Raw genomic sequence first — 65,611 nt, forward strand, 5'->3', positions numbered from 1 at the left:
AGGTTCTGCATGGTATTTACACCCAGCGCCCCTTCCCCACTACTATGCCCCCACTGAGGCAGAATAGAAGGACAGGAAGCTATGGTGACATGGAAAGAAAGAGAAGGTCCTCTCTCCTGCATCTGGGTGGTCTCTCCTGTTGAGAGTCAATCAAGAACTTGAGAACATCCTGACGTTCATTTCAGAGGAAGTCAGGATCTGACTTTACCTGGCTGGAGATTCCCAAAGGATCATGGAGTTCCTCGTGCTGTGGACAGCTGTGGGATGATGACATCCACTCTACCCGTTGTAGATGCCTATCTGGTATCTGCCGTGGCCAGATGTCAGGGCTCTCAAGAACTGGAGGTGAGAGCTGCAGCCTCAGACCTCTTATAACCATTAGCAGCCCAGACCACAAACAGATGAAGCCCAGCTTATGCCCCTGTGGGTTCTTTGTCAATATCTTAGACACAGGAAACTATCCCTCTTTAACAGGCTTTTCTAAGGCCAGTGAGTACTTTCCATGAGCGAAGAGGCTCGTCTGCAAGCCTGACAACCTGCCTTCAACCCACAGGACCCAACTACCAAAAGTTGTCCTCTGATTTCTACACGTATGTTTCAACACATATGTGCACACACCCCCAAATAAATAATAACCCTAAAGGGGAAAGAAAGAAAAATGAGGCTTGCCCAGAACATTTCTGACTCCCTGCCTGGACTTTCTCTATTGTGTCCCCACGGACACAGAGTACAGAAAGTGAAGGGGATTCAAGCCACCTGGCTGTGCTCCAATCTACCCATCTCTCTCTGTCTTAGCTCGTGCTTGCCAGGTTGTCTTCTTTATCTTATTTCCTCAGGAAGACACCGAATAGCAGGGTGTGGTGGTGCACGCAGGAAGCTGAGGGAAGAGGACTGAGAGTTCAAGACCAACCTGGGCTTCAAAGTGAGGCCCAGGAGAGTGAGGAAGAGATCAGGTATGGAGCACCTGGCTCAGCCTAGCTGGGTTCATAGAGGGACAAGGACATGGATGATGAGACATGCTTCCACCCCTTGGAGTGCCTGCCACCTGGCCGGCTGAAACACAGAGTCTCTAGACCAGCATTCTTTGCGGCTAGTGTTCTCCCTGTTGGGAAAGGATGGGACAGGCGTGGATGGGATGCGTGGAGGCCTTGGGGGCCACAGACATAAGGGGCACACGTGCAGACAAAGTATGGGTGAAGCGCGAGCCTCCGCCACGCCTGAGCTGCCAGTGACTCCTGATGTCCCCTTGCTCTCAGACAGGTCGCTGGAGAGAGCCCTGCATTTCTAGGTCTACACACATTAGGCCCCTGAGAACATAGGTTCCAAGCACGGACTCTTCGCCTTTTCTGGGACACAGTGCTGCTGCTGTGGTCACTGCTCAGTGGAGAAGCTAGGCCAGGAGACCATGGGATGGGGTAGGCCAGAGAAACGAACAAGGCAAAAGATAAGGAGAGATATTCATGTTTGAACAGCCCCAGGCTTTGGGAATGAAAACTGGGACCAACAGTGTTTATAGGCTGCTGCAAATGGGTCATTTATAGCTGGGGTTCAGGCAGGAAATTGGGGTTTCATGGTCCACTAAACATCAATAACAATGAAACTCAGTTGGAGATCGCATGGCAGTCATGGCTGCAAAGCACTAAACAAATATGAAGTTAGAAAGCCGCCTATTCCGAAGTCCCTCCCACCCCCGGAGAAGCCCAGACTCTGCCAGCCTTCCTGTGGCAGGGAGGAGAGGCCTCTCAGCTCAGTTTACTGCCCTTAGTTTTGTTTACCAAAGAAACAAAGGCAGTTGTTCTCGGAAAGAGGAAAAGAGAGAGAGAAAGAAGAGGCTACATCTGTTTGGATGGAAGCTCCACCCCAGGCCCTGGCATCCATATATCCAGAGTCTGGACTGTTTGAGAGGAAGCTCCACCCCAAGCCCCTCCCCAGAGTTGCCTCAGTCCAGACTCCATCTCCAAGAAATCTGGCCCAATGATGACCCCTCCCCAGAGATGCTCAAGACCACTCCCACAGGGTATTTAAACGGACCCCCAGAGACTAAACTCGTGATTTTCTGGTCTTCCTTTCCCAGTTCCTCTCAGGGATCCGGAAGCGAGGTATCCATTAAACCTGGGCTTTTTCTAATTCTGTTTGATTTGATCTGATTTGGATTATTGCATCAGCGGAGAGGCTTATCCAGGTGCTGAAACTTTTCACCTTCCAAACAGGTCAAACAAAAGGTGGACCACCACCATGTTAATTGTGTGGGTGTAAGGGTCACAGCCGGCTGTGGTTTCCTGGGCAATGGCCTTCACTGCCTCATTTGAACAGCCCTTGAAGCGGGCAGAAATCATCACCCCGTTCATTCACAGGAGAGGAAAGGGACTTTCACAGGGAGAGGGCACTTGCTGAAGTCAATCAGTGTACATCTGGTGGGTTCCCTTTGTTGGGGCTGCAGTAGCTGCTGAAGTGGATTGTCCTGCCTGACATTTCAGAGACTTCTAAGAAAAAGCCTGCCTTTGTCTTTGGTCGTGAGATTAGCTCACCAATTAGTAAGTTATTATGTACCACAGTATTACTCAGGGCTCTCAGAAAGACACAGACAACAGGATAGATGATAGATAGTTAATAGATAGGTAGATAGATGATAGATAGATAGATAGATAAATAGATAGGTAGATAATAGATAGGTATATTGATGATAGATAGCTGGATAGATAGATGACAGATAGATGATAGATAGATAATAGGTAGATAGATGATAGATAGATAGGTAGGTATGTGATAGATAGTAGATAGAAAGATCGATCAATAGATAGATGATCAATAGATAATAGATAGATAGATAGATAGATAGATAGATAGATAGATAGGTATGTGATAGATAGTAGATAGAAAGATCGATAGATAGATGATCAATAGATAATAGATAGATGATTGATAGATAGATAGATAGATAGATAGATAGATAGATAGATAGACAGACAAACAGACAGATAGACTGGGAGGGCACCTGGAATAAAACCTGAACCCAAAGGTTGGAGTACCTGGAGTCCCAGAGACTGAAGAACTGTAGTCCCAAAGTAGGGAAAGGAGAATCTAAGGAGGAAGACAAGACAGGAGGAGAAGAAGGGGAAGAAGAGAAGAGGAGGAGGAATTTCCTTCCTTAGGCGTTGTTGTTCCATCTGGTTCCACACCTGAATGGAAGGCAGCTTTTTCCAGTGAGTCCTCTGATTTATACCCAAATCCTCACCTGGAAAGGCCTTGCCTTAATCTGTCTGTGCTGTTGTGGCAAAGCACCTGAGCTTGTGTAACCCTAAAAGAACAGAAATTTCCTTCTCTCAATTCCAGATGCTGGGAAACCCAGCTAGTCCCTGGTCAGGCTATTTCCAGGATGGCAGCTGGGGTACCGGATCTTCCCAGGGAAGGAGTGCTCCAACCTGACACGGAGTGTGGAGTGAACACGCTCCTTCTGCCCTGGTGCAATGCCATTCGCCCATTTGTGAGGCTTTTCCCTGTCCCTCAAAAGGGCTCTGACCCTGCACTGGCACGTGGGATTCATGCTTTGAGCACACACATTCTTAGGATATATTTAGATTCCACCACACCAGTTCCACTAAGTAATGCTATACCAACTAGTTGGACAGCTCTCAATCCAGTCAAGCTAGCACTAAAATTAAGTTCCATACTAGCTCTACTATTTAGTTAGTTAACTTCATCCAAAAAAATCATTCAGTCAAAAGGAGAAAAGTGAGGAGGGAAATATAAAATAGAAAGTAAAAGATAAACAATTGGCAAATCCGGGTGTAAGAAAGGAGTTTGTTCAGGTGATAGCAATAGTTTTCAATACCTCTGAAAGTTCTGAGATGTTGGCACCGAGAAATCCAGTCGCTTGGAGACAAGAACATTGAGCACTTGAGAAGCAAAAATATGGTTGTGAAAATAAAAATTAAGCTAAAAGTCTGAAATAGGAAATCCCTCAGAAAGTAGAAAATTAAAAGAAAAGAGGCATGAAAGTTAGTCCAAGAGGCACATTTGATCAGAACAGATTCCGAGGAGAGCACGGGGGAATTGAAGAGACCGTATTCCCCTGGGCAAGGGGACACAAGTGTCCAGCCCAACAAACAGCTGGTGACACATCTGAGTCTCAGTGATGAAGGTCGGATTCTGGAAACTTTCAGAGAAAAGCAAACAAAAAAGTGTTACCACCAAAGAACAATTCCAACTGGCATCTGAAACACTGACCACGGCGGGGAGGGGCGGTAAGAACAAAGTCTGTGAAATTTTGAGGGGGAAATCACCTTCAGATGCCACTCTGTGGCCAAGTGGTTAACAGGATTAATAAAATCTTAAGATGAGGGAGGGGGAAAGATACGTTGCTAGCTTTACCAGGAACCAGGCCATTTCTTTCTCACACACCTCTTCTGAGGAAGTTACTTAAGGATGTACTCCAATAATAAGGTAGATACACCACAAAGGGGGGAGAAATGTGACGTACGATCAAGAAGAGTGACCGAGAGGCCCAAAGCCTGGGAGGCAGTCAGTCCAGCTGCAGAGGAAATAGAAGACACCAAGGGCCAAGTGCCTGTGTCCCCGGGTCAGTGGCTCATAGCAGGTAATGATTTTGCTCTCACAGACATTTGATAGCATTTCAATTTCAGGAGTTATAGCAAAGAAAAGGGGTTGCTATTGGCATCTGGCTGGTAAAGAGTAGAGAGTCTGCTACTTATTCCACAGAGCATAGGAAAACCTCCCATTACCAAGAACTGTCCAGCACAAAATAACAAGCGCAAGCAAGAACACAAGCCCCTGAGGATCCACTCTCTCTTCTTAATCTTCTTAAATTGTGTGTGCTTGTAGGTGTGTGCGCACATGCCAGGTGTCTGTGTGTGTGTGTGCATGTGTGTGCGCACATGCCAGGTGTCTCTCTGTGTGTGCATGTGTGTGTATGTGTGTGTGCACATGCCAGGTGTCTGTGTGTGTGTGCATGTGTGTATGTGTATGCGCACATGCCAGGTGTCTCTGTGTGTGTGTGTGTACACGTGTGTGTATGTGTGTGCACATGCCAGGTGTCTTTGTGTGTATGCATGTGTGTTTATGTGTGTGCACATGCCAGGTGTCTGTGTGTGTGTGCATGTGTTTGTGCATGTGTGTGTATGTGTGTGCACACATGCCAGGTGTGTTTGTGGATGTGTGTGTATGTGTGTGTGCACATGACAGGTGTCTTTGTGTGTACGTGTGTGTGCATGTGTGTGTATGTGTGTGCGCACATGTCAGGTGTCTGTGTGTGTGCATGTGTGTGCGCACATGCCAGGTGTCTCTGTGTGTGTGTGCATGTGTGTGTATGTGTGTGTGCACATGCCAGGTGTCTCTGTGTGTGTGTGCATGTGTGTGTATGTGTGTGTGCACATGCCAGGTGTCTCTGTGTGTGTGTGCATGTGTGTGTATGTGTGTGTGCACATGCCAGGTGTCTCTGTGTGTGTGTGCATGTGTGTGTATGTGTGTGTGCACATGCCAGGTGTCTCTGTGTGTGTGCATGTGTGTGTATGTGTGTGCACACATGCCAGGTGTCTGTGTGTGTGCATGTGTGTGTATGTGTATGCGCACATGTCAGGTGTCTGTGTGTGTGCATGTGTGTGTATGTGTGTGCACACATGCCAGGTGTCTGTGTGTGTGTGCATGTGTGTGTATGTGTATGCGCACATGCCAGGTGTCTCTGCGTGTGTGTAAACGTGTGTGTATGTGTGTGTGCACATGCCAGGTGTCTGTGTGTGTGTGCATGTGTGTGTATGTGTGTGCGCACATGCCAGGTGTCTGTGTGTATACATGTGTGTGTATGTGTGTGTGCACATGCCAGGTGTCTTTGTGCATGTGTGTGTATGTGTGTGCACACATGCCACATGTCTTTGTGTGTGTTTGCATGTGTGTGTATGTGTGTGCACATGCCAGGTGTCTTTGTGCATGTGTTTTTGCACATGCCAGGTGTCTTTGTGCATGTGTGTATATGTGTGTGTGCATGTGTGTGTATGTGTGTGTTCACATGCCAGGTGTCTTTGTGCATATGTGTGTGCACATGCCAGGTGTCTTTCTGTGTGTGTGTACATGTGTGTGTGTGCGTGTGTGTTTGTGTGTGTGTGTGTGTGCATGCATATCAGGTGTCTTTCTCTATTGCACAGCACCTTTTGTTTGGGGACAGGATCTCTTAACCTAGGGTTCATTGATTGGCTACATCAGCTGGCCAGTGAGCCTCCGGGATTCACTTGTCTCTGCCCTGCAATGGTGGAGTTACAACCCTGCACTTCTGTGCCTGACTTTTCCATAAGTCGCAGGGATGTGAACTCAGGTCTCATGCTTGTGAAGCAAACACTTTATCCATAGCCTCCACTGTCTCTTGTTTACTGATATAACCTCAAACTACAGTAAGTCTTGGCTGAGTGAGTGTGTCTCACATGACTGACAATCGAGATTGGAAAAGGGATACTTGTCTCAGAAGCTGGGTCACTATGAATTTTGTCACCAAATATTAAGAAGGATCCCAAGACTGGGTGGTGCAGGGTGGTTTGTGAGGTTTAGATCATAGATGGCTGGTTCACAGTGTCTGCAGCAGGCAAATGGTTCACTCAGACAACAACTACCAGGGTGGAGACTTCCCCCAGTGTCTGCTGGAGTGGGATTTTACATAACAGGGACCTCTCAGCAGGACATCCTGTCAGCACAACCTGGAGTCCAGTGGAGGGTGTAGGTGGGACCAGGGATGCTGACAGGGCTCTAAGGACAACTCCCTTGGGAGAGGGAATCTGTTACTCCAGAAAGCATCCCTGTGTTGCCATCTGTAAGATGAGGGCACAAGTCACCACCAGGAGCTCCATACTACTTCAGTGTGGTTTTGGTGCTCCCCAGAGGTGCATGGGAAGTGATGCTTAGGGACACGGTGAGCCCGGGGGATCCTCCACCAAAACAATTTGTCCTTTGTTTCCTGCTCCACATGTCCCAATGATTGACATCCTTCCTGCATCCTGAGATGCCAGCTTCTCATTCAGAAACAATGTTATGAATGACAGTAAACATTTCACGTTCACGTGCCAGGTACTAAGCACAACCTCAGCATCCATCACATGGTCTCAGTTTCACCATTTTCATACATTGAGCTGAGCTTTCGAGACAATGTTTGATCCAAGGCTTCCCAGCTAGCTTCCCTATGGGACTCAGGTTCATTTGGGCTGACTGGGGCCACTTCCGTCCAGTCTGCTTGACCACGGGCTGGGCTGTGACACAAGCCAGAGAGGCCTAACAATGTTGGGGGATTCACAGACACCCCTCCCCCAGGCAGCAGAGATAGCCTGTGAAGGGTCGTGCATTGGGGCAGGCAGAGCTCGGGGAGTTGAATGGCAGGGCTGTGGGGTAGGGGCAGGTGCTCTCCGCACCAGCTTCTGTCGTCATAGAGAGCTGTAGTCTGCCTGGCTCTATTCGGAGGCCAAGAATACACCATGAACAACACAGACCCCTGTTTCTTCCTGCCTTTCAGAAACCTTCTTTCCCGAGGATATTCAGCAAGATAGACCAGCCAGACAGCAGCACTCTGTGGAAGATTAAATAGTGAAAGAACTAAAAGAACTAAGGTTTAGAAAAGTAAATTGGGGGCCGGGCGGTGGTGGCACACACCTTTAATCCCAGCACTCGGGAGGCAGAGGCAGGCGGATCTCTGTGAGTTTGAGGCCAGCCTGGTCTAGAAAAGCTAGTTCCAGGACAGGAACCAAAAGCTACAGAGAAACCCTGTCTCGAAAATCAAAAAACAAAATAAAAAAAGAAATAAAGAAAAAAGAAAAGTAAATCAGGGAGGAGGAACAGGAGGTGATGGAGCAAGGAACAGAGAGTTGGTGAGTTTGGATGTACCAGGCTCCAAAGAAGGCTGCCTAGAGAAGACAAGGCTTGCTGCAGACCCAGAGAGGGCACAGTTCTGAATATGGCCTCTAGGGGGAAGCATCGCCTCATCAAGGAACAACTTCCATCTAAAATAGTTCCTAAACTGGTACATGAAGAGCCACTGGGGTGAATGAACACTAGTCTCTGATCTGGTAAACAGGGGTGCACTCACTACAGAAATTCGTTGGGGGCATACTTAGGACTGTGCATCACATGTCAAAAAGAGGTCACAATGACACCCACGCTCTAAACTTTTATTTTAATCTTAACCATAGTTGCATTGTTTTGCCCCCATCCCCATTGGTAAGAGCTGTCATTCCCCTCCGATTTTATGTCATAGATTAGTAGAGACAGAAAGCTCAGCGTGTACCTGACAGGTAGGAAGCACTTAATGACTGTCAGTCCCGCCTCCACCTCCGGAGCACACCCACAAAGCCTCCTTTGAGATTCTGGGTCCCTCTGCTGTTCCTTACAGTAAAGCAACAACGGGGAGATTTGCCTGGAATCTGCAGCGGCTGGAATGCTAGGCATTTCCTTTGGATGTTCTGTTCTTGGGTGGTGTTAGGTAATCTCCATTTGTGGTTCTTTCTGCTGCCAGGTATTGCTTCAGGGTAAACTGAGACTCAGGCCTCTTATTAAATTTATCGATGGCTGAGTCCTACTCTGGCAGGTGATAATGGTTGGAAATAAAGAACTTCCTTTGGGTGACCTGCCCATACTTAGCTTATTGTGGCTGACTTCCACAAGTTTATTATTATTTTATTATTGTTATTATTATTTTATGTGTATTATGGTGTTGGACATGAGTGCAGGTGCCCAAAGAGGCCTCCAGACCTGCATTATAGGCCATTGTGAACCACCTGACATGGGTGCTGGGAACTGAACCTGAATCCTCTGAAAGAGCAGTAAGCGCTCTTAGCTGTTGGTTCCTGTCTCGTCTCCTACCCCTTTTATGGATAACTCACCCTATTTCATTAGCAATTCTGAAGGCACCAGTTACCAAGTGGATCTGAGCAAAGCACCCCTCTTAGTTTCCATAAAGCAAACTCTCTCTAGACTTCTAGTTCACCCACTGACTTCTTAATTAATTAAAACATATAGTTTGATAATGAGATCTACAGATATAAAAAGGGTTGGGTGTAAAACAGCTACTCCTAAGTAGGGGGAGACCGCACCGAGGGGACAGGGAGTGAGGACAGTTGAGTGCAGGCTGTGGGCTATGAGGTATCATCTGTTCACAATGAGGATGTCAGGCACCAGTTGCTCCAGAAGCCACAGTGAACTGGGACTAGTCTAAAAAGCTGGTCCAGTGGAGGTCAGTTCAGAGAAGTAGTGCTGTCTACTTCCTGGGTGTTGAGATCTGAAAGACTGACTCTTGGGCATTCTTTTGTAAGGTTTCCGCCTGTCAGTCTGAAAAACAATCAAAGGCATTAATCATGCACCGTAAAAGCCCTGTTCTGGGTGACTTACAATATAGAGTATTGGGGGCTGGAGAGGTGGCTCAGAGGTGGCAAGCACTGGCTGCTTTTGTAGAGGAGCCAGGTTTGATTTCCAGCACCCACACAGTGGCTCTAAGCCACCTGTACCTCCTGTTCCAGGGGATCTGATGCCCTCTTCTGACCTCCAGGGATGAGGCACAAAGGTGGCAAACAGACTTACAAAGCAAACATTCATAAAGGTAAAAGAAGAGATACAAAGTTTAAAAAGGAGAACACTACTTGTTTCACCATGAACACAAGAAAGATACACTATAATCTCTTCTTATCAGTTAGCTCTAGATGTGTAACAAATACTCCAAAATCACTGGCTGAAAATGACTCATTGCTTAAGGGAGCTCACAGTTCTGTGGGTGGTGGTCAGCGGGGCTGGCAGGGGGGGTCTTCCAGCTTCTACTTGGCTCAGCCATGTGTCTGGAGTGAGTAACCAGTCATCTGGGCAGCTTTGCATCAGGAACGGACGGACCTGCTGTAGGTTGGGGTCATTGGAACAATCAGCTCAGCTGAGCTCTCATTGTCCTTCCAGATCCACTGGGCTTCTTGACAAGGCGCCTGGGAGGAATTCAGTGATGGGTGGTGGAAGTCCAGGATGCCTTGAGAACTGCATTTAAGTTAATAAGAGATATTAAAGATGAAAAAGAGATTAATTAAAAAGTTATAGTCTGTTCCAGAATAAACTCTAAATAATTTAATTCTTCCCAACCCCTTCCTCTCGTCTAGTACCTCTTCCCTCTTTATTTTCAACAAAATGAAAACTCTGAATCAAAGGAAAAGATGCTGGATGAAAAAAGCTCTAGGATAGACTTTGCCTCTGGGACGCATCTCCACTTCTGCTGTGCTGCTCCGGAATAGGGAAAGTTACTTCCTTGAGCCTGCGTGTCATGCTTCCCTGTGAATCTTCTTGTTCCTGCTTCATCTTCCCAAGACAGCTCTGATTTACTGATATTGCATCCTGTGGGTTTATTATCGCTGTTTTTGCATGGTCATTTTATGGGTCTCTTTTGTATCTAAGACATTGTGGGATAAAACTCATTCTGTCCCTAAAATTAATTTATAACTGAGCATCAAAATATGTTGACACTTCATTTTTAATTTATTGCGCATTAATTTATTGTGTACTGTTCTTTGTGTGTAGTGTGGAATGGCAGGCTGCTTCCCGCCGCCCGGGTCCTGCATGGCTAGCTTTACCCGGAATAATTACATGAAAACTGTATTCTTTTAAACACTGCTTGGCCCATTAGCTCTAGCCTCTTACTGGCTAACTCTCACATCTTGATTAACCCATATCTAATAATCTGTGTAGCACCATGAGGTGCTGGCTTACTAGTAAGATCTTAACCTGCATCCATCTTGGAGAGGAGAGCTATGGCGACTGCCTGAATCTGCTTCTTTCTCCCAGCATTCTGTTCTGTCTACTACGCCTACCTAATTTTCTGTCCTATCAAAGGCCAAGCAGTTTCTTTATTAATTAACCAATGAAAGCAATAGATAGATACAAGACCACCTCCATCATTTGTGTGCCTAATTTAATATGTATGTGTACATGTGCGTGTATGTGTGTGTTCTTGCATATGTGTATGTGTGTGCATACATGTGTGTGAGTTTACACATATGTATATCTGTGTATACAGGCATGCAGGTGAATATAAGCATGTTGAGGCTATTTCTTGCTTATAACCTTTTTTAGAAAACAGTGTTGTCAAGGTCCTTATTTTGCTCAAGCCTAGGTAAGATTCAACTCCAAAAGTTTAGGAAATGCTTTGTCCTAAAGGTCATTATAAAACCAAACTGTTACTCCCTACTTTGCCTGCTTGGGACTCACAGATTAAAAAAAGGAAGAAAGAAAGATTGAGAGTCCCATGTACAAATGTTACTAATTTCTTATATTGCATCCTAAATATAATTTAGATTCATCCTTCCACTGTGCATTTGAGACAATAACTCATCCTTGAGCCTTCATCCTTGAAGAATAAAATGGTTTATAGATACCCATTGAATGATTAAAGTGATGATCCAATGTAAAGAAAATGAAAAACAGGATGGAGACAGAAGTGTCTGACTCTGATCCACCCTTTGGTTGCCTTCTGCCCCAAGCAAGAAGTCAATGTTTTTAGCAGAGGAGGTTCTCAAATGCCCATTGTGCCAAGACTTCTGTCATAGAAAGGGTAACTACGCTAAGACAACACAGATGTACCGTGTCTCCTAACTCTTAGGGAGTGAACACACAATGCCCGTGGTTTCTGTGTTTTAGAAACAGCCTTGGGTTTCATTGAACTATTGTCATTTTTAGGAGCAAAACACTTCTCATGTACTTATCTCTACCATCAAACTTTAAATTTTAGAAAAACTAAAATTAAAAGATAATAAATTATTTTGAATAGTCAAATAACCTTTTATAAAATACAAGGAGCTGTAGACACAGAGGGAAACACGTGATCAATCTATTTTAAAATATGGCTTTCAGTTGGTTAAAAAGCCCGTTTCCCTCATCTTCTGCCTTTATAGCCCCAGTCCATACTGTGCTCTTGAGTGCTTTCTCTGTGAATATAATACTCCTATTATGAGTAAAGTCACAGTCAAATGTTATGTCAGTTAGAGAGGAGAGGAGGGGAGGAGAGAGGACTGGAAGGTGGGTGGAAAGGGAGGGGAGGGGAGGGGAGGGGAAGGAAGGGAGAGGATGGGGAAAAAGGGAGGGAGGAAGGGAGGGAGGAAGAGAGAGAGAGAGAGAGAGAGAGAGAGAGACTAGACCTGAGTTACGATAGCTGCTAAAATTTGATGTGGTCTAGGGATTTCTTCCTTAGGACCTTTACTGACTATTTCTCTCTCTCTCTCTCTCTCTCTCTCTCTCTATATATATATATATATATATATATATATATATATATATATATATATATATATATCTGACTGTCTTCCTGTCATCTCAGCTTTATCTTTTTTTAAAAGATTTATTTATTATGTATACAATGTTATGTTGGCTTTTATCCATGCACACTAGAAGATCTCATTTCTGATGGTTGTGGGCCACCATGTGGTTGCTGGAAATTGAACTCAGGACCTCTGGAAGAGCAGCTAGGGCTCTTAATGTCTGAGCCGCCTCCCCAGCCCATCCCAGCTTTATCAGATTCTAGGAATGAGCCTTTCTAGTACCACAATACAAAACAACACAACAACAACAAAAAGGTATTTGGCCTCTCCACACAAACGAGACACTTTGTCAGCGGGGACAGCTGTGAACTGAAGTTCTCAGAAAGCCGAAACAAAATCCAAACCGAATAAAGGAAACTGTTGCACCAGTGTTACATCTGTGAGGCCGCTTGCCTGCCTAGGACTTCAGTGACCGCTGAGACCCGCAGCGCTGGGGGTCCAGAGACAATTACCTTGGGCTGTCTTTATCTTTCTTAGCAGTCATATTTGTTACCCACTTCTGTGTCTGACCTGACATCCTGGGGACTCTCTGGCAAAAAGCCCATACCGAAGAGTTCTCTGCCGTGATCAAAAGCGACTGAAGAAGACTCCGTCCTGGCATTTGATTCAGAGGGTTGGAGTCCACACGATACTCAGGAAGGCATAGTGTGGCATGCTATGGCAGCAAGGACAGGGACAGGAAGCTGGGTGGTCACACTGAATCTGCACAGAAGAAGGAGAGGGATCAGAACAGGAAGTGTGCCAAGGCCAGCGCAGTGACATACTTCCTCTGATAAGGCACCGCCAACTGGGGACTAATACGTGAGTGTTCAAACACATGAGTCTGTGGAGGACATTTCTCACTCAAACAACGCACCTGCTTCATAAAACCCACCAAGCTGCTGCTTTCACCAAGGTTCCAAAGGCCTTGACTTTTGACTTTATTTCCTTCTGTTAGTACTAAAAGAAATCACAAACTAGCTACTGCATTTTGAGGGCAGCGTGAATCCGTGTTCCTGGGTCATGATCACTCACATTTTTCTCTACACTGCTGTATGTTTTATTACAGGCATGCTGTGGCCAAAGACATTCTGTGTTCGGCCCATACGATGACAATGGGACTGACCTAGTCTTGCTGTGATGGGTTCCTCACCTGTCTATGGACATGCTGCTGAGAACAGACGTACTATACCACCAGCCATAGGAAGACACAGTGCACCCAGTTACACAGAACACCACTGTTCCTATTTGCGCATTTACTGCACTTACTCTTACCGGTATTTTCTAACATGTTCCTCAGACTAATTAGGCATTATTACAGCAAAAAGAGTGTTAGTATTATGCTGGATGCAGCCTCTGTGTAGCCGGTGGGGACGGTGTCCCTTAATTGCATGTGGGGTCCATAGGGTTCGGCTGACCTGTGTGCTCTGGTTTTGTGCAAACGCTTCTTGTGAGGGAATTGTGACCTGAAGAATTCTCAGAGGCTACCCCATGGTGAGCAGTCATGTGACTGCATTTGAAATGTTTTCCCTTCAGGTTGAAAGAATTTCAGGATCTTAGAGACTAGAAGTGATTCCTCTCCCTATTTAAACATCCAAGCAATCATCAAAGTAACAATGATGGCATTTCATCCAGAGGCTGGGGGATAGCCCTTGGAGAGCCTCTTTCTGCTTGAGATACTCCCCCAGAATCTTGCCCTTGTCTGACCTTGGCAGCCTGGCAGCCCGAACACTCCCAATTATGCACTGGTTTCTTCTCAGGACAGTCTCGTCCATTCTTCTAGGCTGACTGTCAACCACTTTTATCAGACCGTATGATTTCATTTGTCAAAGAAACCCAGCCAGGCCTTTTCATTAAAGGCCACTTCCTAGATATCAGTCACAGGAAGCGCAAGTTCGCCCTTTGAAGGGATGTGTGAGGCTGTCTGACTGGGTAGCAAAGGCATCCCTGCATCCTGACAACCCCTTTGGTTCAGCTGCCTTGGGTTCCACTCCTGGCTCTGTAGGAGGTTCATTGCATATGAAAGAGATGAGAGGTGAGCTTTTCTTCCTAGGCTGGGGGTCACTGCATTCCAGTAACCATAGCAACAATGGACCACATGGCAGGTGTCTGATGTCCATTGGACATTTTCTGGTATTAAGTGCTCTTCATCCTTCCATCCATGCCTCCCTTGGATTCTATTCTGACTGGTGGCATTAAGAGTCTCCCGGGGGACAGCTCAGGCCCGGGAGACTGGCAGCAGACTGTGTTAATTAAGCCTCTTATCTCATACCCTAGAAGGTTTTGCATTGCCTGGCTCAGGAGCCAAAAGAACCTCCAAGGGCAGCTAAATAGTGCATGGGAGATGGGGGTGGGGGGTTGCAGTTCACAGTTGTGGACAAATAGGACTTAGTTTAAAAATATTCCTGGTATACAGCAGGGACATAGCTAGTAACTGTGGAAAAGATCAATGCAATAAAATGGACTTGATATAGAAAACGGAACTCCCTCTGATCTCTACAAGTCCCTAGAGAGATAATCATGGGGGTTACTAACTATTGAGTACCTGCTGTGTGCAGTTATGGGTGCTGTGGAGTCTCTAAAGATGTTAGTTTGTTGAATGAATCTCCAATACACTGGGGATGATGGAAGAGAAGAATGGATGGATTATCAGCACCCACCATGTAACAAAGTGTTTGGATCTAAGTCGCCCCTGGGGTCTCTCCATGGAAACCCTTTGGAAGGTTATGTATACTGTGACAGAATCAGCTGTAGGTGTTAGAAACATCCACTCTGATAGATTTTGAAGGGAACAGAGAAGGAAGCTAACTACACTGAGCAAAGAAATTATTTTCTTCTGTATATTCTGACACTTGGGTCTTCCTTGCTCTTTGAACCTGGCTGCCATGTTGGGAGCTCTGACTACAGGGAGAGACCACGTGGAGAAGAACCGAGGGTGCCTGCTGAGGCTTCAGACTGTCTCCTGTGGTGACCCAGCACCAGCTGCTGCCCGTGTGAGTGCACAGCACAGCACAGCACAGCTGGACCTCTAGATAACTGTTGTCCCAGAAGACTGTTGAGCAGAAACCAACCAGCTTAGGCCAGCCAACCTACAGATTCATGCCATGTAGAAAGACAGCTGCTCTAAGCCACAAAGTCAGGGTGGAGCTCTATGAGGTGGGTAAGTGATAAATCAGGAGGAGGCAAAGGGAACCAATGCAATGAGCACACCTGAAGCCAGACAGACAAGAGCTGCTGGGCATCTGTAGATCCGGAATCACAGCTGCTGTGGATTAAACTCCACCGAGCCCCTTCCTGTCAGTGCCCAGCACACCTAGAGCCCACAAACCACATCTAGTTCTCAATGAAGCAAACGTAATGGAAACTCCCAAAGCTCCGTTTTCTAGAGTTAAGACAGTTGCCTTCCTGCACAGACTCTCGTTTTCCCTCACTCTTAAGCACACATTTTCTCCACATTGTGAGACCTCTGTCCCAGCGGCAATCTGTTAACCCTCTAAAGACAGAACTTGCAACATTGAGTGTGGGCTCAGGATGGTGACAATGTTTCTAGTGGCCTGTAGCCCTTCTGAGTCTCAGCTTCTTCAGCTATCTAGAAGGTAAGGTCCCTGCCAATCAGGTCAGGTAATAAACGTGAGTCTGAATGCAGCCCAAAGACAAGCACTGGAACACAGGACCCTTAAGTCAGACAGCATCCTGCATCAGTCAGTCCTCCCACACCCATCTGCCCTCCCCCACATTCCCTCTCCAAGTCTCTGCCTGTCCTTGGTGGGAAGCTACGGTGTGTCCAGGAAATGAGACACCTTGACTCCCATATGTGAACGCTTGCCAAGCCTGGAGCATCTCCTTTACAGCCTCCTTACCAGCCCTGGGGTAGGGTGAGGGGTAGTGGGATGAGCAAAGGGTTAGTAGTCTGATGAGGTGACCAGCTACCCAAAGTGAGATCCAGGTGTGAGTTGAAGCGCCCTTCATTGGGTTGATTAACACTGCGTGACTTCAGTAAGCTCCAATCCTTCCTAGGTCCAACTGCCTGTTGTGTGTGTATGCATGATCACAGAGCATCTAGGTAACACTGAGATTACCCACCTGCCAGGGAGTGTGTGTGTGTGTGTGTGTGTGTGTGTGTGTGTATGTGTGTATGTATACACAGAGCACTAGGAATGGCTCCAAAAACACTGTTGTTGCCAATGTATGTGTGCCCATGCTTGTATATGTAAGTGTGTGTGCACACAGGGTATCTATCTGTGTATGTATGTGTGTGTGTTCTAGGATTTGCATCACACAAACCGGAGGTTATACCTACCAGTGTGTATGGGGGAGGGGGCGGCGAGAACTAGGATTGATCCCATACAACCCTGATGCGATCACCTGCTAGTGTGTGTGTGTGTGTGTGTGTGTGTGTGTGTGTGTGTGTGTATAGAGCTCTTGGCATGGCCCGCACAACCCTGAGGCAATCACCTGCCAGGGCCCTCCCGGCGATAGGAAGAGGGTCACATGGTGGCGGGGAGGGGGTTGCAGTTGACGCGCCTCCGGGTCAGCCTCCGCCTCTGACGTCCTTACAGCCATCCTCCCTCTCTGCTGGCTGCGTCCCCACTCTGGAGTCTGGAGAGCAGCTGAAGCCCGGCGGGAGCGCGAGGTGCAGGAGGACCGCGGGAGGCGGGCGAGCCGCGGGAAGCAGGCACCATGGTGTTGTCGGTGCCTGTGATCGCGCTGGGCGCCACGCTGGGCACTGCCACCAGCATTCTTGCTCTGTGCGGGGTCACCTGCCTGTGCCGGCACATGCACCCCAAGAAGGGGTTGCTTCCGAGGGACCGCGAGCCCGACCCTGAGAAGGCGAGGCCAGGCGTGCTCCAGCCGGCCCAACAGGTGAGTGCGGGCCAGGTGGGGTGGCCAGGCCACCTTATGCTTTGCTAGACCAGGAAGGGGACAGCAGACCTACATGCAGGGACCGCGGTGACTCTGAGGGGTGGGGGAGGGACTTGAAGGAGAATGGGGGATGAAGGCTTGAGAGGGCTGGGAAAGGAATGAGAATGGGGGTACAGTGTTCGAGGAGGAGAGGCTGTGAGCCTTAGGAAGGGATGGGGAAGCTGCAAGGCTTAGAGCATCATCCTTCAGGGGACACAGGGGGCAAGGGCAGTGGGATCTGCCAGAGGAAAGAGGGAGACCTTAGGGCAAACAGCTGAGAAATAACCGGAGGGGAGGTGGCACCTCCTCCCTGTGAGTCCCCAAGTTGGACAACAGGAGCAGTAGGGATGCCTGGGTCTATAGGTGGCCAATGTGGAGGAGCCTGCAAGACCCCTACTCCTAGCAGCTGAGCCTCAGCATCCCCATAGGTCTCTGGAGACTGGAAGGCTTTTATCCCTTTCATCTGTGGCCCTCAGAGCCTCCTTGAACTGGAAATGGGCTATGGGCTGTGTATTTCAGACAGGAATGGCAGCAGCATCTGAGCGATGGAGGCAGAAGCCTTCTCCATGATCTGTGACCTCCAGAATGCTTCTCAGGTGGAGAACAGTGCTCTTTGGAGAGCCAGAGGAAGGCTGGCCCTAAGTCAGGGCTGCATCAAGGATTTCCCAGGACCATCCAGATTCCCTGATTTTAGCCTTCTGGGAGCATCTTGCTTTGTGCCAGGCCTCCTTTTCCTGGTAAATTAATTATTCACAAGCCCCCCAGGTCCCAGAGTGGAGCCTGTGTGTTGTTCACTGTAGTGAGAGGGAAGGGAAATGGCTGCTGTCCTTGAGACACTTGGAACCCCATACAAGTGACATTATCACTGGTAAATAGGAGCTGGTGAACTGTGGGGTTTCAGCCTGTAATGATCGGGAATTGGGAACAGTGGGCTCCCCAGTGGTGAGGGTGTGGCTGGCTGCCTTTCCCTCCCATCTGGCATGGCTGGGAGACACCTGAGGGACAGATGGCCTTTCCGCTGCCGTTCAGAGGCGGCCCTCCATCCTTGACCCTAACTGGGGAACAGTTCATGTAAACAGCCTCCAGGCTCTCCTCTGGCTGCCCTACTGACCCCCAGGAGCCCACACAATGCTGATCATCTGCCAAAACCCTGCCAGGCTGTTTCTCAGCACTTAAAACCCTCCAAATGCCTCATTAGAATAAGTTGCAGCAAAGCAGCCATGGTTTAGTCACCACCACACTGCCTTACTGTTAAGACCTTTACTTATAACTGTGCTTTTTACAGCCCAGCAAAGGTACAAGGGAATCGTCCAACTCACAAATTAGGAAGCTCAAGTTCAGGGAGAGCAAGTGACTTGTCCAGGGCCACGCAGTTTTGGGGCCCAGCTGTCCCTGAGCTGGTCTGATTTTAGAGTCCTTGCTAGTAGCCCCTCCAGCCATCCCTTACCCCCTCTGTCTGGAAGGTGCCTGTCTCTCCAGCCAGGTTCTGGTTTGGTGATTCTTTTTCCTCTTGCCTCCCCCAACTTGTTTTCTATGGCCTTTCTATCTCTTGCTGTTCTCTTCAGAGGGAGGATTTTACTTACTGTCCCATAAAACAAGCATACCTATGGCTGTGTTCTATATCATTCCTTCTAAAGATGTTTACAGCACTCCCTACCCTGGCTGCCATTCATATTAGCCACCTGCATTACATTTATTCCCAGTACCTGGAAACTGACATTTGTGCAATAAAAAACCACTGGCAAAAAAAGGCACCCAACTTTCTGTTCCAAGGGGCTGTGTCTTTGCAACCATGGCCAGGTCTCTTGAAGGCTCAGTGATGTCTGCCCATGCGTATCTGTTGATATGTGATGCCCACCCATCTGCATTTCTTCTCCTGGTTCCCTGGTGCCAGGGCATTTGGCAACAGCGGCTAAATTGATAGGTGTGAGAACTCAAGGTGTCTTGGTGGCCACTGTGTTCTGATTCAGTCGCTGACCCAGATAAAGTAGCTGACAACGACGACTTAGCTGATTTCAAGAAAGTCAAGGAGGCAGGACAGGGTGGGAGAAGACTGGGGGGCAGTCAGCAAGGCTCATTGAAGATATTCCTCAAAGTGAGGACAAGGTGCTGGAGGAGGGAGGAGGCTGTACACTTCTGTCTCCAACTGAGGGCTTATAGTTAGTTGTGTCCCCCTGAGGTCTGTAGTGTTTGTAGGGTGCAGCATCCCTGCCTTGTGCTTCCAAATCTCATTGGCTGTGTTGCTGGGAAATGCCTTTGGTGTCAGAGGGCAGGCCTGGGAATCTGACGTATGCCCCAAATGGATAAACAAAATTGAGGTTTGTATTGAAAAAGATTTTGGAGGTTATCCCGAGGGATTAAATATATGCCAAGAGTCTGCAAATGGAGTTGGAGGGGGTCAGGGTCTTGAGTATTGAGGAAAAGATCATGTTTTTATCATCATTGACTCAAACTGAAACTTGGCATTTTCTTTAAGTGTGACTATAAACAAGAAAGCGCGGGAGTGTTCCTGATCCCGAGACTCTGTCCTCAAGGAAAATCATAGCTTGTCTGAAATACACTGCTGGGGTTACAGACACTTCCCATGCCGTTTACCCCCCCCCCCCCCACCACCACCACCATTCTAAGTTACGGTGTTTATTAAAGTCCCTGATCCATCCTGTGATTTACTACGCTAATATAAAGCTCCACGTTCCTGGATATACGCTATCGACTATTCCTCTGCAGCCTACGCGTTCACCTTCTGCTTTGTCATCATCCCGGAGACATAACTGAGGGCTTCTCTCGGCAGGGAAGGGGTCAGGTCACAAATGACCATGAGCTCGTGCTGACGGCCAGGTGGAGAGGGTGGAAACTCTCTGCAGCATCCCCTCTAGTGTCCTGCTGGCTTTAGGTCACAGATCACAGTGATTTGTTCTGGAGCTAGACTTAGGTCCTTTGTCCCATCTACTTGGACAGTGTCCCCCCCCTCATTTGTGTCCAGCCTTTGGGGGGTGCTGAGAATTCAATCTTCCTACACAGGTCATTCCATTCATGGTGTGGTGAGATCATTGGGGACACCTCAGTCCACCCCAAGAAGTTTGGTTACAGATGACCTATGACTTGAAGCATAGTCAGGGAAGTGGGCCTCACGGGGTTCCCTGATGGCCATTCCCTCTTCTTCACAACTGTCTCTGAATGAATTTGTAAGCTGTCTCCAGACCCCTTGATCTCCTTCCCTGGGATTCCCTCTTCCTGGGGTTAAGGTTACAGCTGTCCCCTTTGTCATTCCTGGATGAGCAGAGAAGCAACCCTCCCCACTGGGCATCCTGAAGTCATCCCCTAGCATGACCCTAAGGAGTCAAGAAGCTTTCTCTGTAGGGTCCCGTTTCCCCTTATGTGGCACTTACCTGGCAGTGACCTTAAGTGAATCTTCTCAAACACCTTTTAGGTTCCCAAGGGACCTGGTTCTGTCTTCTCAAAGGCAACATGGAGCCAGAGACCTTAGCAAACTTGTCCACACCCTGTGGACTCCCCTGACCACACTCCTGCTAGCCACTGCCACAAGCACCCAGCTCACCCACTTCTTCCCTCCCATCAGAACTGAAACATGATGGCTTTCGCTGGGAGCTTAGCTCCAAGTTTCTATGGGATGAATAAAAGCTGAATTTATATCAACTAATATACGCATAGTCGAGTCCTTTCCCCCAAGATCAAAAACTGTGTCTTTCACTTTTCCCCTGCCCCTGACAATGTCTGCTGGAAAAGCAGGGCATGTGACCTTCCTGGATGTATATATCAAATGAAAACATTTTGTATCCAACACGGACTAGGGGGGACAAACCACAAAGTAAGTCACAGTCAAGGCCACACTTTCAGGAGACCTGAAGCCAGGATCGAGGCATTCATGCTACTACCCTGCAAGACAAATAAGAGACAGCGTGAGTCTGGCTGGTTAGGGAGTGGGGAGCCTCTAGGCTTTGATTCCTGTTCTGCCTCACAATGTAAGTGCTGACTACATGGTTTATTTCCTTCAAGATTCACCTAGCCTTATGTTATGGTTTGTGTGCTTTTTCTATAAGCAATTGTGTATCAACATGGTTCCTATGAAGGCATCTCATTGTGACATAGTGTTTGTGAAATTATGAAGATCAGGCCAGTGCTGTCATGATGGGGACTTTCAGGCCTGAGATCCTCCTGTACATGATCCATCACAAGCTAACTCTATCCATTGCTGCTGTTTCTTCACCTGCAACATAAAAGACTCACTCTAGGAACTGGGGTCTCAATACCAGCAATGGGGCCCTAGGACCCTTTGATTGTTCTCCACCCATGACCTCAGAGCAGCACCCCCAGGCTACATGTTTTCATTGTACCCATGGATGAGATGGGCCAGACACAGCTGTTGTACCACATATTCATTAATTCATCCATTAAAGGTTAATGAGGACATCCTAGGTAGCATACGGTGAAAGGCAGACATGCTCCCCCTGAGGAGACAGAAGGTGCAGCCAGCAATTGCCACAAGCATGGTATGGCAACATTCAGGAGCCATGAGGAATCCTTAGGAGAAGCAGTGCCACCGACAGCCCAAAGTACATCCTTCTCCATTTCTGGGTGGCCACTCTCTGGACATCCCTTTTGTAACCTCTTAATGACTGGACCCTGAGAACTGCTAACCCCACTCCTGGAACTGATTGGACTCTGGCTGCTTTAAGGGCTGACTTCCATGGGTTTTCAGCCTTTTACTTATTATTGTTGCTAGTTGTTGGTGGTGGCAGGGGTAAGCTTGAACCCAAAGCTTCTACATGCTAAGTACATGTACTACTGAGCGACTGCCTCAGCCCAGTTCTCAGCTTTTTAAAGGAACCAACTCCCAGATTTCTGTTAGTAAATCCCCTTCCATCTGCACAACATCAGTGAAAGGTCCATTTCCACAGAGTAATAAACATCAGGGCTGGCACGGCCATCTGCATGTGTTCTTCACCTGCACCAGACACTTGCCTTTTACAGGTGAGGAGTGTGAATCCAGAGAGCTTACATAACACAGTCATAGGCAGAGCTAGGACCCAGACTGAGGAAGTCTGGCTCTGGAGCCACATGTCTGATCGTGGGCTAGAGCTTAGTAAGAAAACGCTAGTCAAAATTCTGTCCATGTCACTGTTTCCCCAGACAGGTGAACAGGTGTCTATGAGTCTGTGTCTCTGAAAATCAGCTTCCAGAAAAAGTCCCCTGATGCTTGGGGTCATTCTCTGCTTTGTAAACCCATAAGGTCCAGGCATTGGGTAGAGCCCAAGGCCCCTCTGAGAGATTTTTAAACAGTAAACATGTTTGGGCTGGTTGCTTAGCAACAACAAAGACAGTATGAATTTTTCATCACAAGATTAGCATAAATTATTTCAGGGAGATGAGCACACAGCCCCAGGAAGTGCTAAGCTTTCAAAGTATTCACAGAGTGAATGTCTGTCTCAGGACCCGTCAGTCATTTCCCAATGACAGGTTCTGACCTATCGCATTCCTGGTCCCTCCCCCAGTTTCTCCTTTTGGTATAGCATATAGATAGCCAGTGTGGGGGTTAGTGCTAATCATTAACTTGACAGACTTTAGAATCACCTGGGAGATGGGCATCTGGGAAGCCTGGGGGGATATTCTGATGATGTTCACTAAGGTGGGAAGGGCTGCCCACTGTAGGTGGCACCGTTCCCTGGCTGAGGTCCCGGATACACACACGGAGAAAGAGAGTTGAAGGGCAGTGTGCACTCACCACCCTTTGCTTTCCTGCTATGAATGCAAGGTGATCAGTTGCTCCAAGCTCCTCTGCCGTGACCTCCCTGCTATCTAGTGAACTGTGAGCTAAGACCTCCCTGCTATCCAGTGAACTGTGAGCCAAAGTACAGCCTTTCCTTCTTAAGTTGTTTCTTTTTTTTAAAAAAAATAAAATTTATTTTATTTTATTTATTTATTTATTTATTAAAGATTTCTGCCTCCTCCCCGCCACCGCCTCCCATTTCCCTCCCCCTCCCCCGATCAAGTCCCCCTCCCTCATCAGCTCGAAGAGCAATCAGGGTTCCCTGACCTGTGGGAAGTCCAAGGACCACCCACCTCCATCCAGGCCTAGTAAGGTGAGCATCCAAACTGCCTAGGCTCCCCCAAAGCCAGTACACGCAGTAGGATCAAAAACCCATTGCCATTGTTCTTGAGTTCTCAGTAGTCCTCATTGTCCGCTATGTTCAGCAAGTCCGGTTTTATCCCATTCTTTTACAATGGGGATGTTCTATCGGGAACCCACTAAGGCCAGCTGGCCTGGGTCTTAAGTTGTTTCTACCAGGCGTTTTATCACAGCAACAGGAAGAGCAGCTAAGCGTCAGGTTCATGACTCATCCCCTCGTGGAGCCCATACAGAAGATTCTGCTGCACCCTGCTCAGACTTTCAGACAGGGTTATCAGCAACTGGGGGTGCAGGAGGACTCTGTGGGGAGCAGTGAAGAAGGCAGCAGGGCTTGACAGAGAAGGGAAAGAAGAGAGGTGAGGACCCAGAAGGACAAGGGAAGACAGAGGCTGCACCCTGAGTCGGCCCAGGAACCATCAGAATCCACAGACATGTGCTTTTTCCGGAGCACCTGCTCCATACCACAGGGATATTGAGGCTGAGGCCACCTCTTGGCTACTATGGGTACAGTTCTGCACACTCCTCTGCCAAAGGGCACAGCAGTTCACCTCCCCCATGGCCATCCTGCCTCTGTGCTCAAAACCCCAGAGCGTATTTCCTGCCAGCCTTGAGGAAACCCGATTTGAGGATGAGAAGAAGAGCTTCATAGAAGCAAGGGTTTTGTTTGTTTTTATATGTGTATTGTGTGTCTGTGTGAGTCCATTGTATCATGTACACGTGTGCAAGTATCTGCAGAAGCTACAAGCATTTATGAGCTACCGTGGGTGCTGGAAACCAAATCCAAGTCGTCCTCGAGGACAAATATTCTTAACCACTGAGCCATCTCTCCAGCCAAGTATAGTTGAGTTTTAACAACTAAGGAGTTCTCAGTCTGGGTATCAGGACCAACACCCCTGAACACCCACAATATCTCATAACCAAGTTATAGGGGAAAGAAAAACAGAAGGAAGGAGTATGTTCCTCTCTCTTCCTCCCTTCCTTCCACTATCTCTCTATCCCTCCCCTCCTTCTTTTTCTGAGAGTTGGGGGTTCAGACAGGGTCTCTACTCTAACCCTGTAGCATAGGCTAGCCTGGAATTTGTTATATAGACCAAGTTGGCCTGGAACTTAGAGATCCTCCTGCTTGGTCTCCCAAGTGCTGGAATAAAGGTATGCACTACCACGCCGGCCCTCTATTCCCTTTCTTACTTCTTTAATTGCATTTATTGAGCACACACTGTATGCCTGGCTCAGTGCTAGGGAATAGGTACACAGTAGTGGCTGCTCTCTTGCAAGTGACATGTGACCTATTCTGTCTTCATGAAGCGTATGGTGCTGTGGGCAGGATCAGAGTCAACAGAAAGGTCAGGCATGCGAGGGACTGTAGAATCAGTGCTGCTTGGGCAGGCAGCCCATGGCAGCCCACGGTCAGGTTCATCATCTCATATATGCTCCATGTGTTCCGAAGCCAGTGAGGAGTGTGTACAGATTCTATTTGGTTTCAATGTGTTTTTGTATTAGAGTAAAATCCACGCCCCAAACTAACCGTTTTAAAGTGCAGGAATCATGAGTCAGTGCCGTGGAGTACATTCACATTGTCAAGCAGCTGCCACCCCCACTAAGTTCCAGAACATTTCATCAGCTCAGCAGAAAGCCCTGTCCCATTGAGCAGGCAGCCTCTTGTCCTTCCTCCCCCCAAGGCCCTGGTAACCACCCATCTACCCTCTGTCCCCATGGACTTGCCTGTTCTGGACATTTCTTATATAGAGAATCTTTTAACAAGTGACCTTCTATGTCTGGCGTCTTTGGGTTAGCATAATGTCTCTTTTGGAAAAGAGGTTTGCTTATTCTTAATTGTGTGTATGGGTGTGTGTCTGAGCATGTGTGTGCAGGTGCACTGGAGACAGGAAGCTGTCCCGTCTCCCTAGATCGGAAGTTACAGGTGGTGGTGAGCCCTGCTCTGGTCGTCTGCAGGACAGCAAATGCTGGTAGCTGCAAGCCAGCTCTTCAGCTCCATCACTCAGACGTTTCTAAGGTGTTGTCCTTTCCTTAGTCCTGCTGCCCTGGACATTCCAGTGCTGTGTGCTTGAGTTTCTACCTAGGCTCTTTCAGGTACTACACACACACACACACACACACACACACACACACACACGAGTTGAATTCCCAGGTCATACGGCAATTCTGTTTTTAACTTTTAAAGGATCAGCCAAACTGCCTTCCCTGGACACTCTGCTATTTTCTATTCCCCCCGCAATATTCTGCAATTCTTTGGGCATTAATTATGATTTCCTTCCCTCTTTTCCTCCCTTTCTCCCTTTCTCTCTTCCTCTCTTCCTCTCTTCCTTCCTTCCTCCCTCCCTCCCCCTCCCTTCTCTTCTTCCTCCCTTCCCCTCAGTCCTTCCCTGCTTCCCTCCCTTCCCCATTTCCTTTCCTGCTGCTCCCCCTCCTCCCCCTTCTTCTTTTGAGATAGTCACTGTGTGACTAGCAACTGTGAGGTGTTCTGCTTTGGTTGTAAACTGTACTCACCTTGCCCAGGCTCACTGTGCTAACACCTGATTACCAGTTCATGCTCTAACACCTGCCCAGGCTCACTGTGCTCTAACACCTGCCCAGGCTCACTGTGCTAACACCTGATTACCAGTTCATGCTCTAACACCTGCCTAGGCTCACTGTGCTAACACCTGATTACCAGTTCATTCTCTAACACCTGCCCAGGCTCACTGTGCTAACAACTGATTACCAGTTCATGCTCTAACACCTGCCCAGGCTCACTGTGCTCTAACACCTGCCCAGGCTCACTGTGCTAACACCTGATTACCAGTTCATGCTCTAACACCTGCCCAGGCTCACTGTGCTCTAACACCTGCCCAGGCTCACTGTGCTCTAACACCTGCCCAGTCTCACTATGTTCTAACACCTGATCCCCAGCTGGTGCTCTAACACCTGCCTAGGCTCACTGTGCTCTAACACCTGATCCCCAGCTAGTGCTTTAACACCTGCTCAGGCTCACTGTGCTCTAACACCTGCCTAGGCTCACTGTGCTCTCACAAACACCTGATCCCCACTGGTGGAGCTGCTTTGGAAGGTTGAGGAAGTGGAGCCTTGCCCTTGGAAGTGGGTCACTAGGGGTGGGCTTTGGAGTTTTACAGCCTGGCCCCACTTCCTGTCTGCTCTCTGTTTCCTGATTGCAGAAACAATCTGAGCAATTGCCTCACCTCGCATTGTCTTTCCCACATGATGGCTTGTGTTCCCCAAAACTGTGAGCCCAAACAAGCCCCTCTTCCCTTAGGTTGTTTCCTGTCAGAGTTAGTCTTGGCAGCAAGAGAAGGAACTAGCACACAGTGTATGTCACTTCAGAGTTTTCTAAGCCTTTCATGGAAACACTCACTTTAAAATTATTCTTTGTGCTTATTTTGATTTGCATCCCTAAATTCCTCTTCTGCTTTTTCACTGCCAACTGCTATTCGCACCGAATGTTTATTGAAATGGACCTACACCAGTACACCCAAGATGCATGACTCTCGGACGAGGTGTGGTGTGACACACAACTATTCTGTTGCTTGAATATTTTCATGTTGTCACTGTCCTCTTCCTCAACCCCCCTTCACCGAGCTGGTGTCCTCTAAGCTAGACTCCATGTTGTATATGCTGACTGGCCAGAGCAGCGTCAGGAGGAACCTTGCCATCCCCACTGGGGCGGGTGTGGCACGCACAAGCCTTCCCACCACAACTTCCACAGGTGCTAAACTTGGCTAAAGGGCTCTCATGCCTTTACCGTACAGAAAAGCCTAGAATGATTTTCACACAGCATTGAAGGGTAATTATAAGTATTTGGAGAGGTTGGTTGGGGTCTTAAGGTGGGCAAGGGATGCATTATGATTTTTCCCATTAGAAGGATGGTGTGTCATTTGCCTTTTGAAACTTGCTCTATGGCAACAAATCAAGATCAAGCCATGAGGAGCCCTTACGTGTGTGTGTGTGTGAACGGACAGAAGCAGAAACGGCCTGTGGGGGTTCTGTGTGACTAAGTCCACCTGGCAAAGACCCAGGGCATTTTGATATATTCCATTGATTTCTTCACCCTCACTTCTGCCCATTAAAGCCAAAGCGTACTTTGCTTTCTTAGAACCAGCACAGAGCTTTGCTTAGCGAGAAGTGAGGAAGGCTAAGTGGGTGGATGGATTGGGGACGGATGGGTGATGGATGGGCAGCTGCCTGCAGCCACAGCATTTGCACAGCACAGACTCGGGAGGCAGGAGGGCTCCAGGTTCACCCGGCAATCTCTGCACTCGACTTTTAGTGCAACAGGGAACAGCGAGAGGTGCGGAGTGTGGGCAGTCTCACTCCAGGTTGATTTCCCCCACTTTACGCCTTCATTCACTTGGTTAGCACAAGATAAAATAAAAATCCTCACCTGTGGGCATGAGGAGCTGTCTCCATCTGTAAGGTGCTGGCTGTGCCAGCATAATGATCTGTGTTCAAATCACGGGCAGCAATGCAAAAGCCTGGCATGATGATGAGTGTTTACAATCCAAGCACCATGGAGCTATGGGCCCAGACATCAACCTCTGATCTCCATGTGCAGATACACACAAGTGCAAGTGTATTTGCACACACATAAGCATATGCACACACACACACACCTAGATCTTCACCTGTGAGGACCAGGCTTACCCAGGAAGTTTATATTGTGCCTGGCAAAGGGTCCGAACTGCCTAGGGTGGTTGTGCTGCTGAGGCATCATGGGGGCAGGGAGCACTGAGGCAGAGAGAAAAGTATGTTTGTGCATGAGTACCTGTGTGCACATGTGTGCATGTGTGTGTGTGTGGTGTGCATGTGTGTGTATGTGTGCATGTGTGTGTGTGGTGTGCATGTGTGTGTATGTGGTGTGCATGTGTGTGGTGTGCATGTGTGTGTATGTGGTGTGCATGCGTGTGTGTGTGGTGTGCATGTGTGCAAGCGTGTGTGTGGTGTGCATGTGTGTGTATGTGGTGTGCATGTGTGTGGTGTGCATGTGTGTGTATGTGGTGTGCATGTGTGCACGTGTGTGTGTGGTGTGCATGTGTGTGTATGTGGTGTGCATGCATGTGTATGTGGTGTGCATGTGTGTGTGTGGTGTGCATGTGTGTGTATGTGGTGTGCATGTGTGTGTATGTTGTGTGCATGTGTGTGTGGTGTGCGTGTGTGTGTGTGGTGTGCATGCGTGTGTGTGTGGTGTGCATATGTGTGTGTATGTGGTGTGCATGCGTGTGTGTGGTGTGCATGTGTGCAAGCGTATGTGTGTGGTGTGCATGTGTGTGTATGTGGTGTGCATGTGTGTGTATGTGGTGTGCATGTGTGCAAGCGTATGTGTGTGGTGTGCATGTGTGTGTGTGTGGTGTGCATGTGTGTGTGTGTGGTGTGCATGTGTGTGTGTGTGGTGTGCATGTGTGTGTATGTGGTGTGCATGTGTGTGTATGTGGTGTGCAGGTGTGTGTGTGGTGTGCATGTGTGTGTGTGGTGTGCATGCGTGTGTGTGTGGTGTGCATGTGTGTGTGTGGTGTGCATGTGTGTGTATGTGGTGTGCATGTGTGCAAGCGTATGTGTGTGGTGTGCATGTGTGTGTGGTGTGCATGTGTGTGTATGTGGTGTGCATGTGTGTGTGGTGTGCATGTGTGTGTGTATGTGGTGTGCGTGTGTGTGTGGTGTGCATGCGTGTGTGTGTGGTGTGCATGCGTGTGTGTGTGGTGTGCATGTGTACAAGCATGCGTGTGTGTGTGTGGTGTGCATGTGTGCATGCGTGTGTGTGTGGTGTGCATGTGTACAAGCATGCGTGTGTGTGTGTGGTGTGCATGTGTGCATGCGGGTGTGTGTGGTGTGCATGTGTATTGCATGAGAGGAAAGTAGAAGGGAGACTGTGACAGGGGAAAGAGCTCTCTAAGGGAAGGGAAAACCAAAGAAGGGATGAGGATGGGAAGAAAGACCAACTGTCAGGCAGGGAATGTAGCACAGTGGTAGAATGCATGCCTAGCATGTGTCACATCACAACGGGAGGAGGAAGACATGACTGGAGGACAACACGGCTGACTATGACAAACTGTCTTCTCTCCTAAGATGAGAAGATTTCCATCTACATGTGAAAGAAGAGGAGAAGTGTTGGGAGGGAAGAGGGGGATCAGAAGATGGGGTGAGAGAGGTGGGAAGCTAGTAGGAAAGTCAAATATAAGCAAGGTACCGAAGTGACACGCATGCCTGTAAATGTTATAAAGAAGTGCAACTAAAAGACTCACTTTAAAAAAGTAAGACTTAGTGCAAGCTTGAAGTCTTAGCACTGAGGAGACCGAGGCGGGCCATCAGGAGTTCAAGGTGCATAGCAAGCCCAGTCTGACCTGGGCTGCAGGAGACCTTATCTCAAAAAACCCAAAACAATGATGACTAAAATTTTAAAGAAGAATATTTTGTAAAAGATTCAGAGTAGAGAAGAGCACTTTAGCGAACAGCAGAGGAACTGATGGAGAGACTCACAGGCATGGGTCTTCCTTCATGTCTGGCGTTTCATATCTTCACGCTTCCAGGTGTCTTGCAGCAGATCAGACGTGTTTCCATCTCCAACACACCTTCCTTCACCCTGAAGGAAAGGGTAAGGCTATCAGAGAGAGAGACAAATCCAATCTGAACTGCAGGGATATCTGTCCCTGGAAGAGTTCATCTTCTGCACAAGTGGATCCTTGAATCAGCCATGGGATGGGCATCCTCAAACACACAGGAAGAAGTGCAAGTATTAGGAGTGGCTGACTCAAGACCTGAGCTTGCCAGATGACATCAGGACAAGGACGAGGGACAAGGGGTCTTTAGATTCCACAACACTCTTTTTTTTTAAGTTTCTTTTTTTAATTTATTTATTTATTAAAGATTTCTGTCTCTTCCCCGCCACCGCCTCCCATTTCCCTCCCCCTCCCCCAATTAAGTCCCCCCTCTCCTCAGCCCGAAAAGCAATCAGGGTTCCCTGTCCTGTGGGAAGTCCAAGGAACCCCCACCTCCATCCAGGTCTAGTAAGTTGAACATCCAAACTGCCTAGGCTCCCACAAAGCCAGTGCGTGCAGTAGGATCAGAAACTGTTTCTAGCCATAAACCAAGGACATTGAGCCTATAATTAGTGATCCTAGAGAAGCTAAATAAGGAGAATCCAAAGAAAAACATATAGGCATCCTCCTGAATATTAACCTTCAGCAGGCGATGAAAGGAGACAGAGACAGAGACCCACATTGGAGCACCGGACATAAATCTCAAGGTCCAAATCAGGAGCAGAAGGAGAGAGAGCACGAGCAAGGAACTCAGGTCCACAACACTCTTGAAACAATAAGCCACAGAGTCAAATAGGGAAGCTGGGAGGTGAAGCTAGTCGGAGACTCCCTGGAAGAGACAGGAGAGCTCACCCTGTAGCTGGAATGGAGGACACGGAGTCTCAGGGTGCCCTGAGAGCACCATGATCCCAGAATGCATAAAGCATTGTTTAGATCCCTACGAGACAAGTGGGGGTCTTAGGGAGGGAAGTGTTAGGGGACATCTGGAATACTTGCAGTCCATTTAAAGGAGCATGAACTGCCAGCAGCAGAGGAGGCAAATGCTTGTTAAACTCCCACTGTGGTGTTTCTAGAATCTTCCTTCATTTTAAGAAAGCTCCAGAATCCCTCTGTGGGGGAGCTTCTTGGCTGTGTAGCCACCGAAGCCCATGGGAGAGTCCCACAGGGCACTTACAGTGGCTCCCTGTGTCTGCTTATACCTGAGCCTAGAAGTTTGGGAAAGTGGGTTGAGGCTACTTGCAGGGATCCAGGCAGCATTGCAGATTGTCCCTGGGGAGGCCCTTCAGGGCCATGGCCTCCTCAGGAGCACAGAAGGGTGACGGACTGAGGCTGACTACGCTGGAAGAAACTCTGCTTGGGGATCGCGACAGGCTGCCTTGGGAGTCCGCGCTAATTGCAGCAGTAAGCGAAATGGTAATTGGGCTAATAAATAGCATGAATAATGAAGCTGCCTTCAAAGGCCCTTCTCCAGTGGTTCTGCTCTACTCTTGGAATGAGGGAAGGGAGGAGGCATCTGAGTAGACCTACCCTTCTCTCTGCTTTGACACCAGCCAGGGACCTAAGCTCTGCCTACCTGCCTGCCTGCCTGCCTGCCTGCCTGCCTTGGTCACCTGTTAGCTGTGTCCCCATTAGTGAGTCATCATGGAGATTAGATTAGATAGCATGCTGTAATGGTTGGTATAGATTGTCTACTTGACAGGACATAGGGTTATAAAAGAGGCCAGCCTCTGGGCCTGCCTGTGGGATATCTATACCAGGTTAATAGAGGTGAGAAGACCTACCTTAATTGTGGGTGGGACCATTCCAAAGGATGGGTCCTAGACTGGTTAAAACTGAGCACCAGCCTCCTCTCTCTCTCTCTCTCTCTCTCTCTCTCTCTCTCTCTCTCTATGCTCTGGTCAGGGATACAATACAGCCCACTGTCTCAAGCTCCTGCACCACACCCTTCCCTGAAGGAGGGACTGTCCCTTCAAACTGTGAGCCAAAGCAAACCCTTCCCTGAGCTGCTTTGCTGGCATCTTATCACAACACGTAACAAATGCACACGTGGTGTCCAGAATGCAGTGCTGGGATGGAAACTGCACCTTGTTGCCTCCGAGGCCTCTCTCTGAGCCCTCCTAACCCAGCTCCAACCTTACCCGATCCCTACCCCTGCCCAAGCAAGCCCCATTTTCTGTTCCTTCATGCTCTGCCCCTGGTGACTCCTTCCTGTCAGCTACACTGGTAGAACAAGGTGGTGTTGGCCCAAGGGGACCCTGAAGGAGACCTGCTCTTGACTCCTTCTGCCAGGTTGCTGAAGGTGGGTTGCTATACCCATAACAGAAGGGCTAGTTCCTCTCAGGAGAGTGCCTTCACTCAACCATCTGCCCTGCATCTTGTGACCTCCCCTACCCAAAGCCTCTTTATACCTAGGGATGACAATGATCCTGCTGCCCTGAGACATCCACCTTTCATCTCTCGTGTCGATGCCTTGACCCTCTACCTCGTCCGCCACCCTGACATCCAGTGTAAATGTACCATGTGCTTCTGCCCAAATCTAACAATGGGTGCTCAGTCAGAGTTAACCATCATCACAATCCTGACGACTGGCCAGATGATGACTGAGCAGATGGTCAAGAGAAGGTACCAATGAAATGGGCAAGGTGGGAACCAACAGTGAAGATGCTTTTATTCACACAAGATCCCAATCTTTAGCACGCTTTCATCTTCCCTGTTGATCCAGCTGATACCTTGTGCATCCAACAGCTTTTAATACCTGTTGTCAACCAACATCTGGAAACAAGGTATTTCAGGGTGGTTCTCATTTCAAGAAGCTTAGAAGCTTGCAAGGTCCTGAGGAGAAACACCCCAAGCTTACAGTAACCGGAAAGCAGCTGTTCTGATGTTTCTGACCTCCCATGATCTAGTCATATTTTTGCAATGTTTTGCAGGCCCACTGGTGGGTGAGATGCAGTAGGTTTGCATTTGGTTTAAAAGGAAGAACAACTATATCCAAATGGCAGCTGAACTGGAGATGCTAAGTGGCTCTGTGATGGGGTTGGAGGTGGGGGTATCTCTTGGTTCGTATTTTCTCAAAGGAGGGAACTTAGTAAGAAAGACTGTAGGGTTTGTCTACTTGCTGCATTGTGTTTGTTATTGATGTTTTGGCAAAGCAGACTCCAAAGAGAGACTGGAATGGGCTTCCCTGCAGGGGACAAGCACCTCATTGGGTTCTGCATTGTACATTTCAAAGAAATGCTATGACTGTTCATGAGGTAGGTGGCATATTCACGGGCTAAGTTACGCCATTTCACTCCCAAATCATGGTGGACCAGATTTCCGTTTTAGGGTATTTCTTCCCATGACCCTCTAGAAAAGTCACAAGGGTAAGAAGTCCAAAGCACAATGTGAATGATGCATATCATAAAGCCAGTGCCTTTAAGACTACACACACGCACACACACATGCACACACACACACAACACACGCGCATGCACACACACACGCACACTCCCTTCATGAGCACACATGTAGGAACTGGATAAACACTCTAATTTCTGATATCATGGCAACAACCTCGCTGTGACCACACAGGGTCGTTCTTACCACGAGGAAAACACAGCTGCCAAGGCACCAATATCATTGGCTTGCTCATGTCCAATCCCTTGCTTATTCAGTATCTGCCCTTATAGGGCATCCCTTGTTGACTAGACAGGAGGGTCAAGGAAGAAACCAGTCTGTCCTTCAAGCCCTACTGTGGATAACCATGCAGCAGATTTCTCTGGAAAGTTGACAGGAAAAAATCGGAAGTGCCCCTCCTGAATGCTGCTCTCTTACACACACACCCCTTCCCCTGGAGCCTGGTACCACTGTAAGCTGCCCATCTTCCTGGAGGTCTTCTTCATCTTGGTCTTGGTGTCCCAGATTCCTCCCTCCCAGACCTCGCCCACCCTACCCCACCATTTCCCTTTCCCACCTCTCCCTTCCCTTTCTGTCATTCTTGCATGCACCCGCTGGTTTGAGTTACTGGAATCTGTTTTGTTCATGACGTTCTCTGATCTCAGATTGTCCAATGTTCTCACTGCTTAAAAAACAGAATTCTGACCCCTTTGTTCAGTGTTCAAAGCCCTTTCTGGCCTGATCGCTCACTCTTTTCCAGCTCCACCTTCCTCCTGGGCACCCTCACCATGTCATGAGCCTGCTTCCTTTGGATTCAGGTCACTGCCGTTACTATTGAGATGGTCTCTTCTACCATTCATTGTCCTCGAATTCTAGGCTGAAGTCCTCCGCCTTCTGACCACACTGAGGGTGTGCAACTCTCCTTTTGGCCTTTGGCAGCACACAGTCCAGACATTGGACCTTTGAAGACCACCTTCAGGGAACTGGAGAGATGGCTCAGCAGTTAAGAGCGCTTGCTGGTCTTGCAGATGACTTGAGTTCAGTTCCCAGCACCCATGTGGCTTCAGTTCCAGGTGGTCCAACACGCTCTTCTGGCATTCTCAAGAACCTTTTGCACATGGCACACACTCACACAGACACAGACTCACAAATAAAAATAACCATTCCTTATAAAAGGCCACATTCAGCAGGCTTGCCCACACACATGAGGCCATGGATCCCATCCCCAGAATGACCAAAAGTATCTTTTTATACAGAGGTACCCAGGTAGCAAATCCCTTCCATTCTGCATATCAGCTCTTATCCATTAAGACAGTGCAGGGATGCCGGAGCTAGCAAGAAAGAACCCTTTGGCAGTGGGTTTTTTTTTTTTTTATCCTACTGCACGTACTGGCTTTGGGGGAGCCTAGGCAGTTTGGATGCTCACCTTACTAGACCTGGATAGAGATGGGCGGTCCTTGGGCTTCCCACAGGTCAGGGAACCCTGATTGCTCTTCGAGCTGATGAAGGAGGGGGACTTGAAATGGGAGGCGGTGGCGGAGAGGAGGCAGAAATCCTTAATAAATAAATAAATTTAAAAAAATAAAAAAAAATAAAAGATCTGAGCCAGAAAAAAAAAAAAGAAAGAAAGAAAGAACCCTTTGATCGATTAGCTGTGTCTGCCTTGTGCTCTGACTTATGGCATAAGTACTTCCTTGTTCCTAATATGGAGACTCTCCCTCCAACCCCTCAGTCCATTCTCTAAGGGCAGGGCCTTGCTCGTGTTTGCTGCAGGTGCTGGTGGATACACAGCTAGGAGATAAGAGAGGCTGACCTACTGGACCCTCTTTGCTCCACCCTTTACCACATGGCTGTTCTCACACCTCCAGGGCGGAGACTGCCGTGCCTTCCACATGACTGGCAAAGAGGACGGCTGTTCCCTGAGACTTGCACCTCTCTGCACTTTTTCCACCCCACGTCACCCTTGATGGATGATTTATACGCTTGGCTGCCTGAGCAAATGTACTTCCTTCTCTAACATGTAGAAAGCTTTGAGCAGGCAGATGTGAGCAGTGGCATTGCTAGAAGGGTGATCTTGCATGTACTCATCATTTCATGGGCAAAAACAGTCCTGTTTCGGTAACACGTGATTTTCAATAAATTGGCATAATAGCAGGGTTGAAAACTGTTGTTCTGGCCCGTGGCTTCATCAATTACACAGGGATTATAGACTCAGCAATTCCTCCAGCTGCTTTGGAGGAAGATTCGATGTCAAGGAAAGTGAGCGCTATGGGGGCCTTGAGTACCAGCCTCAGTACCCCCTCAGGACTCAGAATTGGATGTCTATGGCAGGGGAGGATCTGAGGGTAAAAAGAATTAACTCAAGCATGTTGCCTCTGCATGTTCTTTATTTTTTGTAAGGGGGAAAGTGAAGCAAAGGGGCCTGGAGAAGAAGAATAAGGAGGAGAATAAGGAGAAGAAAAAAGGAGGAGAGTAAGGGGAAGAAGTAGAAGTAGCGAGGAGAAGAAGCAGAAGAAGGGCTGATCTCCATGAGGTTTCTGGTTTTTACAGACGTAGTTGGAAAATTCCACAGGCAAGGACAATGATAATATGCATATCAAAATCACAAAGAGGGGCAGGTAGAACCTGACAAAGTTGTACTCTGGAACAGGTGGCACCACCTGGAAAGAGCCAGAATCCAAGGGGAAGTACCTGCCATCCCAAACCGTAGATAAAGTTACTCAACATCCTGGATCCACGCATTCTCCTCATCTAATCTCTTTGGTGATAACCAGCTTTGGGGACACCCAGAGGTGGGACATGCTGCCTTCCTGCTCAGTGTCTGTCTTCTGTAGACATTTCTATGTTGTCTGTTAGCAGGTAATTCTGTGGGGTTGACTCTGAAAACTTGACTGCTAGAACAAAGAGTGAATGCCACCGCTCCAAGGCCTCGTGTTGGGGGGGGGGGATGGAGCAAGGTTACTCCGTTGCCTGTGCAGAAGTCACACTGCTGAGGTGTTTTGGGAATGAATCCCATTTTGAAGGGAAGAATCATAGCTTTACAGGGTTTCCACAGATATGACAGCAATTTTCCAAAACACAAGTGTTTCCGCAGCTCTGCAAAACAGGTTATTCCAAGTGGACGTGTACATATACACTCCCGTGGATCTGCCTACTGGTCTGTCAACTGTGCATTCCCTGTATAGTCTTGTGGGCGCCAGCAGAGCAGGGCCCATGTAATAAAAGTCAGGCACGGTTACATTTATAACCCAGTGATGAGGATCCAAACACAGGCTTGTAAGCCAGCCCAGGCTACTTGGTGAGTTCTAGGGCCAGTGAGGCTCTGCCTCAAAAGAACAAAATTTAGATACCTAAGGCATGTCTTTTAGCCTCCACATGTCCGAATACATATGTGTACCTGAGCGTGCACATGCATACACATGCATGCACACACACAAACATGGCCTCCACAGATAAGATATGGAATCAAAAGTGTCTAAAGCATTAACGTGGCTCACAGGCTGTATGAAGCCTGTGTGCAGCTTATAGAAGCCTCTCACAGGCCTGCCTGAGCTCCTGGACCGCAAATGGACTCGGATTAGTAGAGAGACTTTTAGTTCCTGCAGACTCAATGCAGTGCTGATGCAAGGGTTCACATGGGAACTTCGGAGGTCAAAGGCTCAGGAGTCAGAGGTCACTAAGGCGCACAAGGAATGTCAAACTCAGATTCCAGATAGTAAAGGAGGGATGCACAAACACCCAGGCAATTCATTAAACACCAATAGACAACTAACTGATTGGGAGAAGGAGGCTGTGGGACACCTAAGGGAAACACCGAAGGGAAAGTCTAGAGCCAGCCTTGGCACTTCTGTTCTCAACGGTGACCGTGGGTATGCAGACACGGCACCGAGGAGCCACACAAGTGCTGAGCCACATGGCTTTGGAGGGATTTAGATTCTAAGTCCATCCAAGCTGCTCATAAGCTGTGCAGCTTTGGAAAGCTTCAGTCTTTACAGTACCCCCTTTCCTCCTTAGTAGAAAAAGTAGTTACGTTGTTTTGACTTTTACTTAGTTTTAAATTTTTATTTTGTTTTATGTGTGAGTGTTTCACTTGCATAGATATCTGCCCACCACTTTCATGTCTTTGTGGAGATCAGAAGAGGATCCTGGATTCCCAGGAACTGAAGTTACAAATGGTTGTGAGCTATCATGTGGGTGCTGGGAACTGAACCCCGGTCCTCTGGGAAAGCAGCCAGTGCTTTTAACTGCAGATCCATTTCTCTAGCCCCCATTTTCATTTATTAATACTAAAATAATGGCATTGGTTTGGTGAGATGGCTCAGCAGGTACGTGTGCTTGCTGCCGTGTTGATGAGACTTGAGTCCAGCCCAGGGACCGACGTGGTGAGAGGAGAGAACTCAGTCTCAGAGCGGTCCCCTCCCCTCCACACACACTACGCACACAAATAAACACATAAATGTGACCTTAAAATGTCAAAAATATAGACTAGAGAAAATACTACCTGTGGGGTAGGTTGAAATTGGATGTCATGAAGCTCGTGTTTCATTTCACAGAGTATCCCATTCACAGGGATGGTCAAGGAGGAGGCAGCCATATTGCCTTTTCCTGCTCTGTGAATGAGTTCCAATTAATGCAGGAACTAACCTCTGAATAGAAATATCTCTGGGCAGGATCTCGTCCTTCTGTGGCTTTTGTTTCCCGTTCGCTCATTTGTTTGTTTTTTGAGACAGGGTCTTTTTATGTAGTCCAGGTTGGTTTTGAACTTGTCTCCCAGCCTCCATCTCCCCCTGGCGCAGGGATTGCTGATATTCAAGGTCGTGCTTGGCTCTGTTTTAGTTTGTGTCTCTTCTCGGAACGTTGGGGGTCTAGCTCTCCTCAACCTCCTTGTCCTCTTGGGCCTGGCTTCCACTCACCTCGCAGCAGCTCCCTGGATGCCCCAGAATGTGCCTCTCCAGGGTCTCCGTCTGTCAAGCTGCCACTCATGCTGCGGGGTGCCTAGTCCAAAGTCAGATTCTCTTAGCATCTTCTTGCATGGCTCATTTATCCCACACCTTCTCTTCTCTGGGTGCTGTGTGATTCCACCCGCTAGTCCAGCTGTTTTGTTGCTGTTTTAAATTGGACTCGGCCACTGTAGTTTCTCTTATAATATCTATAGGAGGGCACTGATTTTACAGAACATCCTTTGTTGTTGGATGGGGCAATGCAGGGCACAGGCAGGCAGAACCATGGTGTGGAAAAGACAGGAAGCCTGAGTTTAAAGAAGAGAAACTAAGATCCTCTCTGACTGGAATAGTCTGTTTTCACAATCTTAACTACTTAATTCAGGGTCCGGAAAGGGGTGTTACAGATCAAATAGTCTTCCCTGACCAAATTAAGTTCCCAGGAGAGCGAGGCCATGCTGACTACAAACTTAGCCTGTGGGGGTAGCCTTCCCTTGGGGAGACAGAGATCCCCTTGACCTGATATACCCCCCTCCCCGTCCCTGTCATTACACAGGTGCAGACCATGTGTGAGGACAGAGACAGGTGGCTGCCATGGTGGCTGGCACAGAAAATGTCCTGATAGTGAATGATGACTGTCCAGATGAATGGGTGAATAGCCAGACTGGGAACACAGAGGTGGGACATCCTCCCCTTCCCCCAGCTGGCTTCTCCTTCACCTTCCCATGGCCCGGGGAAGATGCCAGTTCACTGCCAGCAGAGAAGCACGTGGCCAGGTTAGTCTAGACTCTACAGTCACAGACCTGGGTCAGAAGCCTAGTTTGGTATCTCATCAACCACACAACTTCAGAATTTCCCCTTCTGAGAAGCAGGCGGAGTGCTGGAACTTTCCTTATAAGGTAGTGAGGTCTAAAGAAATCCCTCTGGAAGAATGTTTAGAGCTGTGTCTGACAGCTGAGTGGTGCACACGCTGATCTGTCTGCTGTCTGTCTGTCTGTCTGTCTGTTTATTCAGACTTGAGCTTAAGCAGGCTCTCTTGACACGTTCTTACGGACATGTCCTCACTGGGTAACCCCCTGCCATGATCTTAATGCTTTTCTTTTCCAACCAAAACTGCCTTTGGGTACTAGTAATATCTAGATTGGTGTCTACTGAGATTGTCCTCCCTGTGAGGATCTGACTTAAAGATTGTTCCTACTGATCCTTGTTCCCCAGAGATGTAATGCTGAGCAAATGCCCAGATGGGTGGCTGAGCACACAGACAGGGTTTGCCCTTCTAGCTCTGTCACACGCTTGCCACTGACAGACAGAGGGCTACCTACTCACCCCTACCTGCTCCTAGTCTGTTGTGTTAGGTACTGGCTAGGGAACTATCTGTCTATTTGTGTGTCTGTCTTTCTATTTAGGCAAAGTCTCAGTAAGTCCAGACCAGTGGTTCTCAACCATCCTAATGTGACCCCCAACCATAAAATTATTTCATTGCTATTTTATAACTAATTTTTACTACTCTTATGAATCATAATGTAAATATCTAATATACAGGATATCTGATATGTGGTCCCAAATGGCCATGACCCACAGGTTGAGAAACACTGGCCTAGACTGTCCTCAGGCATACTATATAGCAAAGATGAACACCTGATCCTCTGACCTCCACCTCTTAAGTATTAGGATTACAGGCATGTGTCATGACTGGTTTGTGTAGTGTTGATTGAACCCAGGGCTTCAAGCATGTTAGACAAACACTTCACAAACTGAGCCACATTCCCAGCCCCCCCCCCCAAAAAAACTAGCCTTTTGGGGTTTAAAAATAACCTCCAAGAGAAAATAGAGTAGGAAGAGGTGAGTACAGAAAAAAGGGGATTTGGGACACAGGCTTAGAATACACAGAGAGGAGGTGGCGCCTGCTGCAGGGTCGCCATGGAAACACTGCTTGGCGCCAGGACCGGAAGACCAGCTGTTTCTTCAAAGTGAAGCTCTGCTCAGCAGTTTGAAATACACACCTCTTTTCACTGGGACCCTGTGGACTCGCTCCTACCTGTGTCTCTAGGGCCTCCCTCAATATGCGGTTTTAGCCCACATAAGGTACCATTCCCACCTGAGCCTGGGACCTGGGAATGTGAATAGCACATCCCCTGTGTGAGTGATATCTGCCAGTTAACTCCTCCAATATGCCTGCCCTCTGACTACAGGCTGTGCAGGGGGGCAGTTGAGGGCAGCAAAGGAAAACTCTGAAGTGTTGATCTAGGTTGAAATGAGTCCCCACTGCTCTTTCCTTGACAATGATTTTGAACAAGGAAATAGAAGGGCGTTGATCTCAAAGAACGTCCTTTGCGGAGGTTTAGAGGGCTCAGGGGGTTGCGTGGGGTAATTCGGGGCCCAGGCAGGCAGAACCATGATGGTGGAAAAGGCTGGAAACGGAAACCTGAGTTTAAAGAAGAGAAACTAAGACCCTTCTCCAACTGGATGCTTAGCCGCCTAACTGGGGCAACAGGACAGGGGAGCGGAGTCTATTTGTTACAAAGCATCTCCTTAGTCTTCCACGATCAAATTAGAGCGAGGTCATGCTGACTTAGTCTGTGGGGGGCAGTTTTCCCCTGGGGAGATGGTGATTAGGTACATGCACACTTGTGTGCAGGTATGCACATGTGTGTGCATGTGTACATGTGTGTATATGTATACTGTGTACGTGTGAATGTAGAGGCCAGAGGTCAACCCTGGGTGTCTTCCTTCATACTTTTTGAGTCAGGGTCTCACTGAGTCTGGAGCTCACAGATTCGACCAAACTGTCTGGCCAATGAGCCCAGGGAATCTGCATCTCCACCCCCTGAATGCCAGGGTCACAGATACCCTGCTATTTCTGTAGGTATTGGGAATCTGAACTCAGGTTCCCATGCTTACGTACTAAGTCCTTACTGACTGAGCCATCTCTCAAATCCCTTGAAATGTTACTTTAAAAAAGATGTCCCAGAACAAACCCCAAATTAATAACCAGCAGGGCTGCTGAGAGCTTCATCTGTCACAGACCACAAGCTCCCTAATTGACTTCTGCTTTCCCCACGCAATCGCACCTGGGAGGGCGGCTGTCTCTTCAATCCTGGAACCCTCAGGCTCAGGTGAGGCCTGGCCTGAGGTGAGGCTCCATCAATATTTGCTCATTAGATGAAGGTCCAGGTCCTCCTGCCCTGCCCCCAAGCCATCTGTCAGCCCGCAACAGCTGATGTAGACAGAGCCTGAGGCTTCCAGACCGCACTTCCTTAGGAAACTGGAGCCAGGAAGGCAGGGTTGAGGTGGAGGGTGGGGGAGGCCAGGCAGGCACACAGCAGAGCAGCCTCCACTCAGCATCCAGAGTGACAGCTGGGGCTGCAGGGGTCACCTTCAACCCCAAAGCTCCAAAGACACTGTTGGGAAAACAGAGGAAGAGAAACAGAAATCCGTGTTCAGCTTCCTGCCCAGGACTCGGGATACCTCCAAGAGCTACTAGCGTTCCAAATTTTCTCAAAAAACATTTTATAGATGTTGTTTGTAGAAGAACCTTATTATGCCGGGCGGTGGTGGCGCACGCCTTTAATCCCAGCACTCTGGAGGCAGAGGCAGGCTGATCTTTGTGAGTTCGAGGCCAGCCTGGTCTACAAGAGCTAGTTCCAGGACAGTCTCCAAAACCACAGAGAAACCCTGTCTCGAAAAAACAACAAAAAAAAAAAACCTTATTATATAGCGGGGCTGATCTCCAACTTGTGATCCTCCTGCCTTCACCTCCTGAGTGCTAAAGTTACAGGTTTGACCAACTATGCCAGCTTCAATGTATGTATGTGTATGTTATATATGTGTATATGTGTGTGTATATATAAGTTATGTGTGTGTTTGTATGTGCATGTATATATGAATGTGTGTATGTGTATGTATGTGTTTGTATGTATGTGAATGTGTATATGTATTGAGTTGTTTGGGGTTTTGGGGGGGTTGGTTTTTTGTTTTATTTTTGGTTTAGTTTTTTTTAAAAGTATCTTTTTTTAAAAAAAAAAATGATTGATTTATTTATTATGTACACAGTGGTCTGTCTGCATGTATACCTACAGGCCAGAAGAGGGCACCAGATCTCATTATAAATGGTTGTGAGCCACCATGTGGTTGCTAGGAATTAAACTCAGGACCTCTGGAAGAGCAGCCAGTGATTTTGCCCTCTGGGTTATCTCTCCAGCCCATAAACTTGTTTTTTTTTTTTTTTTTTGAGAAAGGCTTTCTCGGTATGGCCTTGGCTGTTCTGGCCTCAAACTCACAGAGATCCTCCTGCCTCTGCCTCCTGAGTGCTAGGATTAAAAGCTTGTGCCACCACCGCCTGGCTGTATTGGTTTTTTTTGAAACAGAGTTTCACTACATAGCCCTGGCTGGCCTCGAACTCATTTTGTAGACCAGGCTGGCCTCAAACTCAAGGCAATCCTCCTGTCTCTGTCTCCTAACTGTTGTGATTACAAGTGCATAGGGTACCATCGTGCCTGACTACCACACCAGGCTCACTTTGCTTGATTGTGCTAAATACACGTGACAGGAAATCTGCCATGTGTGGTGTGCATATGTAAGCCTATGGTGTGAGATGGTCTTAGAATGGTGGACACTATCCCACATCTCTGTACCATTTTGTTTCTGTAAAGTTGGACCTCGGTCCCCTTTCGGCAGTACCACCCTTCCACATCCTCTGCATGGTGTTCTGACTACCCAAAGCCTCTCAGATTTGTCTAGTAGCTAGTGTCTTTCAGCTATAGTGGTGTTCTCTAGGCTCGTGCAGACAGTGGTACATCCGAATTCCTTCTCTTTTAAGGCTGAGTAATATTTCAATGCATATACTGCTGTTTTCTTTCTTTCCCTTCCTCCCTCCCTCTCCTTCTCCCTTCTCTCTCTCTCTCTCTCTCTCTCTCTCTCTCTCTCTCTCTCTCTCTCTTCCTCCTCCTCCTTGTTCTTCAGGCAGGAACCTAGAGGCAGGAACTTAAGCAGAAGCTATGGGGGAGTGTTGATTACTGGCTGGCTCCCCATGGGCTTGCTCAACTTGCTTTCTTATATAGCTCAGAATCACCTGCCCCGGGAGGGCACCACCCACAGTGGTTTGGCCATTCCCACATCCATCATTAATCAGGAAAAATTCCTGACAGGCTTGCCTCCAAGCTAGTCTTATGAAGGCAATTTCTTAGTTGAGGTTCCCTCAGCTGAGGGAAATGATCCAGTTCATGTTAAGTTGACAGAAACTACCTGGTTTCTGTGGTCATTGTGTTTCCTCTTTGGAGAATGGCCATAGAAATTCTTTCCCTGCTTTCAGATGGAGTAGTTTGGGCTTTTGACACTGACTTTCCCCATGGAGTTTCAGCTCATTGCCTACCCTGGTTGCTTTTGAGTGGCAGGAGTTGTGCTGGATGAGACTGGGCATGCTCCCAGGCACTGGGGGTACAGCCTCACACCCCCAGCCTGAACTTGGTACCTGCAGAGCTTACTATGGTGCAGTGAGTCCGAGGCTAAGAACCTGGGGCTCAGGTGAGGTTTGAGACTCCCAAGGGGCTCCTCTGTGGGATCTGTCCTGAATCTGTGTCTCTTCTGCCTAGCTCCACATGGACAGACAGATATTCATGCCTATAAGCTCAACAGAAGCCTCTCTGAACACCTTTCCTGACTTACTGGCACCCACAGTCTCAAGTCCCTGTCACCTTTCCACCTCCACCTGGGAGCAGGTGTTTCTACAGGGCCTTTTCCTCAATATTTCCTTCCTCCCAGACATTTTTCTTCCCTTCACAGACCTCTCTCCTAGGCTCCCTCAGTTTGCTCTCAGATGCTTTTCTATAATATAACTTGGGCACTGAGGTCTCAGCTATTTGACAAGCAACAGAAAGATGATTTTTTTTACATTTATTTATTTATTTGTGTATGTCGGGGGGCACAAATGCCACCGTGCAGGTGTGGAGATCAGAGGACAGCCCATGGGAGATAACTCTTTCCTTCCATTATGTGGGTTCTGAGACTTGAACTCAGGTTTCAGGCTTGGCAGCAAATGACTTTACCCAGTGAGCCATCTCAATGTCCCTGAAACAGGGTCCTGAAATGCAGAATGAGGTGGTTGACTGGTGCTTTTATGTTTGAAGACTAGAGTTACTGACAGAAGCTCTTCTCCCAAGCTTGGGCCACTAATCATTCTTGCAAAAGGTCAGTTTGCCCTCCGGATAAGTGTGGGAACTGTAGACTGGGTACAGAGAGATTCCCGAGGGACAGAGTCCTGCCCAAGGCCAAGTGGACCCTGGGCTGATGACCTCTGAGGGGCGTGAGTTTGTCATGCTCTGGGTTGCAAATCAGAGATTTACAACTCAAACCAGCTCCAAGAGTAGGAACAGCATCTCTTGTGAGTTTGCTGAGGTGGCCAGAGGGTGAGTGGACTTGGTGACCAAGTTACATTAACATCAGAGACTCTTTGTCCCTCTGCCCTCAGTGCATGCTGTTGGCTTTGTCCTAACTCTGACTCATCTTGCAGTCACAAGACAGGACCATGAGCTTGCTGCCTAGTGGGGATGCATCCTGTCTGGTGGAGAACATGCCTTCCATAGCATCTGGGCTGGCTTCCCTAGGACAGGTGACCCCCAAAGCCAGACTAGGAAAAGTCACCGAGGTAATGCAGTGGGTAGGAGTATCAGAGCAAGTAATCCCACCCCAAGGGCTGAGGATGGCCCTAGACAAGCAGGCAATATGCGTGAAAACATGGCTGGAGGGGAGTCAGGATGGGCACTTGTCTTTTTGCTCTAGGGTAGGCTAGAAAACAGACCCTGCCTCTGAGAAGGGGCCATGGAGGACCTCATTAACCCTGGAGCCAGTGATGAGTCCCCCACCAAAACCGCAGCTCAGTCAGCCATGAATCAAACCCACCAACTAAACCCAGTCATTCGATAAAACAGTTGAGCTGGAATGAAATCAAATCAAACAGGAGCATGTTCCCCAGGCCACCCAAAGAGCCTCACTTCTGATCCCCATATGTGGCAGAGAGGCTGGTTCTTTGTCCAGGATAGCTGGGTAGTCTCTGGGCGTTTTGTGGGGCTGAGGAACCAGGTAGAGCACCTGAGGCTGAACCAGCGTGCTGCAATTGCCATTTGATCACTAGCAGTTGCCGAATGACAGCAGATACCAACAGGCAAATGGTATCAAATTTGGTCTAAGTCTCTAGTGCGATGGTTCTCAACCTGTGGATCGGAGCCCCATTAGGAGGCATCAGAAGACACAGATACTTACCTTACAATTCATAACAGTAACAAAATTAAAGTTACGAAGTAGAAACAAAAGTAACATTGTGGTGGGGGGTCCCCCACAACATAAGGAGCTGTATTAAAAGGGTTGCAGCACTTGGACAGTTGAGAACCACTGCTCTAGTGACTTCGTGTGGCTGTGAGGGCTTCTGAGCCCCAGTTTCCCCACTTCTACACAAGGTCAAGGTCAAGCTTCCAGGCTCTCTAATTGCTGCCCTGCCTTTGATCTGCAGTTGAGGGCGGGCAGTGACGTCTCCTCCTCAGTCAGATGGCTCAGGCTTTACTTCTGTTGTTTGGACTATCTCTCCCAGGGACAGTGTCACCTACCTCTTTACACCTGAAGCAGCAGCACAGAGAGGCAAAGTGACCTGCCTGAAGGGGCCCAGCTCTGAAGCTAGAATCAGGAGCGAGTCAAGACCTAGTGCTGCACTAATGGGTCTGACACCCTAAGGCCATCACTGGGCCACCAACAACTAAAACGTAACAGGGAGGCCGGTGCTGGGAGCTAAAGACCAGATGTGGTGAGGAGAGGTGGGTAGAGTTTAGATGGGGACGGGTGCATCAGAGGTGGCCTTGGGGGCCTCAGAAGTAGAGTGGGCAGATCTGCGCTGTGTGAGAGAGCAGTGGGTCAGGCAGGACGAGCTCTTGCAGGTCACCACAGAATGTCTGGATTTTGTAGGTGAGAATCAACCACTGGCACACCTCAGCCAGAGGAAGGGGATGGAGAGATGGAGGAGAGAGGGGAGGGCACAAAGGAGGGTGCATGGAGAAGCATGATGGTACCCAGGGATGGCAGAGTGTGACACCTCCCAACGTGGTTGGAAGTGACATTTCCCTTTGCCAGGCTGTGCTCTCTGAGGTAGAATGGGAACAGACCTCCCATCCGGCCTCCTACAAGCAGTCACGCCCCCACTTCTCCTTGGGGTGGAGATGGTCCCCACCATGCCCTTCTGCTCACATCAGTTAACCAGCTGTGTCCACATTTGCAGTTCAACGTTCAAAAGTCCACAGAGCCTGTTCAGCCCCGACCTCTTCTGAAGTTTCCGGATATCTATGGTCCCCGGCCAGCTGTGACAGCCCCAGAAGTCATCAACTATGCAGACTACACTCTGGGGACCACAGAGGAGTCTGCTGCACCTGCCAGCCCCCAGGCCCAGAATGACAGTCGCCTCAAGAGGCAGGTCACAGAGGAGCTGTTCATCCTTCCTCAGAATGGTAGGGATTCCTGGCCCTGGAGGCAACACAGGGGGTAGGGAGGGGCTTGCCAGTGTCTTCTGACACGGTGTATGACCTGCCAAGGTTGTCCAAAATCCTGGTGTGGTACATCAGGTGGACCCCACTGTTTGACATCCAGCTTCCTGTGAGAACTGAGGAGTCTCCTTCTGATCTTACTGGGTGATTACATAAGGGATAAAAAAAAATCAAGGTTAGACACAAGCTTCTGAGTTACGTTTAATCCTCTGCTGTTTTACATGCTTGCTGTGTGCCCTTGGACTTGCTGTCTCTTTAGGATATCATCCTCATTAATAAAGTGGGATTATGTTATCCCACTGTCAAATGTATATAAATAATGGCTAATGCTTTTAGCAGGGCTTAGTACAAAGCATCAAAACACATGGCCATCATTATTGTCCCTATTCTCCTATGGGCATCAGCCTTCAGAGGGCAGCACCCATAGGTGGCCGGCATGGTGCCAGCCAGAGGAATAGCAGGGGAGCTGAGAGACACGGGCCTTAACCCACAGGAATCCAGAACATTCTGAGAGAGACAGTCCGAAGACTAAGAAGGTGGCCAGTCCTGTGGTCCGGGTTTGCTGTATGTGGCAATGCAGGGAGCAGCAGCTTTGATGGTAACCTGGGTTTAGGTGGATTCCTCTTGGCCAGTGGGAGATGGCCTGCCACAGGGGCCAGCAGTTCACATTAGCCTGACTTTTCAGGAACCACCTCAATCTGCCCTGCAAATGGGCCAGTATCCAGGCTCTCCCGCCCACATTTGAAGTAGATTCAAGTTTGAAGTCTTGAGAGGGAAAGTCAGGCGAGACTCTGACGGGGGTGAGTATTCTTGGGGGTGGTTCCCACAGTCAGAGCCTCTTTTGGGAGCCTCTGATTGCTCGATGCTTGGGTGAAACCAGGATGAAACCCTCCACCAAAGGAAGCTGTGCCCAGCTGCAAAGAATTCAGCACACATCACACATGGACTCCTTTCTTCCTTTTCCTTCCCATTCATAGGGCAGCAGCCTGGTCCTGATCCATAGGCAGCTAGCAGCCTTGACCACTTCAGCCAACATCCCCATGATGCACTGTGCTGGACTCCCTCAGCCCCACTGCTCCCCTCACCACACCACAGTACTCAGCACCCCACGTCTAGAGGAGTCCATCCTTGCCGCTCACATGGCACTGTCCCTTGGTCACTCAGCAAAGATGACTGCAGAGTGAGCTTGCAGATGCTGCCCTGAAAAAAGATGCCAGATGAGTGGGGTTTGGGTCTGGGTTCTCGGGCTGAGGCTGCCTGGGCACAAAGAGTCTTCTCATCCAGTCTGCAGCAGTGGCCTCAGGATTGCTTTGGAAGCCAAGAGCATCCTGCATACATGTGTATCTTGATCATTCTGGTCCCTGGAGGATGCTGTGCAGCAGAAATTTAATAATGAACCCTTGGGGGACATTAATAATCCTTTAGAATCCTGCCCTCTGATTCATTCTAAGGATCAGCGGTTCGGTTCTGGTTACTTACCGTGTTGTCTACAGCAGCCACTGTGGCTTCTTAATTCTTCTTTTAGATTCTTTCACACATTAGACTCCAGCTCACGAAAGGGGTGGAGCCAGCAGTACTGACAGTTTTATTGGTGGTTTTAGGACTTTCTCCATTAAACGTAAGGTCCTCCGTGCACGCAGCAAATGTTGAGTGCACATGAGTTAAAGTCAAAGCCTCCATCCTTGCCACTGGTGTCTACTCTGGGGTTATTCTTTGCTGTTATCTCCACCTGTTCATTCCTGTGAGATCTGCCCACAGTTCCATCCTCCACCAGAAGCACCAATTAGGCTGTGACCACTTTCCTTGTGGAAAGCTCACCACAGACCAAGCACAGAGCATCCCTAAAGGACATTCAGCTACTATGTGACAGTGTAAATACGGCATCAACATATTGACCACTGGACCCCAACAATCCCTTGAGATGCATTATCCATAGGCTCCTTTTGAGACAGTTTTGGGCTTAGATGGCAGAGATGACATGATACCACCAGGGAAGCAGAACCCCAACATGATGACCATGGCTGCTCTGTCTATCTTCCAGGTGTGGTGGAAGATGTCTGTGTCATGGAGACCTGGAACCCAGAGAAGGCTGCTAGCTGGAACCAGGCTCCCAAACTCCACTTTCGCCTGGACTATGACCAGAAGAAGGCCGAGCTATTTGTGACTAGTCTGGAAGGTGCCGCTTTGTGTGTTTGGCTGGGATTCGTGTGTGCCCTGTTCGTGGGATGGGAGGCTCTGCAGCCGGAGCAAGCAGGGATTCGTGTGCCCTGTCCGTGGGATGGGAGGGTCTGCAGCCAGAGAGAGCAGGGATTCGTGTGTGCCCTGTCGGCGGGATGGGAGGCTCTGAAGCTCATCACTTGGCCACACTTTGTTGCCGGGGATCCTAGGAACTGTGGCCAGGCAGGCTGCCTAAGAGCATTGGGAAGCAAGTGATTGATGAACAGCTAGCAGCCACTGCCAGCGATGCCTTTGACACTCAACAGGGATTTGTGCCAGGCAGAGACAGTCTTTCATAAGTAAGAAACATTTCTGAGAACTTTCCCAAGAATCGAGTAGTTTGTCCTGGGGGCCACTATACAACAAAGCTAAAACTGTACCAAGAAACGAGGGCTCGTGATGGGGTCAGCTGTGCTGTGTGTCTGTTCCTCATTTCTCTTGTTTCCGTGTTAGCCAACTTTCTATCACTGTGAGAAAATCCCAACGGGCGGGCACTTAGAAGGAGGCGAGGTCTCTTTAGACTAGCAGTTCCAGAGGTTACATTCAGCCTGTAGTCAACATTGTTGCCTTGGGGTGTGTGGTGAGCTAAGCATCACAGTAGACAGAATGCCATGGCTGAGGGTGCACACTGAGCAAAGCCGCTCACCTCACAGCCACAAGGAAGCAGGGGGTGGGCAGCGTCCAGTATCCTCTTCAATAATATGCCCGAGGCCGTTTCGTTCCACCAGCTCCCACCTCCACAGAGTGCCACCAGTCACAGCCTCTGCAGCACATTTTAAGATCCAAACTTGCCTCAGTTACTCATCTGCTTGCTGTGGTGAAACACCCTGACAAAGGCAATGGAAGGAAGAAGGAGCCATTTGGCTCACAAGTTCCAGGATACTTGTCTGTCACGTCCCATGGTGGAGAAGTTATGGCAGCTGCATCTTGAGGCAGCTAGTCACATCATGTTTGCAGACATGAAGCAGAGAGAGATGAACTCTGGGGCTCCATTTTTTATTCAGCCTAGGACCTCAGTGGGGTGCCTCCCACAATTAGGGTGGGTCTTCTGGACCTAAAGCCCCCTCCTGGAGGTTTGTTGCCTAGTTGACAAAGCTAACTGTCTTGTGTTGAATTTGGTCCTGGGGATAGGATCAGGGCTTCAAACGTACTGAATCGGTGTTCTAGCTCTGAGCTTTCCCTCAGCCTCTGGTTTCCTTTCTTGAGTGAGAATTGCCCCTCTTTATAGTTGTTTAAGATATTTAAACACTTCCATGTACTTTAGCCCATTTGGGCCTCAGGAAAGTACCATTTAACAGATTAGAAAACTGAGTTCTAGACTCTCCTATGAGGGGTCCGCGTGGTAGTGTGGGCACACAGTGTGGGAGACCCAGACCCCTTTCCTGGTAAGGTTAAAGACCAAAGCCAATTAGTCTAGCCAGACGCATGCTAAGGGATTCACACAAGTGCTGCAGTTGAATTCCTAACTGTCTTCAAAGGGGCATGTGGCTAACACTAGCTCCCCAGCCCTTTGGCCTCTTTCTCTCCCTTCATTTGTTTCCTGGCCATGACATGAACTCTTCTGCTCAGTCACGTGATTCCTCCATGGCATCCTGTCTCACAAAGCAATGTAGCTGCTGATATCAGGGGCTAGAGTTTCTGAAACCACAAGTCCAAGTAAACCTTCTCACCTTATAATTGGATTCTTTATAAGGTGATTCTCCCGGGTGTTTGTCATGGTGTCAGAAAGCTGACAGACACAATCCACAGTGGGACACATTGAAAACATCAAGGTGGAGAATAGAGGCAGCGGCCGGTGATTCGGATCACAAGTGGCTGTGTGGGAAATGTTTAAAACACAGAAACAAATGAGTCACAGCATTGGTAGCTATCCTAACAAAAGCTCTTCAGGGCCTTAGCACCAATGGGGACATTTCTGAATCTTGAGGTCAGAGGGGATCTAGAAAGTGCCTCTTGTCCCGATTATCCAGTGAAAATTCATCACCCGTGATGTTCTAGTTTAAAAACTTTTCCTACAAGACATTTGCACAGTAATGGAACATAGTGTTCACCCCAGGGTCCTGCCGACACCCAAGGTTATCTGTGTTCTGCAGCCCTGTCTGGGGATCTACTCCCTGCAATCCTCAGGAAGTCCCAGGTCTGTCTTGTTTTGCCTTTGCCTGCAGCTGTCACCAGTGACCATGAAGGAGGTTGTGACTGTTACATCCAAGGAAGCGTGGCTGTCAAGACCGGCTCTGTGGAGGCACAGACGGCCCTGAAGAAACGGCAGCTGCACACCACCTGGGAGGAGGGCCTAGCCCTACCCCTGGGTGAGGATGAGCTCCCCACAGCCACCCTGAGGCTCACCTTACGGACCTGTGACCGCTTCTCCCGCCATAGTGTGGTGGGGGAACTCCGCCTGGGCCTGGATGGAACCTCTGTGCCCCTGGGAGCAGCACAGTGGGGTGAGCTGCAGACCACAGCAAAGGTAGGGTTTTCCAACCAGAGAGTAAGAGCTGGCTGGTAGAGGGTGGGAGAAGAACGCTGAGATGATGAAACAAGGCCCAGAAACATTCTTGTCTCAGGCAAAAGGCAGCTTGGGCTCATGATCAGAGGCTGGAGCAGATTTGTGGCCCAGAACTTGGGGTTCCTGGCATCCGTTCCAAGGAGGGCCTCTTACTGTCCGAAGACACCCTGCCGCCAGGAGCAGCACCACAATGAGGGTGGCAACAGTTACCATGCTATGCAGTCATGGTTCTTATGCTCCTCTCTAGCGTTGCCCTGCAGTGGCCGAAGGAAACCCAGAGCCCTCTGCTCTCAGCACAGACCTGATGGAAACAGAAGCAGTTGGCTGCTGGCAGCCCGTCTGAGACAGGTGGTACAGATGGCTAAGACGAGCCTATGCGTACTCTGATGGAGAGCTCGGCAAGGCCTGGTGGGCACGAGTTGGCACTGACTCTAAATGAGCTACCTTGGTTCTGTGAAGACCAGAGCACAGTCAGTGGTTAGCACAGATACTATTCTGGGATGGCATCTGCTGTGCAGGCTGCTGAAACACTGGGCTCCTTGGGGAACAAGCCATGATCCCCATAGGCCGTGACGGCATGGGGTCGAGGCACAGCAGGGATGGCGTATAAGGACTCAGTGTCCATTCAAGATCCTGCCACTGAGGAGCCTCCAGGGAACTTCTGATAATGACCTGTCAGTTTAGTTGATCTCCTGCAGTAAGATGTGCCCAACCTTTTGACATTGAGACATGATGTTGTCACTTACAACGGCCACAATCAAGAACCATGAAATCAAGTCTTATTTTAAAAAAAAATCACAAAATAATCTTAGAGTGTTTTAAGTGAGTTTAAGGTTTTGTGTTAGACAGCATTCACAATAATCCTTGGGCCATGAGACTGCATGTAGCTGTGGAACACAGGCTGGGCCAGCCTTGACTAGCTTGCAAGGCCCACAAAGTTGCAAGTCTTGCCCATCACCCTTTCTGGATAAAACAAGTTGTCAAGCTGCTCATAAAGACACCATTTCTGTGTACCCTTCTCGGTGGCTCAGCTCAGAGTGTTAGCGTCCTCCCGGCAGTCACTTTGCAGTCCGGGCAGGTGAGGGCAACGCTGTGAGCACCCTGTCTGTACCCAGGAGTATCTCAGGCTGACATGGCCAGGAGTCCACACAGCATCAGTAGACAAGACAGGGTACATAGCTCAGCTTCAACGGCATGCTCTTCTGACTCTCTCAACTTCCATCACCTGCCAGAGCAGGTGACAGGCAGGGGCCACCTCTGTAAGTCTGGACTGTAGGAAGCAGAGGGCACTCCACTCCTTACTTGCTTCTCTTTGGGTCATCATTTCTTCTGGGCCCTGTTTTTCTGTTATTTTTTTGCCCCAGCTTGGAAAATTGATAGGAATCTACAGCCTCCCTTTGATACCTGTTGTCTTAAAGCCTACTTTCTAATTAATATGTAATTGGGGTCGCGTATAGGTCACCTCTGATGGGAAAGAAGACATGTAGGTCTATTAAACTGATAAACTAGTCTTTTCTGGAGCTTAGGAGGTTCCTCTACTAGGCATGGGTGTTTTGGCATGACCCCAGAAGGGCTGAAACGAACCTCACAAAGAGAGAAGTCCTGCATCTCTTTCCTGCTTCTGTCCATTCCCCGGAAGACAGTAATCGCTCATTCCAAAAGCACCTCACTTAACCCCTACTGTGTCCCAGGCAGGATGCCACAACTGTCTTCAGCCACATCCATCTTAATGTCACCACTCTTGTTGCAGCTGTCACCACTCCACAGACAGCCAGGCAATCTCTTTCCCCCTGGGCAGGTCGGGGGAGGCATCAAGCTGCAGGCTGGGTCAGGAAGCCCCATCCAGATAGAATGAAGGCTGATTTGAAACCGGTAAAGGAATCTACAGTTACTGCACCTCTGATTTTTTTTTCTTTTCTGGGCTTGCAAGGGTTAACAGAGGTGGCAACAGTGCCCCAGTTCCAGCCGGAAGACATTCAGCCAAAACAGGCGTGTGCGTCAATAGGGACAACAGAGCACCCCACTCTGAGGGCAGCTGGGAGTGATTCATTGAGCATCAATGAAAAAAGGAGGTGGGGGAGAGGAAAGTGGCTGCTTTTTGTTTGTGGTGCTTTGAGCATCTGGACCCGGCTAGGTGTCACTGCAGGCCCCTTGTATGCCGACATCCACACGACTGGTCCTGGTTTTCACTCATACACATGTGAGAGGCCCTGCAAAGATGCAGGCTGGCTCTGTGAGGAGCAGAAGGCTCAGGCATGGTCGTCTGTAATACAGCCCAGGTCAGCAGTGGCGCCCTGCCCCTGGCTCTGTGAGGAACAGAAGGCTCAGGCCCGGTCATCTGTAACACAGCCCGGGTCAGCTGTGGCGCTCTGCCCCTGGTTCTGTGCTTGGCACCTGTCCCCAGACCTCAGTGCCTCCGCTGTAAAATGAGAGCACTAGGAGAGACTGGCACCTAGGAAGCCAGAGCAGTGACCTGGGGCTTGGACTCCCTTAGAGCAGACTTCATAGGAGTCTCAGATTTGCTATGTCATAGCTGCTGACCCAAGTGGTAACCAGCCCCCTTGCCTTTCCTGCTGAGAATGAGAACTTCAGTGCCCTTCTCAAGGTCACTGCGAAGATTAAGAGAGATGTCTGAAATTTTTCTGGCAAATATTTATTTTGTGTCCAGTGTGTGCCTGATGTCAGGGCTGTGCAATGAACCCTTAGTCTAGAGGGACAGGGCACATGCTTGCATGAGCACAGGGTTCTTTGTTTAATAGACCTGCATTCATGTCAGCCCGAGAGTCCTAGGCTCCCAGATCAGTTTGTCATGTGACTAGCACCCTAGATCTAATTAAACTTTTACTGGAACCTCAAGCCCACGGGCTGCCTCTGGGCACCTCAGCAGACCAGGCTTGACCACCAGCTTCCTCAAGGAGTCCAATCAGCAAAACCGTGAAGAGGGCAGAGCAGGATGCTTGTTTCCCTGAACTGCATCAGGGGGGTGGCAAGTCTAGCAAGTTCCTAGGATGCTGTCTGCCTTCCTGTCCTGACAGTAGCTCCCAGGTGATGCAGGACCGGCAGTCATGGGGATGAAGGTGTGGGTGACATTATCTTGCTTCTCTGCAGGACCGTCACTACTGCTTTGTGGGGTTCAGTTCCAAACACGAAGTAATGGCCTGCAGGTTCCCCATTTCTTAGAATTAGAAACAGCTCAAAAGGGAGTGTCAGAGGAACAAATTGAAGTCAATCAGAATGGTGAATTGGTTCTGTCTTCAAGAGCAAAGGACAATTTGGAAAGAGTCCCTGAGAAGAATGAGTCATTGCAGTCATGGTAGAGACACTTGTCCTGGATGGCAGGCTTGCTCCAAGACAGAGGGTATGCCCAGAACCCACAGCAGGTTTCCCGACCACAGCTGGGTCCCATGCTAGTGTAACTGAAGGAGGTTAAGGGTTCTGTGACCACCCCTAGTGACCTCAATGCTGGGCAGAAAAGGGGTTCCCTGAATCCCCTCACTGTGCAGCAAGAAAGGACAAAATCTGACTGCTAAGTCTGGGCCACAGGGCAGGGAGGGTTCCTTCAAAAGACTTGGCAACATTTCTCACTCCTGTGGGAGGCTGATGGGTGACATTGGAGCCAGCATATGGGTGGATAGAGACAGAGTGCCGGGGAGCTGCCGAGACTAGGACTCGTGCCTCCTCGAACTACACCGCTGCTATTTGGTCCTTGCCCAGCTGTCCCTGCTGCCCCTCGGCCTTGTGCTGATGTTGGTATCCTGTAAACATTAGGACAGCCACTTCACTGGTGATGTTGGCCCGCAAAGCCAGAGTTACCTTTTCCAACAAAGAAATGGACAATTTGGGACTGGGGAAACAGCTCGGCAGTTGAGAGCTCCTACTACGCCTAGCAAGGATCCAAGTTCCAGCCCTCATTTTGAGTGACTCAGAGCTGCTTGTGACCCCAGCTTCAAGAGATCTGATGACCAGCACTCCCATGTGCACATGCCCACAAGGAGACACACATAGAAACACATGCTCAAAAATGAGTGAAATCAAGGCTGGGGGATAATTCTACTCCTCCAGGAGCCTGATGGGTCCACGCTGTTACTCTGAACCCAGGCTTCCTAGGACCCTAGCATTCTGACAAAGTACTCCAGAGTCTAGGCAAAGAGTGCAGAAGGAGAGGAACCTCTTGCTTCCTGCCCTCAATGTAGCCTCAAGGGAGGCTGTTTTCTGTTTATAAGTTGGAGTTAAAGAGGTAACATTTGCAGATCATGGTGGCTCATGCCTAATCTTGGCACTCTGGAGGGAGAGACAGGTAAATCTCTGTGAATCTGAGGCCACTTAGTGTACATATTGAGTTCTGCCCCAGTTGGGGCGGCATAGTGAAATCCTGTCTCAGAGAGAGAGAGAGAGAGAGAGAGAGAGAGAGAGAGAGAGAGAAAACAGAAAAAGAAAATTTATGGTATACCAAGACTCCTGATGACACACAGCACCCATCTTCGGGACCCACTTACCTTGTGCCGTGGTAGATAAACTAACCTTAGGCTAATGGAATGGATCCTGGAATATCTGTGGGGTATGAGGGCAGTGTGACTCTAGTCTCAGCTTCAGTTGATAGGTCAGAATCCAGGCTGACTTACAATCCCTTACCTCCTGTTTTCAGGAGCCATCCGCAGGGACCGGGGAGGTCCTTCTGTCCATCAGCTACCTCCCAGCTGCCAACCGCCTCCTGGTGGTGCTCATTAAAGCCAAGAACCTCCACTCCAACCAACCCAAGGATCTTTTGGGCAAGGGTAAGTTTGGCTGCAAGGAGACAGGTGGGGGGGTCCCAGCTCTGGGATGCATGCAGAAGGCGGTAGAATCCAGCATAAAATGGAGACGGGTGAACAAGGAGCTGGTAAGAGTCCAGCTGTGGGGTCACCTTCAGCATCTGCTGCCAGGGGTGCACACTCGTGCCTTTACGTTCTTTCGGATAATTGCTAGAGTTCCCACATGTTCCCAGTCTCTTCTCTGCTCTAAGCCTTGGCCACGCTGAGCATGGGTGACAGCAGTTGATTTGTGGCTATGAAGGTAGTGTGGGGCTTAAGGAGCCTGAAGCACAGATGCCCACATAGGCCTCTTCATAAAAGCTCATAGGTTTGGGGTTGCCTTCTGATACCTGGGCACATGGCCCTAGTTGTGGGGACTGAGCAGGCTCTGCTAGCAGCGGGGATGGGCCAGGCCATGCCTACACACAAAGCAAGCTATCAATAACACAGAAATCATGGTTATGTATAAAGAGTTACAATACAGATTTGCCCATCTATTCCTGACAGGTCCCAGGCAAATGAAATCCAGAGGGTTGGTGTTGTAGCCCTGAGTTACAGGTCAGAGGTGGAGGCCTCCCTTCTTCCCTTCCAGTCAATTCTGGCTTTCCTTTTCTTTTTCTTTCTTTCTTTAATAGCTCCTATCAGGACCATTACAGAAGAGCACTTTGCGTCTGAAATATTTCTGTAGAAATAACAAACTAACCACACAGGAGTGCTAACGATAGCAATAAATACAAAGTAACAATTATTCTCACATTAGCTTGGGCAACCTTGACTAATGAGAAGAAATTGTCCTAAGCTGTGTTAGCTTGCCTGCTGATGTGTGAATTTCCTGGGACCTGGGGGCAGGGAACCTGCTTTTTCCCTCTCCACAGGAAACCCAGGTCCTCAAGGAAAACTTAGAGAAAAGACCAGTGACCAAAATTTGGGCAGCCAGCGTCTTGGGGACACAGAGGCTTGACTCTCCAGTCAAGAAGATAAGGGTGGGGAGAACATGATTTTTCTGGTCTGATTTGAAAGCAAACTGGAGGACACCTAAGTCTTTGTCTCTGACTGGTTTGTCAAGTCATTTAAAGGGACTTGTGGCCAAAGTGGTTCCCCAGAGGCCCTCTGACATGCCTAGGTCTGAGCCACCCACTGAGCTCATGTTTTGTGACGGGCTATGGATCTCTAATCTGAAAATCAAAATCCAGTAAATGTCAACATCTGAGCTCTCCCGACCACTAGTGGTGAATTCTAATAAAAACAAAACAAACAAAAAACCCATTTGATTTTATGTTGTATAAAAGAATCTTGAAGCTGTATGTATAAGCTGCATGTGAAGGCCTGGAATCCCAGCTCCTGTGAAGGCAGGAAGATCTCAAGTTTTAGGCTTGTGTGGGCTGCAGAGGAAGTTCAAGACCAACTGGAGTGGCATAGTGCAACCCTTCTCTAGATCAAAAAGAAAAAGAAAGCTGGGGATATTGCTCAGAGGTAGAATGCTTGCTTAGTATGTGTAAGGTCTTAGGTTCAAGGAAAAAAAGAATCATTAAATGAATTTTATGCTTACACTTGAGTCCCATCTCCAAGATACCTTGCAATATATATTCAAGTATTTCCCAAGTCTGAAAAACGCCCCAAATCAATAAGGTTTATAGTCCCATACTTTACAGATAAAGATACTCAACCTGATGGTAGGTCTCTAACATTCTAGTGCAAATTACAGATGTGGCAATGTTGTCTCTCTTCCTAAATCTAGACCATCAAGTAGATACTTAATACCTGTTGGGTGGAAACATGGTCCAGGGGAGGTGTAGGGAACCTCAGAAAAGAGCAGTGTTCCAGGTGCCATCAGAACCCCGCAGCTCACCTCCCCCTCATCTTCTTTCCTCTGTACTCTTCCCCAGATGTCTCTGTCAAGGTGACTTTGAAGCACCAGGCTCAGAAGCTGAAGAAGAAACAGACAAAAAAGGCCAAGCACAAGATCAACCCCGTCTGGAATGAAATGATCATGTTTGAGCTACCGGATGACCTGCTGCGGGCGTCCAGTGTGGAGCTGGAGGTGCTGGGCCAGGGAGAGGGGGGCCCAAGCTGTGAGCTGGGTCACTGCAGCCTAGGCCTGCACGCCTCGGGCTCTGAGCGCAGCCACTGGGAGGAGATGTTAAAGAACCCACGCCGGCAGATCGCCATGTGGCATCAACTGCACCTGTAGTAGGCTGCCTGCCACCAACCTGGTCCTTCTTGGTCACCGTCATCCTCCAGGCTCAGCGGTCAGTCCTTCCCTCCTGCCTCTGTCCACACGATACAGACGTGCTGGCTGAAGCCAGGACCTCAATCCTCTTCTACATGTCCAGTACTGAAAAGTGAGCGGCAGCACCAGGGCAGTGAGTGTGACTGGCACGTGAGGGTCACTCGGAAGGCCGTGCCTTGCCCATCTGTGTTATGGACAAAGGTGCGTGTCAGGTACACTCCGTGGGCAGTCCTTGCTCACTTTAGTCTAAAGCAGCAGCTCTCAACCTGTGGCTCCTGACCCCTTTGGCAAACCTCTTTCTCCAAAAATCTTTACATCATGTTTCACAACAGTAGCAAATTTAGTTATGACGCAGCAATGAAAATGATTTTCTGGTCAGAGGCCACCATGCCAAGAGGAACTATACTAAACTGTCTCAGATGCACTGGCTGGCCAAGGGCCTTGGGCCACTGGGGTCACACCGCACTGAGACTCCGGGTGGAATACACAGGGCATCTGTCCTGAACAAGCATGGGGGCTCTGGAGTCGAGCAGGAGGGGCTTACTAGACTGCCTTCCCAGCCTTGTTTTTCGGGAGCTCCCCACCAGCCCAGCGTGGAGAAGAGAAGGCTGCTGACACTTATTCTCCCCTTTTCTACTTTTGTTGTTCGTATCCCACCCTTTAACTGAATTGTGAGTTTTGACTGTTTTATTTAAGAAATCACAGTGGGTTTTGTTTGTTTGTTTTTATCATACCCAGGGAACCCTTTCCCTGCCAAGCTCTGGTGGCATCTTCCAGCGTGGCTGCCACATCCCGAGGGCTAGCTGTCACGTGCACCAGTGTCATCCCCCTGCAGCTGACTCTGTGGGGCAGAGCTGTCCCTCTCAGTATGTCCATACTTCAGGAAGAAGCAGCCCCAAGCTTGGCCTATTCCATTCAGCTATGTGGATGAGGAGCTGGATAACAATTTAAAGAGGAAATGCAGCCTCTTAAAATGTACCTCCCTCCAGTTTGGGGGAACATGTCCCTTTAGCTAGGAAATAACAAGAAGCCAGGATTGCAAAAATCTTCCTTCATTGATATTTCCAACAGCCTCACTGGGAATTAAATGTAAGCGGCTACAGGCATAGACACCTGTGAGCCAGAATTCGGGTTGTCAGTTACTTCCTTGCTCTACAGCGCCTCGGTGTGGCCACCTGTAGCACAGCACCGATATCATGGATGCCTGCTAGCCTGGCTTGAGAAGCCCCTAGGCATCTAGGCAGAGAGAGGTCAGTTGTCACTGCTCAACTGATGGCACTTGGTAGCTCCTCTCCAAAACCTCCTCTGTAAATTACTCCGATGTCAGACCAGTGAATCAAAAAACCTTCAGTCACCTTTACATCAGCTTAACTCGTTTCTAGACATGCCTGGGAAGCCGCCTCTGAACCAGCTGAATCTGCATGAACAGTTGGGATCAGTGGGAAGGAACCACTTTCTAGCAAGAGACCAAAGCTGAGGAGAAAATAGTGTGAGAGGCCATTTTCAGGCTGGGCTGCTGATGGTCAGTCCTCTGTGGGTCTCCTCCCAAGGTCTGTCTGTTGAGTGTTTGTCCACTGAGATCCTCATGTGTCTGCCCACTCTGCTCAGAGATGACTCCTGGGCGGGGAGTGGACAGCACATCACTTTAATTTAGATAGCGGATAACGGGCAGCCGTGAGTGCAGTTCGGGTGAGCTGCTCTCAGATAGAAAGGGCCCCAGGGGAGGTGACAGTCTCTGAACTGAACTGAGGTGGGGATCTCTGGAGGAGAACGTTAGTCCTGTGGTGTGTTTCTGCCTTTGGTGTTTCCTGTTGTCACATGCCGTGTGTTCATTATGCAGTCCCAAATCAAAGCACAAAAAGACGCATGAGACATCGTGGTCACATGTCTGGTCACACTTTGGAATACAGAGTCTTACAGTGGTAAATAAATCATATCCAATGGGGTTGGCAGCCCAGTGCCTTTCTTTGTCTCTTTTCCTTAATAAGAGTCAGAAAAAAAAATTGTGCATCAAGTGCCCATGAAGCACTGCCAACTTCAGTAAACCTTGAGGACTACAGCTGACTTCCCCTCTAGTGTCCTCTGCCGAGGAGACCAGGGCCTGGCATTCTGATTTGTTATCACTGCATGATCGTATGAACCTGGGGCACTCGAGAGTGTCTGTCTGAAGTTTCATGCAGACATGTGGCTCCAACCAATTTCTCCTCCACAGCTATATATAATTCATATTCTGCTATATGGATTTATCACATCCCATTTTATTGATGAACATTTAGATCTCCTCCCCCCACCCTGCTGTCTGCCTCTTCTCTCCTTCTCTGTAGTTATTTTATAGGACCTGCCACTGCGAACATTCCTATGTGTGCTTCCTGTGTACATGGGTTGTTCCTTGGAGATTTATCCAGAAGTGAGTGAAACTGCTAGGACAAAATGTGTGTGTGTGAGTGTGTGTGTGTGTGTGTGTGTGTGTGTGAGAGAGAGAGAGAGAGAGAGAGAGAGAGACAGAGAAAGAGAGAGAGAGAAGAGAGAGAGAAGAGAGAGAGAAGGAACCTGCCACTGTGTGCTTTCCATGTACATGGGTTGTTCCTTGGAGATTTATCTAGAAGTGAGTGAAACTGCTAGGACAAAGTGTGTGTGGGGGGGAGAAAGAGAACATGTGTGCGTGTATGTTTATATGCGTGCGTTGAGAGTCATGTGTGTGCATGTGCATGTATGAGAGTGCATGTGTGTGCATGTGAGAGTGTGTGCATGTGAGAGTGTGTGCATGTGTGAGTGTGTGCATGTGAGAGTGTGTGCATGTGAGAGTGTGTGCATGAGAGAGTGTGTGCATGTGAGAGTGTGTGCATGAGAGAGTGTGTGCATGAGAGAGTGTGTGCATGTGTGACAGTGTGTGCATGAGAGTGTGTGCATGTGAGAGTGTGTGCATGTGTGAGAGTGTGTGCATGAGAAAGTGTGTGCATGAGAAAGTGTGTGAATGTGTGAGAGTGTGTGCATGTGTGAGAATGTGTGCATGAGAGTGTGTGCATGTGAGAGTGTGTGCATGTGAGCGTGTGTGCATGTGAGAGTGTGTGCATGTGAGAGTGTGTGCATGTGAGAGTGTGTGCATGAGAGTGTGTGCATTTGAGAGTGTGTGCATGTGAGTGTGTGCATGTGTGAGAGTGTGTACATGAGAGAGTGTGTGCATGAGAGAGTGTGAGCATCTGTGAGAGTGTGTGCATGTGTGAGAGTGTGTGCATGTGAGAGTGTGTGCATGAGAGTGTGTGCATTTGAGAGTGTGTGCATGAGAGAGTGTGTGCATGAGAGAGTGTGTGCATGTGTGACAGTGTGTGCATGAGAGTGTGTGCATGTGAGAGTGTGTGCATGTGTGAGTGTGTGCATGTGAGAGTGTGTGCATGTGAGAGTGTGTGCATTTGAGAGTGTGTGCATGTGAGTGTGTGCATGTGAGAGTGTGTGCATGAGAGAGTGTGTGCATGTGAGAGTGTGTGCATGAGAGTGTGTGCATGAGAGAGTGTGTGCATGTGTGACAGTGTGTGCATGAGAGTGTGTGCATGTGAGAGTGTGTGCATGTGTGAGAGTGTGTGCATGAGAAAGTGTGTGCATGAGAAAGTGTGTGAATGTGTGAGAGTGTGTGCATGTGAGAATGTGTGCATGAGAGTGTGTGCATGTGAGAGTGTGTGCATGTGAGCGTGTGTGCATGTGAGAGTGTGTGCATGTGAGAGTGTGTGCATGTGTGAGAATGTGTGCATGAGAGTGTGTGCATGTGAGAGTGTGTGCATGTGAGAGTGTGTGCATGTGAGTGTGTGTGCATGAGAGTGTGTGCATGTGAGAGTGTGTGCATGTGAGTGTGTGCATGTGTGAGAGTGTGTACATGAGAGAGTGTGTGCATGAGAGAGTGTGAGCATCTGTGAGAGTGTGTGCATGTGTGAGAGTGTGTGCATGTGAGAGTGTGTGCATGTGAGAGTGTGTGCATGAGAGTGTGTGCATTTGAGAGTGTGTGCATGTGAGTGTGTGCATGTGAGAGTGTGTGCATGAGAGTGTGTGCATTTGAGAGTGTGTGCATGTGAGTGTGTGCATGTGAGAGTGTGTACATGAGAGTGTGTGCATGAGAGAGTCTGTGCATGTGTGAGAGTGTGTGCATGTGTGAGAGTGTGTGCATGAGAGTGTGTGCATGAGAAAGTGTGTGCATGAGAGTGTGCATGTGAGTGTGTGTGCGTGTGAGAGTGTGTGCGTGTGAGAGTGTGTGCATGTGAGAGTGTGTGCATGTGAGAGTGTGTGCATGTGAGAGTGTGTGCATGTGAGTGCGTGCATGTGAGAGTGTGTGCATGTGAGAGTGTGTGCATGTGAGAGTGTGTGCATGTGAGAGTGTGTGCATGTGAGAGTGCATGTGTGTGCCCGTGAGTGTGTGTGCATGTGTTTGTGTTTGAGAGGGCATGTGTGTGCCTGTGTGTGTGTGCATGTGTTTGTGTGTGAGAGGGCATGTGTGTGCCTGTGTGTGTGTGCATGTGTTTGTGTGTGAGAGGGCATGTGTGTGCCTGTGTGTGTGTGTGTGTGCATGTGTTTGTGTGTGAGAGGGCATGTGTGTGCCTGTGTGTGTGTGCATGTGTTTGTGTGTGAGAGGGCATGTGTGTGCTCGTGTGAGTGTGTGTGCATGTGTTTGTGTGTGAGAGAGCATGTGTGTGTGCATGTATGTGTGTTTGTGAATTTTGAATGTTTGACTACATTCCTGAGAAGAAATATCAGGTGGGCTTTTGTGACTCTTCATGACTTTACCCAGTACCCCCATCAATGGAGGACAGAGGGCAAAGGGCCCGTGGAACCCTGCCACCCTAAGTCTTCCAGATGACCACCTCTGTGTTGGCCTCTGGAGTATGTGTCTTAAGATTAAGCAAAGGATCAACCCTAAATTTTAATTATTTGTTTTTTTGGAGGGTTTACTTTATTTTTGAAACAGGGTGTCTCTCACTGTGTAGATTAGACTGGCCTTGAACCCACAGACATTTGCCTGCTTCTGCTGCCTGTGTGCTGGGATTAAAGGGGAATTGTAACATGGAGGGCCAGGCCTGCTTGTTGGTGTTTTCTGTCCTGCCTGGTTCCCCACAACTGTTTATCCCCAAAGAAAATCACACATAGGTCTCTATAAGTTATAAGTTGATTGGCCCATTAGCTCTAGCCTCTCACTGGCTAACTCTCACATCTTGATTATCCCATTTTTCTGATCTATGTTACCCATGTGGCTCAGTACCTTTTGTCAGTGGGGCAGATCACATCCTGCTGCCTTGGTGGTCTGGACAGGAATGGGAGGAATCAACTTCCCCCTTCCCAGAATTCTCCTGTTCTCATTACATCATTTCAACTTCCTGTCTGGTTTTCCCACCTATACTTTCTGCCTGGCCAATCAGCATTTATTTAAAACATGATTGACAGATTACAGACAATTCTCCCACACCAGGAAATGCCATCATAACTCGCTCAAAATGGAATGTTCTTAACCAGGATCAATAACCTCTAAACAGTCATGCGATGTTTTCATGTGACTCCTTCCTTACTGTATTCTTTCTACACCCATTATTACATCCTATGGCAACTAGGAGGCATTTGTATTTATGTAATAAAATGGCCTAAGTGGGCTTTATTCCACAGTACCACATATTATATACCATAATTCACAGGTAACTGTGGAGACAGCCTGCTAAGGCCCAAACTAGCCTTTCGTATGGCTCTATGTGAGAGAGAAATGACGGAGATACTCGGTTACTGTGTTGAGGGCTTTCCTTGAAATGCCCTCAACAGCAAGACATGCTCCGACAGGAACATTCACCTCTATCTGGAGCTGCGTCAGAGCAGAGACCCTGCCCCCTGTGGGACACTGTGTCTGGCCACCATTACTTCTCCAAACTAGGCGACTGCCTCTAGGCCTCAGTGCCCATATCTATAGAATGAATTTTGGATTAAATGACCCCAAGACCTCTTCCAACTTTAACCTTTTATAATTCTCTGGTTTAGATTGTGTCTTAGTTAGGGTTATTACTATGTAATAACAGCCGTGATCAAAAGCAACTTAGCGAGAAAAAGGTTTATATTTGGCTTACATATCTGAAGTCATAGTTCACTGAGGGAAGCCAATGTATACATTCAAACAGGGCAGGAACCTGGAGGCAGGAACTGATGCAGAGGCCATGGAGGGATGCTGCTTACTGGCTTGGTCCCCATGGCCTGCTCATCCTGCTTTTGTATAGAACCCAGGACCACCAGTCAGGGGTGGCACTATGTACAATGGCCTTGGCCCTCCTCATCAAACACCAATTTGGAAAATGCTCTATAGGCTTGCCTGCCTACAGACTGACCTTATGGTGGCATTTTCTCAGTTGAGGTTTTCGCCTCTCAGATGCCTTTAGCTGTGTCAAGTTGGCATAAAAGTAGCAAACATGGACTGGTAACAGCTTTGTTTCACATGTTTCCCGTAGAGATAAAAGGCAGCCTACAAAGGTGGATGTCTGCTCTCTCTGCTCCACATTGGATACGGACTTGGCATCTGCTGACCATCTTTCTGAAGGCTATGGGTGCTCCCCTGAGTAAGCCCGAGGCTCGGAGGAAACTGGGTCCCATCTGTTTGGTTGCTGCTGGGCACGGGTACTTATCCACCCAAAAGTACTTACTTTGTAGAACCAGCTGGATGCCAGCATTTGGGAGATCTAATTTGGAGCACGTATCCATCTCCCTCACAGCAGACCTCTATCTGCCAGGGATAAAGTTAGAAGATGGAGTGGTTGGGTGTTACCTTAGTGCTGGAGAATGCCCCCCCCCCATGAATTTTTCTCTTGCAGGTGAATCAGTTCCTGGTATTAGGAAAGAGTTGTTGTCATGGAAACCAGTCTAGTGGTGACCACTGTGATTAAAGCAGAGCTCCCATGGTGTCTGGTTTTCAGCTGGGCTTTGTCGCTTGTCAGAGTGGCCTCCAATTTCCTGACACGCTTTCCAGAGGTTTCTGAGACAGCTTGATGGCAAATGTGACTGGCAAAAAGTCCTCCTTCAGAAATCTGGTTGCCATCCAGGGACAAGGGAGAAGAGCCTGCTTTTCCAGCCCAAAGAAACAAATCAAATTTCTCTCCAGCTCCTCTCCAGTGA

The 65,611-nt window shown here is 48.6% G+C and overlaps 1 protein-coding gene across 1 annotated transcript; it reads left to right on the forward strand.

The window, feature by feature from the left end:
* The first annotated feature begins 16,855 nt into the window (after positions 1-16,855).
* On the forward strand, positions 16,856-60,438 carry Syt13 (synaptotagmin 13). Its single transcript, XM_041641304.1, has 6 exons — positions 16,856-17,171; positions 46,482-46,707; positions 48,785-48,919; positions 51,126-51,427; positions 56,112-56,241; positions 58,143-60,438. Exons 1-6 carry the CDS (start codon positions 16,989-16,991, stop codon positions 58,445-58,447), a joined length of 1,281 nt encoding a protein of 426 aa, XP_041497238.1. The 5' UTR covers positions 16,856-16,988; the 3' UTR covers positions 58,448-60,438.
* Positions 60,439-65,611: the final 5,173 nt, after the last annotated feature.

The sequence above is a fragment of the Microtus oregoni genome, unplaced genomic scaffold (genome assembly GCF_018167655.1).
Source record: "Microtus oregoni isolate MIOR12 unplaced genomic scaffold, Mior012 000068F_ref0000429, whole genome shotgun sequence".
NCBI lineage: Eukaryota > Metazoa > Chordata > Mammalia > Rodentia > Cricetidae > Microtus > Microtus oregoni.

Coding starts and splice junctions, on each gene's coding strand:
- Syt13 (XM_041641304.1), top strand. CDS start 16,989: ATGGTGTTGTCGGTGCCTGTGATCGCGCTGGGCGCCACGCTGGGCACT. Junction 51,428..56,111: donor AGCTGCAGACCACAGCAAAG/GTAGGGTTTTCC, acceptor TCCTGTTTTCAG/GAGCCATCCGCAGGGACCGG. Junction 56,242..58,142: donor CAAGGATCTTTTGGGCAAGG/GTAAGTTTGGCT, acceptor ACTCTTCCCCAG/ATGTCTCTGTCAAGGTGACT.